The sequence below is a fragment of the Neopelma chrysocephalum genome, unplaced genomic scaffold, assembly GCF_003984885.1.
Source record: "Neopelma chrysocephalum unplaced genomic scaffold, ASM398488v2 Primary Assembly neopelma1_116, whole genome shotgun sequence".
NCBI classification, from domain to species: Eukaryota; Metazoa; Chordata; class Aves; order Passeriformes; family Pipridae; genus Neopelma; species Neopelma chrysocephalum.
The window spans coordinates 2815159-2885967 of record NW_020897778.1 but is presented as its reverse complement, the minus strand read 5'-3'; the positions used below and the strand labels follow the sequence as shown (position 1 = coordinate 2885967).

At 47.3% G+C, this 70809-nt stretch overlaps 2 long non-coding RNA genes across 7 annotated transcripts; one reads left to right on the top strand and one right to left on the bottom strand.

Moving 5' to 3' along the window:
- The first annotated feature begins 13655 nt into the window (after positions 1–13655).
- Positions 13656–43205, top strand: LOC113974081. Its single transcript, XR_003536440.1, has 10 exons — positions 13656–13756; positions 14859–14970; positions 22965–23111; positions 23492–23567; positions 27975–28107; positions 33307–34146; positions 35451–35614; positions 36929–37146; positions 38359–38467; positions 43115–43205. It is a non-coding gene; the product is annotated as an uncharacterized LOC113974081 (long non-coding RNA).
- A 13737-nt stretch (positions 43206–56942) lies between these two features.
- On the bottom strand, positions 56943–63167 carry LOC113974079. Of its 6 annotated transcripts, XR_003536439.1 has the most exons (6): positions 62982–63163; positions 62023–62225; positions 60819–60910; positions 59798–59892; positions 58638–58784; positions 56943–57232 (listed from the first exon to the last, which is right to left on the bottom strand). It is a non-coding gene; the product is annotated as an uncharacterized LOC113974079 (long non-coding RNA). The 6 variants fall into 6 exon arrangements; XR_003536437.1 differs by having other exon boundaries at positions 59798–59914; positions 60819–62225; positions 62982–63167; XR_003536435.1 differs by having other exon boundaries at positions 60819–62225; positions 62982–63167.
- Positions 63168–70809: the final 7642 nt, after the last annotated feature.

The window sequence follows — 70809 nt, the reverse complement described above, 5'->3', positions numbered from 1 at the left end:
CAGTTACTAGTGCCAGTGAAAAACATGGGTGACTCCAAGGACTTGGAGGCTCTCCAGTGCTGTACTCTGTGTTTATGTGCTGTGTAGTTTGGCATTTTACACATATGAGCCACCCCTGGAGCTGTGGCAGTCATGCATAAGTAGGGCAGTCTCTTTGGCTAGAGATCTTATCTCCTCCCTGTCCTCACAGAAACCTCTCCAAAAAAAGGATATGTTTCCCAATATTGGATATTGGTCTGTGCAACAGGAAAAAAGGGAACACCAGGTCACCAGAGAGATGGTGTAATGTCAGTAGCAGTTGATTTTCCTGCTATGCAGTGAACACTGGGCTCATACACCCCTGTCATTCTAGGAATTAACAGCAGAGTTACTTTAAGAGACATAGAAGATCTGTGTCATCAAAGGTTGTTTTTTAAGATGAGCAATGTGGGCTTAGAGGCAAAGCTCCCTCCTGTGAGCACTGGGAGGAGACTGACTCAGGTGCTCCCTGCTCGGCCTGTTTTGATGAGGAAGCCCAGGCCAGAGGAGCAATAGAGGTTTCCTTGCTCAGACACTACAGGTGTGCTGTGGGCTGGTTGGTTTTGTGAAAGTGCTGTTGGATGGACTTGATCAGGAGCATCCCAAGAGCGAGAGGCAGCAGAGAGAACAAGGATGTCCAGTAGGAAGTTCTTGGCTAAGGCTTGCAGGTGGCTTTGACCTGCCCCAGGGACCCACTGTTTTGATGTTGACGTCTCATCACCCCATGTGCCTCTTTGCTTCTCACTTGGTTGCTTTGAAAGACCAAACTGAGAGTCCTGATTCACTTTTGGATATCCTTGCAGGCCAGCTGGAAGCAGGAAGCAGTGACCTGCTCCCCGAGGAGTGCCCACGTGGTTTGGCAGCTCTCGGGGCGGCAGACAGCTGCCTTTAAAGGGTTCGCACCTAAAAGCTCCTGTGCTTCATTCAGCCACATTTCTGGAACATTTTCCAGCCTCTCCATCCAAAATATTGTCTTTCTTCTTCCTCACAAGTTTCATATCAAGCAGCACACCCCGTGCTGCTCAGACCTGTTGGTGAAGTCTTTCCCAGGATCCGGGTTTGAGGCCGGCCGGCTGCGATCGAGACTCCCGGGCAGGGGCTGCAATGCTTCTCTGACAGTCCTGGGCTCTCACCCTCAGCTAATTACTTTGATCCTTTACACTTTGTAAAAATTCTTACAACACAAAATAAGTCCCCCCTGGCTTTAACCTTGTGACCTGACCGGCCCTTGTAAAAGGGAGGGAGAAAACACCCAGTGGTGCACACCCAGACACACGCACTCTCCCGCATGTGCCTGGATCCACATCCCCACAAACTGCCTAAAGCCTGGGGCTTTATTAGTTTCCTCCCAGGACTCCCACAAAAAGGCAAATAAAACTCCTTTTACAAGATAGCAGAGCAGCATGAAGGATCAACTTCACCAACAACAAGTTCTTTCTTCAGTTCATTTGTTTTAAACCTACTTTTCGTCCAGGTTTTGATCCTCTGAGTGCCTCTCCCTCCTCTCCCCTTCTCTCTTGCCTGCCCTGCTGCCAACAGCTTAATGGCTGAAAGAAGCAGTGTATTTTTTCAGGATCTGCTTGTTCACGGGGAGTAGCCTGTGTGTGAACACATGGTTTTAAATTCCCTTTCCACGAACAGGGAATGTTTCTCCTTTCTTCTTCACAGGACCCAGCTAAGAAAAGAAGTGCAGGGGCGAGAGAGGGAAAACCATCCTATTTATGAAGGGCAGTTAAATAGACCAGGGATCTACAGTCTGCAAGGTAGCTGAGGAGAGATGCAATACAGGTCTATAAAATCATATGTGGTCTGGAAAAATAAATAGGTTGTTACTCTTTTACCTCACTTAGTACAAAAAACAGAGCCAGTTCTTCACACAGTGTGTATGTCCCTTTCCCTGAGCTGGGGGAAGCATCACAGAGAATGGTAACTTGGGGAAAAGCATAAAGAAATTTAAGTTGCTCTATGGTTTAGATTAAGGACGGGGAAACAAATTTGTATCTTGCTCCCTTACTGGCTGACCTGTATTTATAAAACTTACAGACACTTAATAATCTTGAGACTTTTTTCTCCCTGACATATTTAGGGAAGAATGCTCAACGTTTGCTGAAGTTACCATAAACCAGAACATAGTGCAAGCTGCGTACACATCAGGATTCAGGAGCCTTGCCTCTTCAGGAAAACAGAGAAAAAAATAAAACCCTTCATCTGCCAATAAAACCCACATTTGGATGCCTTTATCATTTCCTCAGTTAAGCCAAAACCAAACTGTTTGAAAGCTTTTAGGCTTTCATTTATTTCTCCCTTCTTTCTAGTATTTTCTGTTTCCCATGCTTGGATTAGAACTGGTAAAGGAAGGAGTTCAGGAATAAAATCCTAGATAGTCTGTTCTTCTTAATAGATCACTTGGATATGATAGGTAAAAAAAAATCTCCAGGCTCAGATGGGACCAAGGGTGTCATCTCATGTTCTGTGGGAGCCAGGAAATGGCTTCTGGAAATGTTGGAAGGGAAAAAAAAACAAACCTATTCCCTCCTGGTGAAAGGTCTGCAGTGGCTCTGCTGTTCCATTTTGCTGGACATCAAGGTCTTGGTTTTCAGGCTCAAGTCAGAGAGTGAAACTTCCCCAGCACTGCTGCAGGATGACTGTGTGGGCAATACCTGCGCAGGAACACGTTGTATATATTCTGTAGTGAGAAAAAAACCCCCTATATTATGAATGTGGGCAGTTTCTGCAAGTCCATTTAGCAATTCTAATCCTGAAATAAAAGCAGAGGGTGTTTTTAGCTCCCCTCCTGAAGTCCCTGTGCATCTGTTGCACCCCTGAGGGCGAGGCACAGCCACAGTCTCTGGTTGAGGTCTGGGGATGCCGTTCAACAGGTAGAGGCACAATTAGGAAGTGTGTGTGTCTGCAGCAAAGGTGGATTTTGCTGTTTGCTTGGGCATGAAGGCTTTGGGATCAAAACTGTGACTGAGAGATTATGAGGGATCAAGGGGGAATCTTGGTAGGATTTTCGTACTCACCTTCCCCTATCCCTTCTTTGAAGAGGAAAGTTGTTTAGATGGGGAATTCCGTGGGCTGGGATCTAACCTGTTTGTCCTTCTTTGTACAGCACCTAGCACAGGAGTGCCCTTTGCTACTTGCTTGGGAATCTTTGGGATTCCCGTACCGTGCTTTGGGAAGAAACTATTCTTGCAGCAGAAAAAGAATTTTTCCCACTGCCCCTTCCCCTATGAAAGACTCTCCGTGGGTTTCCTCATTCCCTCCAGCCTCGTGAGCACGATTTTATCCCATGTCAAGGGAGACTTGAACTTCCCAGCACTGTGGTTTTCTTCTGTTTTTGTCTGGTTCAGCTTCCCACACGTGTGAGTCTGAGTGGAGCCATTTCTAGGCTCAGGCTCTGTAGGGTGCTCCCTGTGCCAGAGCTCTGACCACAGCCAAACCCTAGTCCAGGGCTCCAGGATGGGCTCTCTCTCCCCAAGTTGCCTGCTTGTACTAAATACTGGGGCAGCTCTCTAAAATACTGAAGGAACAAAGCATGCAAGGCAGTAAAATGAGGCAATTAAACCTATAAACCCAGGGTTTACAAGGGAATTTATAGTGTCAGAGGCTTTTTATAGCTTTTTTAGATTAGTTTAAATAAAAAAGGGGGAGAGAGAAAGAGAGAAAGAGAGAGGGAGAAAAAGAGGACCTGAAACTTGAGGAGACTTAAAAGTTCAGAGAGAGGCTTTTAGGAAGCACAGAGGGGTAATAATTAGAGGCACATTTTCCATTTCACTGTCTTGGCAAATAGAAATTAAAGGAGAAAAAAAAAAGCATGCACAGAACAACAGGCAGTTTGCATTGCTCCTACTTCCTCCAATGGTAGCATTTGATTGTTCTATTTCTGTCCTTTTGTTTTTCTGGCCAGGTGAGAGCATCTCAGCACCTGGGCAAAGGGACTAAAGGGAAAGAGTGGGGAGAAATTTAGGTTTGGTTGTTTTCCCCTCCCGTTGCACTCGCTGGTAAAGTTCAGTGTGTGCCTTGCAAATCTGGGAGCTCGTGTTCGAGAGGTGAAATGGAGCCAGCACCTGATTAGGGTAAATTTGGTCAGGTGAGACAATAGACCCTGTGTTTTAAAGAGCTGGTTGTGTTTCACTGGTCCCTCCAGCTTCCTCTGGCATTCCACAAACACAGTACACACACCCACCACGTGAGTGAGCTTGAGATTGCCTTTGGTGTGTCTGATCAGACCCGTTCCTGGCTTTAGCTGCTTCTGTGTGAACTAAGGCAAAGGTGGCTCACATGCCCCAAATCCTGCATCCTTCTCTGTGGAAGCATCTGCTTTATTTAGGCCTGGTTTCCTCCCCATCGGTGCTGTCCAAGTGGTGTTTCTCCTTTGCTCCATTCATACAGCCACGGAATAGTTGAGGTTGGAGAGGACTGATGGAAGTCTTCTAGTCCAGTGTGCTGCTCAAAGCAGGCTCAGCCAGTTTGGGTTGCTCAGGAGTGAAGTGAAGAAGACATGGGTTAACTTGGCCTTATGCATGTCTTTATTTTACCTTTTACCAGTGAGCCCATCTTTTTCTGGATCTTTTCTTGCTGCTGCTGTGCCTGTAGAAGCCTTTCTTGGTGCCTCTCACACCCCTCACCGAATTATACCCCAGACAGTCTTTGGCTTTACTAAATCAATCCCAGCATGTTCAGGCAGTGTCTCTATGTTCCTTCTGGGTCACCTGGCCCTGCCCCTACCTTGTGTATTCTTCCTTTGAGGTGTGTCAGGAGCTCCATGTCCATCCACACAAAATTCCTGCTGCCCTTGCTTGACTTTCTGCTTGTCAGGATGGACCATTCCTCAGTTGGAAGAGGTGATCCTTTGAAATCAGCAGCATTTCTGGACCCCACTTTTCTCCAGCTCTGTATCCCACGCAATTCCTCTGAGTAGATCCTTGAAAAGTCTGCTGTCCTGAACTCCAAGATTGTGATTCTGCTTTTTGCTTTGTTGCCTTCCCACAATTTTGGTCCCCTTAGAAGTGGCCCCAAAGCCTGTTCTCTGTGATGGCATGAGAACAGTCTCAACTCATACACGTGGTCACTTTTTTCTTAAATAAAGGGGAATGTCTGCTGGCCAATCTTGTCATCATCACGCTCTCATCTGAATTTATACCATTAGTAAGATTACCCTTTCCATGGTGTTTGTAGGATTTTGCCTGCTGCAGTGCTGCCAGGGAGCTTTGAGTGTCAAATACTTCGCTTTCTTCCTTCTCTTTACACTCTTTTCTAGCTAGTGTATGGAATAGTTATGGATTGTGGAGGATAGGTCCTGGATTGTTGCTAGAATATGCAATTAGTAAATTACTCATTAACCGTAGCAATTCATCATCCTTCTGCTGTGCAGCTTTTCATGTAAACCTGCCTGTTCTCTCAGGCAATGTAAGAAAAGGGCCCATCCTTTGAAAAATAAACTTACAGGAAAACAGGAATCAGCAGCCTGCCCTCCAGATCAGCTTGAACACCTGAGTGGGACACCTTTGCTGTTGGAGGGGGTGACACAGAGGAGAGTTCCACCATCCTTGGGTTCTTCAGCAAAAGGGGGAGTTGCTCATGGTAATCTTTGGTTTGTCTGAATTAAATCATTCCTTTTGTCACATCCAGGGTGAAAGGCAAGCAGGGGAGACAAAACCTAAAATGAGTATGTGTGAGAGAGAGAGAAGGTGGAGGAAGAGGAGCAAATTCAGATCTGATATGGGCACAAGCAACTCCAAAGTGTTACTCTGGCCAACTTGAAATAAAGGCATGAACTGTTCTGAAATGTATTTCCACACGAGTTCGCATCTGAAAGAAGGTTAAAAATGAAGCACAAAATTACCCATTTCTGATCCCATTTACATGGGGGTAATTATCTTCATTGGAGATGTTATCATTTTACAGTGAGATTAGAGTCAAGCCCAGCATTTTTGAAGCTGCGCTTTAGTTTTTAAAGTCTGCAAATCTGTGTTATTGCAGTCACATGATAAATAGTTCTGCAATCAATAGAGAAAGCTATTAAAAATGTGGGTTTGTCTCTGTCTAGTATGGTACATTAAGACACATGTATCATTCTACACTCTCTTTCCCTCTTTATCCTTATACACATGTAGGGGCGGAAATTTTAAAGTGCTCAACGTTGGTCAAACTGTCCCCAATGGAAAATATAACATTGACCTCAAATAGCATCCCATTTTAGGTCAGTGATGAGTGATTTTAAAAATGCTACCGTTAAGTATATATTTAAAGAGAATCACTAGTGGAAAAATGAGCCTGTCTTCCCTGATCCTAAAGTTCTGTTTGAGAAATGGTGATGAGAGGGAGAAGGTGGCTGGGCAGAGCTCACTGTGTTGGTCGTCCCAGTCCAGTACTGGTTTGGTGTTTCTGTCGTGATCTCCCACCTGGGACTTATTTTTTGCAATCTGAAGAGCTGCTCAAGAAAGAAAGTGAGCCTGCAATGACTCGTTTTGTCAAATGCATCAAGAAACAAAGGGCTGGCTGCCTGAAGCTTTCATAAGAATAGGGGAGGGGAAAAAAAAAAAGCTTTACATTTGCTAGTTGCTAAACACAAGTTTTAGGAAGCACTGAAGTCAAACAAACAAGTTTTACGAGCGAGAAGATCCATCTGCTATCAGTGATCTTATAGATCGTCCTGTTCTCTGATACCTCAGGATTTCAAATAACATCTAATGGGCCAGAACGTACAAAGCAATCAATGTTACTCAACCTCCACAGCCCTCAGCTGCAGGTGTTTGCTGTCCCAGCACCGTGGGCTTGGAGCCAGGGCCTGGGCTCATTTCAGCCCATGTCAGCAGTTTACAGCCTGCTCAGGGCCTGGCCTCAGATCCTTCGAAGAGAAAAGTCTTGGCCAGCAAATACTCTTGGTCTGCTCTAAAAAAAGCTCCTTCATTGGTAGCACTGCGATGCAGAGCCATCATGCTGCTTCAGTGCTCTGACCCCAAAACCTGAGCCTGCTCCCCGTGGGGTGCAGCAACCATGGGAGAGAGGTGGATCCACTCCAACAGCACAAAAAGGAGCTAGCAAGGGAAATGAAGCCTGTACTTCACACATGTTTAGTCTGGTTTGCAATGCCAGCGCTCCCTTTGCTGGGAATGCAGCCCCTCCTGGCAGGCTCTGAGGTGCCATCCCACGGGCAGCATTGATCTGGAGCAGCCCTCCCGAACCCAGACATCTACCTGGCTGTGCTGAATGCCTGGCAGTCTGTCTCCCCTCCTGCACCAGGGCAGCTCTTACCACTCTTGGCTGCAGACTCGTGGTGGCCAGGAGAGTACGTGGTCGGCCTGAGAGCCTGACGGTCTGTCTCTGCCTCTCCCCCTTTCATTTGGTCGGCTCCACGTGTTATATCAAATATCTTTAAAGAGCACAGTTTGAATGATGGAGCTTATAATTCCATCTCGGGAGTTCTGATGACTCGAGCTCGGTTCTTGTGGTTTATGATGTCACCGGGACCCATCGATGGAGCCGTAGCCCCATAATTCACTGTCGCCCTGTTATTTATTCTGTGCCATAAATGGCTGCAGTTTAATCACCAGAGTAAATTGCTGAAGCATCTTTGTGGAAACTGTGATGTTACTGTAGCAGTAACTATGGCAACAGCCATTCCATCGTGGTGGCTGATGCAGAGGGAACCAGTAACTCTGAGCCCTGTGCACCCAGCGAGACAGGAGCGAGTGCCACCCTCGGAGAGGGGAACCTGAGGGACAAGCCCAGACACGCTCTCAGTGGAGAAAAATCCATTAATTGCTGCTCAGGTGCATGCACTGCCTGTCATTCGTAGCCTCTGTGAAACTGGGGTGTGGATCCAGACTTCACCAGCCTCGACAGACTTCTGGCATTGATTTCATGCAAAGAGATTTTTAGGGAAAACTCCTGACTCCTCTGTGGAGGTGGAAAGCAAAACCATCTTTTCTGTGCAGTTTTTTGTTTGTTTTATTCTTCCTTTTCCAGTTCAGGTAGAAAAAAAAGAACTGAGGACACTTGAACCAAATGGTTCAGTACTTTATACAAATCAGGTTTATGTTTGGGGTTTGTATGGACAAGAGAAGCAGGAGATTCATCTGCACTGTCCTAATTCTTCTTGCCTTGTGGACTTGTATCTCTCTCCTTACAAGGCCTTGTAGGATCTTGGATTTTAGTGGTGGTGGGACATAATGTACCTTGATGGTACATAAAGTTCCTTAGTTCTTTTTGGCAAAATGCATTTGCCAACCTATTTACTGTCATCTGAAGATGCCTGGTGGTTGTGGATGTGCAGTTGGCATTGGAATAAGCACAGAGCTGTGATGTAGTATCATAATAGAACATTATTATAACATAAATATTATTTATTGTTTCTTACTGAAGAGAAGGTTTTGCTTTCCAAATCTTAAGTTTCCATTCAAGCCCCGGATTTTGTAGACTCCTCCCTCTAAAAAAAATAAAGCTCTAACTAAAACCTCTGGTTTTTCTGATTTTAAGAAAAAAGTAAGACACTTTTCAAATACATCTGTGTCTCTCTTCCTTTCTTCTTTACTTCTCTCCACTTTCTGCATTCATTAATTTTTCTCCTTGGGAAAGAAATGAGGGGAAAACCCATTCTCTGTCCATCCTCTTTCAATACCCTGTGAATGTTTGCAGTGCTCAGCTCTTTTTTTTCCCCTCATTTCCCCTGCTGACCAGCCCCAGAGAAGTCCCACAGCACATGATATCAGTGCCCTGACAGTCTGCTGCTTATGGGAAATGTCATTTTACAATGTAACTTATTATTTTTAACTAAAGGTTTATGATTTTCTACAAGGATCCATTGTTTTAAGCCACGTAGCCAACATGTGTTTCTTGAGGTATCACTTACCTTTTAAGCAAGTAGCAGTTGAGTTTTGGTCAAGCCAGGCTTGGCTGTCTCTGGATTCCTACAATTATTCTGTCCTGGTAACCTGATACAGCCCAACAAGGGAAGAACAGAAAGAAAAGCCTTTTAATTTATGGTGGGTCTCAGTTCTAATCTTGTAGTTACATAGACTTCGACTTTACCGTGAATCATTTTTAATGACAGCTGAAGAGAAAAGAATTGAAAAGCAAATCTTACCTTTCTCATCACTGGCAGCTTCTCATAACAAATCAGACTTTTTTATGGCACAGCCCTGCAGTGTGGGTATGATGCACACGAAGGGCTGTCCAGCAGGAGAGCAGAGCCTTTTCCTGCCTAGCACAAGATAGATCTTTGCAGAAGCAACTTCAGAGCTGTCTGTGAGCTGCAGTTTTTCAGCTTGTGGAGTCCTAAACATTGTTCGTGGAGTCTCTCATAAGGAAACTTGTGTTTCCTCATAAGAAACTTGACTTTCTTGGTCACCTTTTAGAAGGCCTTTAGAAGTTCTCCAGGAACATGCCTGGAAAAAAGGGAGGAAAAAGTTGATGTCGGAAGCCCTCATGGACTTGAATGTAGCCAGAATGTCCCTCCTTCCCTCCAGCGAGCCTGGTGACATCTGCATGTAAAGAGAGATCACTGAGGGGGCTTGGGGGTCACCAGTTACAGCCCTAAGGCCACCAGAGCTCAAGGAGTGTTTGGACAACGCTCTTGGGGACAGGGTGGGATTGTTGGGGTGTCTGTGCAGGGCCAGGAGTTGGACTCAATGGTCCTTGTGGTTCCTTCCAATTGAGGATGTTCTATGATTCTATTTGCTTTGGAGCCCATGCTGTTGGTCAGAAAAGAAAACGATCTGCAGCAATTGCTGGTTTGGTGGTTTGATCCCCGTATGGGCCATTCACTCTAGAGTTGGACTCGATGATCCTCGTGGGTCCCTTCCAACTCCGAATATTCTGTGATTCTCTGTGATCTTGCCAAGAGAACTGATTTAAAGAGTCACCCTTCTTCAGCAGAGCCCATGGCTGTGCAGTCAGTAGTCAAAAGGCAGCAGTTTAATGCTGATCCCCCGAGCGGGGCAGGAGAAGGCACCGTCAGAGCTGCTGCTGTGGTGCCCAGTGGAGTTAACAGAGAGATGCTCTCACTGTAATTGGATACTGGCAGTATCCTGCAGTGCATCTACGTGGCAACTTCCCATCAGCACTACCGTGGCTTTCTGAAAGCTCCTCTCTTTTCCTGGCATGGTCACTCCTCATTGGTGCTGTTGGGAACTCCCCACACCGAGCTCTGGGCGTGTCACTGGCCACGGCAAGACCCTGGGCCAGGCTGGAGCTTTTCAGTGCTGCTGAAACAAAACTACGACATTTCTTGGAGCCCAGAGGAGCAATGAGATGCCCTGCATAGCATGAATCCCACATCACCACAGACTTTGCTTGGCTTCTGTCCTTCTTGCGTTTCCTCCATGACCTCCAACTTTTTCCTGTATGGAGACATGATTCCAACTTAGGTTGGCTACACGCTGTGTTCTTTCTGACACATTTTGACAAATTGGGTTTGATTTTACCCTGGAGGTCTTTCCAGACTTAATTTTATGATTGTGGAAGGTCATCAAAAGGGTAGTGCTATTTAAAGACCAAATTGTGTCACATTTACTCACGGGACTAATGCTCTTTTTCTTGAAGATGTCCATTCATTTCAGTGGAACTACACATGGAGTTAATGGCACCAGTTGTAAGCAGAGGCACTGGAGCCTGTCTTACTCATCTGAGTGGACTACTCAGAGAGTGAAAGTCAAGTCCTTGTCCTTGCCATTGATTTACCAGCCCCTGTTATTAGGAGGTGGTTTTCTGGCCCCCTCTAGTGACTGCCCACATGGGGATTTACGAGTGAGATCCAACCTTTTTGCAATCAGAAACAGCCATTTCCACCCCAAGAGTAAATGGCCTAAATTTTAGAAGTGGCATTTAAAATTCTGAGTTTGTTCCCCTTTGCTCACAACACTCTCAGGAGCATCACATTTCCAACCTGGTGGATCACATTTCCAATCTGGTGGGGCTTCTTATGGCACTGGGAATTGCTCACAGTGGTTAAAGGTGAGGTAATTCATACTGATGTTAATGTGGTGGCACAGCCCTGGTTATACTCCCATAGTCCAAAGGTTCACGGTCCTTAATGGAAGTTGGATGTTTTTGGGGTTACAGCTGCAGTACCAAAGGGAGAGCCACGAGTTCAATCAGAGAATCATTTAGGTTGGAAAAGCCCTCTGAGATCATCGAGTCCAACCATTCCCCCATCACTGCCAGGCCCATCACTAACCCATGTTCCCAAGAGCCACATCCACAGGGCTTTTGAGCACTTCCAGGGATGGGGACTCCACCACTTCCCTGGCTATCCTGTGCCACTGCCTGAGCACCCTTTTCATGAAGAAATTTTCCCTGATATCCAATCTACACTTCCCCTGGCACAGCTTGAGGCCTTTTCCCTTTATCCAGTCCCTTGTTCCTTGGGAGCAGAGTCTGATATCCCCCCAGCTCCTCCCTCCTGTCAGGGAATTGCAGAGCCAGAAGGTCCCCCCTGAGCCTCCTTTTCTCCAGGCTGAGCCCCCCCAGCTCCCTCATCTGCTCCTCTGTGAATCAGAATGTGTGACCTACTGAATTACAGTGAAACCTGGGGTAAGACTTGGAGTTAATATTGAAAAGGTATTTTTCAAAGACTTTCTTTTTCTTATTCTTTTCATACTACTGGAACTGCAAAAGGAATCTCATTTAAAATATGAATTAGAAATTTTATACTTCTTATGGCTCTGTGTTCTTGAGAAGCAGATACTTATCACAGGCTGGTTTTCTTGGGGGAGTGTGCAATGAGCTTTTGGAACAGGTTTCCTACTTTTTGGCTAATGAGGAGTGGGACAATTATTTATTCCAAGAAGTTGGAGCAAGGTTGGCAGCCTGGGGGTAGACCTGAAAGAACGGTAACACTTTAGGCTTTAGTTGCTCTGAGATCCTTTAGAAACAACTGCCTTGATCTTTTAGTGCCCTGGTAAATCATTTATTCTGATCACTCACTTCAAATTCCCTCTCACCCATCCTATGGGATGGAAGGAGCTGGGTACAGAGCTCCTGACCATAACCCAGCAGGTGAACTGCAACAGTGCAGAGCTTCAGCCGGGCTCCCAGAGCACCTGGCAAAGCTCCTGGGTCAGGAGCAGCCCCAGAAATTCCAATTCCTCTGACAAACAGGGTGTCTGGAGCTGGAGGTTTTGGATGGGATTTCTCCCCTCTCAGGTTGCAGGCTGCAGCCAGGACACATGCTGTTGAACACACTGCATCCCCTCTGCCTCTCCCTCCTCCCACACTGTCTTGGTGCTCCCTGACAATCTGTTTCAATTCCCCTTCACTTCAGCATGACCAGGGTCCCCCGGGTTACCCAGTGATTCATCTCTCTGGAATTTGGGAGTGCTTCTTCTCTGCTCCTACCCAGACTGGCAAGGGGGTTATTAAAGCGTCAGAGATTAACCAGAACCTCTTTTGGTGAATATTTAGGTGAAGAGCACTTGATGCCAGACGTTATTTTACATGTGTGTTCTGACACCAGACTTCACTACTGCAGCTCATGTTTCTCTGTGTGCGTGGGTTTGAACACCTTTTCCAACTACAACCATATTAGAGGACCCCTGCTGCTTTGGGAATGTACATTGGGAATGACTTCAAGTGGAAGCGTGTTTGGATTGTCCTACTTCTATTTCTGAAGCCCTCTCAAGGGAGCTCGCTCTCTCTTCTCACCCCATCGCTTCCGATGGGGCCGAGTCATTGCATTCCGTGCGCGCACAGTGACACCTCAGAGAGACTTGGACTGTTCTCTTGTCTCACTTCCACTCTCTTCCAGGCTGGATGCACACCCTGGAGGTATGTGGTTTGTCTCAAGATATAAGACTTCCCCCTTCAGAAACTACATTACTTCAACAAGCCACAAAGGGCTGGCAAGAGGGAGAAGGATGCCCTTGTTAGCGCAGCTTTCCTGGGAGATCTCCTCTGTGGACTCCACGCAGCTGGAAACAGCCTCTCCCTCTCCTGAGCTCACGTGTGTGGGCAGACACACGTTCCCTCATGCAGCAGTTTCCCTGATGTGTGAGCACAGACACAAACACTTGCTTACAGATGCACAAATACCTTCCCTTTGTTGTCCTTGTGTGTGCGTGGAGAGGCGGAAATTCTCTGAGCGCACGTGATCGTCAGCCCCTGCAAACCCCAACCTGCTCTTCGTGCGGGTGCATCAGTGCCCCAGAGCACGTGCACCCCCCTCCTGCATGCCTAGATATAGGTGCATCTACACAGCCTGCAAAGGTGTTGCAGAATTTGGAGGGAGAGGTGAGCAAACTGAGCCTGAAGGGACCTCTTGAGGTTTAATCCAACCACTGTTCCAAGCAGGCTCACACTGAGTTCAGAAAAGGTTGCTCAGGGCTGTGTCCAGTCAGATGTTTAAAACCTCCTGAGTCAGAGATGTGATAGCCCTTTTTTTTTTCCTTATACCCAGGCAGAATCTTCACTCCTTCAATGTTTGTCCTTTTTTTGACCTTTATCCCCCTGCCACACACCTGAGCAAAGAGCCTGGGTCTGTCTCCCTATACATGCCATGTGATCAAGAAGGCTGCCATTAACTGCCCCTAAAACTTGAACAGGGTAGACAAACTCCCTTCTTTTAGCTTATCTCCACAGATCCAGCCCCTTGACTGTCTTCTTGGTGGCTCCCTGTTGCATTTGTTCAGGTTTATCAGCATCTTCCTTGTACTTGGAAGCTCACAACTGGGAATACACCAGATGGGATCTAACAACTCACAGAGGGATAACAGTTTCCCTCGAACTGTTGGCACAGGTCAGTGTGCTGTGAGCTCTCCTTGCTGCCAGGTGAGCCGGGTGTCCACATGCTCTTGGCTGGAATTGGAGTGATAACAAAATACTCAATACAAACCCCAAACACCAAGATTTGCCTTTTACCAGTCTGGACTCAGATTTAATGGATCTGAGACCTCAAACAGTTCCAGGACCCTCTCCAGGAGATCACAGCAGCTGATCCGGCTTTGGCAGAACAAGATGGATCAGATGACCTACCAGATCTCCTGCACATCTCATATTTTTTTGATGCAACCATTTTTGCTCCTTTTTTTTTTGTTTTGACCTTGGAGATTCACTGAACATTTTCCCTTTCCTGTATTTGGAGGGATTCAACCATTTGAAATCCTCCTTTCCCAGTGGCCAGTGTCCACACTGGTCACAACCATAACTGCCCAAATCACAGGTTTAAAATCTTGAAGTAGTTAATTTGAGGAAGAACCTAAGACTCCCTGGAGGCTCCTACATACCTTGTGAGGCACGTGCTGAAGGGAAAGGGTATTTTTTTTCAGCTTGTCTTCAAACCCCAGTTGGGAGACCCCCTGTTCATACACTTTCCAACTTAAAGCAGAAGAGAATCCTGAGTAGAGCCCTTCAGGTGAATGGGAAAAATGGAAATACAACTTCAAGATTTCATTTTGACAAAAAAAATCTAAAGGCATCTTTCACTTTTTCCAGACTTTTCCCATTTTTTGCAGTCAAAAGTATTTGCTAAATTTTGCAAATGCTATTGGATAATCCAAATCTGGCTAATCCAGTATTGTGGTGACTAAAATATGAGGCTAAAAAATTCACCCGGCGTCAGGTTGTGTTCTGTTTGTGAGGCTGATTTCATGTAACAGTAACTGTGGTGCAATCCAAGCACCTGCCAGGTGGGCATTAAGTGATGTGACCTCGTGACTGTCACAGTCAGCTCGGTTTCAAACCAGGAGAAAATCTGGAGCAGGGTGTAGTTTTTGGGGAGGTGTTCCTTTCTCATTGTGGTTCTTATCTTTTGGATGGGGGTCGTGGTAAAAGCTGAAGACCTGGCTACTCCCCTTCGCCACATTTTTGTGATTTATTTCTTTTTCTTTGCCATAAATCAGCCTGATGATGAGAAGATGACTTTATCCAGGAACTCTCCACCACTGCTGAAGGAGATAAAGGCTAAAGACTCTCATCTGTCCCCAAAAAGCAGGAAGCACAGCCATGGATGAGGTGAGCACAGCAGCCTGAAATGGCTTTGAGTGTTTTACTCGGTGCAGTGCAGGGACCACCAGTGTGCAGAAGTACGTGTTGTACTGGTGGTTAATCAGCAGATCATGGAATGGTGACCTAGGAATGCTTTCAGTCGTGGGCAGGTGTGGATTTGTATTTATGCACATCCGTTTTACCTACCTAAGGCTCAGAGTTGGGGAGACTCATTTTGGGTTTGCTCAAGACCAGTATTTGCTGGAATGACTTAAGATTGATAATATATTAATAGAAAATAGCAGTTCAGATCTATTATATATTTCCAAAGATGCTTACTTGTAAGACTTCAGTAACAATTATTTGTGAACTGTCTTTAAATTCACACAAATCTGAACACCCCTCTCTGTTCATGTTCCCGTGTGCACCCTCAGTGGGAAGTGCCTGAGGGCATCATGCACATGTGAGGAGGGATTTCTTATTTGGTGTGGACATCCTTCCACTCAGACAGTGCCAGGGAGATGTTCATAGAATCACAGACTGGTTTGGGTTGGAAAGGGACCTTAAAGTTCATTGAGTTCCACCCCCTGCCATGGGCAGGGACACCTCCCACTAGCCCAGGTTGCTCCAAGCCCCGTCCAACCTGGCCTTGGACACTTCCAGGGATCCAGGGGCAGCCACAGCTTCTCTGGGCAACCTGTGCCAGGGCCTCCCCACCCTCATAGGGAAGAATTCCTTCCCAGTATCCCATCTAACCCTGCCCTCTGGCAGTGGGAAGCCATTCCCCCTTTGTCCTGTCATTCCAACCCCTTGTAAAAAGTCTCTCTCCAACTTTCTTGTAGGCCCCCTTTAGGTACTGGAAGGCTGCTATAAGGTCTTCCCAGAGCCTTCTCTTCTCTGGGCTGAAAATGCTGTCCATGTTCATGGGCAGGGTTGCAGGCTGTGTTCACCTATGTCAGGATGTGCCTCTGTCATTGCACAGTTCCTCCAAACCGTCACACGGGTGCATTTTAGGACAGAACAAGCACTGGCCAATTCAGGAAGTGACACATGCTTTTACATTCAGGGGCCAAATCCAGATTTTCCCGCTGAAGCCAAAAGTATAAGCAACACAATTCCATGAGCATGTTGCCTCTGAGTGACAGTTTGAGTGCAGGGGGGTTACTGGGTTTGGCTGAGCTCTCTACTGCTCTGAAAAGAGCAGTTGATGCCCTTGACTAGCGAGTGATGCCAAGTGCCACATGTGTGATAATGGCCAGGGGCCTGGTCACTCTGCCCAGCCAGTCCCTGTGGATTTGGGTCTGGCCAGTAGCAGCCAGAATGCTTGGGAGACAAGTTTCTGTATGAAATTCTTCTCCAGTGGAAGGTATCCCTGCCTCTGGCAGGGGAATTGAATCGAGATGAGCTTTAACCCAAACCACTCTGTGATTCTATGTAATTTGTGCTGCTTCTCTGTAGGGACTAAAGGGTTAAATCTCTCCTTTGTCAAAAACTGTGACCCTGCAGGTTCCCAGGTTGCTGTTTGTGTGTGTGGATCTGGGTGTAGGGTGGGTTATCCTGCTGTTGGCAGGGCTGAATATGTGGGAGAGCAGAGCCTGGTCACACGTCTGTGTCGGTGCAGCTGTTGATGAACACGGGGGTGTTTGTGTCGGAGCTGTCTGGGGCAGGAGGTGCATGTGCTGTGTGTTATTCTCACATCCTTGCTAGCAGCAAACAATGTCACGTCCCTACCTGGACTGCAACGTGACATACACCTCAAAAACATCAGCAACAACAAGCTCCAGAGCCACAGGAGAAAGCAGAGCTGCTCTTTTTTGCTCATCAGCCAGGAAATCCTGCCAGCCCCGGCAAAGCATGCCGGGATCCAAACCGGCTTTTGGGCTGGGGCTGGAGGGGGGGAGCGAAAGAGAAGCAGTAATTTGTTTGCCATCGCCCTGGAGCCAGGAAATCCAAACCTCAAGCATTTCCCAGGCCACAGCACATGGGAGTTGAGGGAGAGTGTCAGCGAGTGGCTCCCAGGAGCACACCCACCCGCACACCCACGCACGCGTGTGCACACGCACGGGGAAGGGTCTCTGCTCTGGCACCACCGCCGCCGAGATGCTGAGACAATCTCGAGTTTTCAGGCCATAGCTGTCAGGATGCTTCGGTATATTCGTCACCCCCCACTCCATGGTGATAAAAATTTACACAGCCAACGAAACGAAGATTAATTTCATGTGAAAAGCTGACAGAATGGCCCATGTCATTGCTTTATTTGTGCCAGCACTCAGTAACTCGGTGCAAGTTCCATTGAGGTGGCAGACACCCCGTCCCCTTGAGCCATCTCGTCTCCTCTCTAATGATGCCACCGTTTTGACAAAACCAAGCAACGCAGCCGGTATGTGCGAATTTGGAATTAATTTTCCTCGGAAAGGTCAAGTATGTTAATGAGCTTTTGGCTGCCTGCGTTTTCTCTCTTGTGTTTTTCCCCCGTTAATGGGGGGAAGAGGGGAAGAAAAAAGAAGGGGGAGAAATAATTACAGAAATAAAAATGAAGGAATGAGGAAAAGAAAGAAGCTGGGAGGATTTGGAAGAGGCAGGATTCAGCGTGGTTTTTCAGGGGCTCTCCTTTTCCAGGACTGAGGCGGGCTAATTGTATCAGCGCAAGTCTGTGCAGTTTGCTTGGAGCTGTTGAGCGGGGCCAGGGATGTCATGGATAGCAGAGTTGGTGTAACCTGGCACGGAGGGGGTGAATTGCACCTCCTTTGCACTCAGGGACTGAAGGCAGCCCTGTGTGTTGGCAGCTGCCTTCGTTTTCCATCACAGAATGGCTGAGCTCGGCTCAACGCGGGGCTCTGTGTGCTGGGCGAGCAGAGAGCAAGGGAAGGTGAAGGAAAGAAGGATTTCCATTATGAGAGGAAGCTGGAAGAAAGCTCAGGTGCTCTGGGAGAAAGGCCAGGGCCCACTAATTCATCCAGCTTAGAAACAGGACAAATAGGCAGTTTAAAGAGAAATTGTCCATACAAATGGCATGAGATGATTGAACTAACTGTGATGCCAACCACCTCCCACCCCTGTGTTTCCCAAATTCCTGCCTTTATTCCTGCAAGTTAGAATTTGCCACTTTCTGGCATCCTCATGGCAGGAATTGCCTTGATATCTCAAGGGTTTGGGTGATGATCAACGGGAGGAAAGGTGATGAAAACAGCAGATGATGTGTCAGGGCATAAGGGAGCAAAGCTGAACTCCTGGCTATGTCACACATGAGTCACACTCACCTGGATAGGACATTTAAGGTAGGATTCATCTCACCTAATTTTAGTCTTCTTAAGCAAAGTATCCAGACTAAACTAATTGTCCAGGTTTCTCTTCTTGTTAACAGAGAGCAGTAAGGAGGAACACATATCCCACCTAATTTAAGATGAGAGAAATTCCATTCTGGCAAGGAGTTTCTTTCTCATTGAATATAAAGTGAACTTAAACAATTAGTTTGGACTGAACCTCTACCTTTTAGAGGCTTAAAATTATGGGGTGTGATTTCCTCCTCATTCTCTTCTCCCTGCTGCCATTCTGGCTCTTATTTCCGTGTAATCCTACAGGCAGAGGAAATCCAGTGGGTCTCATAGTGGCTGTATTGGCAGGGTAGGATCAATGCCTTTCCCTCAGCTTGCTCAGGCTGGCTCCATGCTTATCCACTCTTGTGGCAGCACAACCTTTGGCTGTGATCTGGTCCTTCCTGCCTCGCACTGCTGGAGCCAGCCCAGCACACGGAATCTTGGGCATTGTCCAGGAAGCCTTTGTTGACTTTGGAGGGCGCATGTTTTGCCATCCTGGCCACAGTGCAAGGAGAAATGATGTGCAATGTAACAGTGCCGGTGTCACATTTAAGGGTGTCCTTAATTAGGGTTTTGCTTTGTTTTACACCTTCCTCAGCTGGTTCTGGTGTGTGGGTCCATCCGTGCGTGGCCCTGGCGTGTTCCCCACATGACTCATCCTGCAGCGGGGCTGCCTCGGACTCGTGGCTGGGACACGGATTTCCAAAGCACTCAAGTGGCCAAACTTAATGATTTTCAGCTGACTCCCAGCATTGTCCTAAACAAGGAATTCCTACCCATAAAGCACTGTGCTGCCCATGCTCTCCCCCTCTTCCCCAGGCTCTGTCGTGTGCGTGGAGGCACATCCTGCTCTGCTGGCCCTGCTGCAAGGTGGGGTGGTAGTTGGGGACAGTGAGATTCACCAGAGGAGCTTTGGGCTGTCCCTCTCACTTGTGCTTGCCCAAATGGTCTCAGAACATTCATGGGCATCACCAGATGTATACCTTTCCTCTCTAGAAGTTGTTGTGTTGTTAAGTGGTTGCTTTATTTCTCCTCAGAGGAAGTTTCTGTGACGAAAGGAAATTATTTGCTAAGCTCTGCTAAGGTATAAATTTAGCAATAAATATTAATTTGTGCACAGGACAAAGGGGGCACAAGAGATATTTAAAGTATTTTGGTGGCAAATGGTATTTTGAGTCCTCAGTTCTGGCAAGAAAAAGAACACAGGAGGTGTCTGCACAGAGATTGCCTTGTTCATGGCCATGGTGAAGTAGGGCATTCCTGTCCTGTGGGTGCCTGGGATTTCAGAAGAGGATGAGATCTATAAGAACTTGAGTTCTTAGGGAACTTCTCACCCAGCAGCTCCCTGGGGCTTTAGCTAAACTGTGGGATATTCAGTGTTTCCCAACTCTCGTGTCAGGACCATCTCCTCTCTTCCCAGCTGTGAGATGTGGCTCTGCACCATTTCTGTGTCCTTCCCTCCCACGCTCTGGTTTCCGTAGGGAGGAATCCTGGGGATGTGAGTCAGGGAGCTGTAGGGTTCTGTCACCAGCGGGAATGATTCAGGCCTGAGACAGCACAGCACACCTACCCCCTGATTTACAGATCACCCTCGGGACACTCAAAGCCACATTTTCCCAACATGCCAACTTCTTGAGAAAACCCAGCCACTTGTTTTGGTGCTTAAACAGAAACATAACCCCTCAGAACAGGCACTGAGTCTATGAGATGCATCAGGGCAGTGAGTCTGCTCTCCCCTCCTGGTACTCCTCCCATGTTCATGGATATCATGGAGCACGGTGTCCCTTCATCCCTGTGTTGTGGGGGTTGTTTGTGCCATCTTCTCTCAGCTTCTGTTTCTTTCTGTCCCTCTGTTCTTCCCCTGTGTGAGAGCACTGGTGCCTGCAACGGGAGGTCACCAGTGAGGTTACTCAACTGGCTCCAAGTCTCAAGGCTTCCTGCTCTGCTATGAAGAGCTGCCAAGTCCCCCCTCCCCGCTGCTCACCACAAACCCAGTGCCTGTTTGTCTCCCTCTCTCCCCTTCTCATCCCTCCTCCTATCAAGACATTCAAATCTCTCCCCAGCAGACAGAGTGGGAGGACAAGGCACCCCGAGCAACCTTCAGATGTGTTTGCCTGAGTTCCCAAAGCAGTGTGGCCACAGGGTGATGTTGTCTTTGCCCCTTATCAATGTTGCCAGAGGGTGAACTGTCCCCATCTGTCCCTCCAAAGTCTGTGGCAGGTTCCCATCAGGACCTGACCCAGTAGTTGGGCTGACAAAAGGCTTTTATTTCCACTGGAAAATGTCATCAGGTTCTTCTACCATCAGGCTGCAGGGATCCATGGGTAACTGTGAAGGGGTTCATGAGCAGTGTTTAAGGAGAATGTGAATTTTGTCAGCAGGTGGGAATGGGCTGCACAGGGACCTGTAGCTTCCTCACAAAACTGGTAGGGGGGTACAGATGGATAAGAGTTAAAAACCTCTGCCCTAGGCATGAACCTGGGGAAAGACAAGGAATCTCCTGTCCCAAAGGAAGTGAAATTTTGCCAAGGGCAATGTGGCAGTGGGTGACCAGCCTAAAGGGAGAGAGCTGCCTTTGGTGGGCATCTGGACATGTGGGGAGAGAGCAGAACACAGAGAGAGCTTTATTTACAGGAACAGAGCATGAACCAGAGACGAGAAGCAGTTAGAACAGGATCCTGTGAGGAGCAGAGGAGATAAATAAGGTGGGAATGGGGGGAAGACGGGAGGAGTGGTCACAATTTTTGAAACAACCAGAGGGAGTGGGGACGCTGCTCCAGAAAGCACCGCAGAGATCAACCACATTCAAGTAAAAACATAATTTTCTTTAAGAATAATACAGAAGCCCCACACACTAATGGTTCAACAGGATGAGGAAAAAGCTGCCTGCTCCACCCCAGTATGTGCTGAGGTAAGGGTAAAACCAGAGCCCCTCGGGCAGGAGCCTGCCAACGGTGCACACTCGGCCTTGGACACATCTGGGGTGCTCCAGCTGGCAACGATCCTGCTCTCAAAGTAGAAGAGAAGTAGCTGCTTTGGAAGAGGATTTTAGCCTCTCCAGCTGTGGCTGAGTCCCTTTAGCTCCTTGTCTTTGCTCCTAACTGCCTTTCTTAAAGATCTCCCAGGAGATTTCCCACTGGTGTCAGTGCTGCTGGGGTCACCAGCCAGGAGCTCTCATCTTTTTCCCAGGAACTGTGAGGCTGCAGGAAACGTACCCCGAGGAGTTCTTTGTGAGCATCACACCTGAATTTGCCCCGCTCTCTCCCAGTTTATGCTAAATGGAGACCACAGAGACCTCACTTAATGACTGGGTTTGTGTAGGTGTAAAGCTCTTTGAGGTCTTCATAAACATGGGTGTTTATTCATTTGGAGTTCATTTTGATTTTCTTTTAAGATAAATTCATTAGCAGGGAGAAAGCCAAAGCCTCACTGCTAAAAATCCAAGTCTTGGTTTTGTTTTGTTTTAAGCCATGAAACAAGTATAAATTAACTAATTTCTAATTATGGTCTCATGGGGCTGGTCCTTCAGGCTGCCCCCATCCGTGTGGTCTGTGTTCTGGGAGCTCACAGACAAGGAAAAGCTGAGAAAAGCATTGAAATAGGAGGACTGGAGGCAGCTCTTGCCTTGTTTGATGGCACCCTGTGTTAGTTGCTCCTTTGGTTGTTAGGGGTATCACATTCCAGGGATGCATTGCTGTGGTTAAGGGGTGAAGTGAGACAAATGAGAGGACAGAGGTTACACACATGAGCTACAAGGATGTCCCCATTTTGATGCCAGGTAGAAAATCAGATGGAGTGTGTTTGCTCCTGCCCTGGGGCTAAGAGCAACAAAGGGAAAGAGCAGAGGATTTATCTAACTACAGTCTAATATTCCTTTGGCTGCAGCAAAGGCTGCAGCACTTCCCGACTATCGGCTGGCGCTTTCACTCACACACATCTGTGATTGATGGGCAGAGAGTATAAACACCTCATTAGTGCTATAATTCACTGGTTAGGGCTCAGACTGGGCTGTGGGAGGGAGGGGGGAAAAAAGAGTTGAGAAAGTTTAATAAAGGGAAAAAAAAATGGAAGAAGGAGAAGAGCGGATGTAAAGGCCACACAAATCATTCCGGGGAGTTATCTGACCTGCTTTGAAAACTTTAATTGCTGATAATGGACAACCTGTTGGGTGGTATTTTATTAACACTAATAGATTTTTACGGGATATTTCTCACATTGCTCTCCCAGAGCCCGAGGAATACATTAAATATTAAAAGTTAATGCTCTTGGTTGCTGTTTCAAGGATGCCCCACCGATAACGAGCTTTCCCGCAAGTTAGAAACCAGGAGAAAACATGAGCTGCCTTTGCCACTTACGGCCTCTGCAATAATAATGAGGAAAACACTTGAAGCCTGTGTGCACCTTGCAGCTGAGCTGCTCAAGTCTGGCCTAAATGCTCTGTAAAGGCAGTGCCCAGCCCAGAGCTGGTAGCTGCATCTGATCTCCAGTCCTGGATTTACAAGAGCTGGATTCCAGAGTCCCACGCTGAAAGCAAATGTTTGTAACCCCCATATGCTACTTTACATTTCAGTTATTCAAAGCAGAGGCTGAGCCGACAACCCATTCCTGTTTCTCAAGAGAACTTAGGTCTGAAATGGATGATATTTTTCTTTAATGTGCTGAATGGTTTTATAAAAGTGTTGCTTCCGCACTAATCTGTTGCAGAAATGACCCAGCTATCTGGAGCAGAAATGGAAGCACCCCAGGAAACATCTGTAGAGGCCTCCAGGACTGTAGGCAGCAAGGGGGGGTTCTGGAGGAGGCTCCAAAGTCCTGCACACAGCAGACAACCCTCAAAGTATGGAAAAAAAGGTCAGTTCTGTACTGTAAAGAGATGGATTCAAGCAGCCCAAGAAAGAAAAGAGGTTAATGCAACACTGGGGAGGTTGGCTGGAGGGAAAGTAAATTTGAAACAGGCTGAGCAGTAACCAGCTTGTGTGGTGAGTCAGAGGGCTTGTGCTAGAACTGGAAACTCATAATACACTTTTGTGCTTGTGGGTAAAACCTGGACTTCCCCTTTAGTGCCTTCTTTGGGTGCACCAGCACTGCCAGCAGTGATGGCCTGGGCCTAGAAAGCCAAGTTGAATCTGTTAGCCCTGCCTGTGGTGGCCTTCCTCTTTGGAGTCGTGTCATCTTCCTTGGCGGCAGCAACGGCTCGGTTTTGGATCTCATTCTGACCTCTGTTTGTGCAGCCACCTTCTTGTGCCAAACCAAGCTGGGCTGGATGGCCCCATCCACGCTCCCTGGAACAGCCCTGGTCCAATCCTGGTGAGTAAGTCAGCTTTCCAGGCCTGCTTGGCTGGAGAGCAGCTTCCCAGGCTTTACTGTCAGGCCAGCTAGACCTCACCAAGAGCCTGGTTCCAGCTGCCAGGCCTTTCCATAGGCAGCCTACAAGAAGATGGATTTCCATACCTCCTTCCCCAGTAAGTCTTTTCTTGTAGTCATGCCATGAACTCTTTGAGCTGGATTATCTTGGTCTCCCCACTCTCCTCACTGTTGGTATTTCCAGACAAGGAGGAGAAGCTGTCCAAACTACCTACTCACCCCTGGCAGCCAATCCCACCCTCCTTGCAAAAACAAGACATCTCTTCTTCTGTATCCCTCTGTATTCCATGTCCCATTTCTGTGGAAGTTTTTCAAGTTAAGTAAAGGGTTCAGCTGCTCTGGGGTGGTGCAGGCAGAAGAGGAGAGGCTCCAGTTCGGTCTCCTCTAAGTCTGGCTTTAATAACTGAGATCTCATTTTGGCATCTTGAAGTCGAGCTGCTAGAGCCAGTTTTCTGAGGAGTTAGGGACTGATCACAGAGACCAGTTGTCTCCTCTTACATATGGACCTGCTCAGGTCAGAAACGTGCACTGCAGGTTTTAGACTTTGCTGGGGAATATTTCATTAATCCTGTCTGCACTGGGGGGTGTTAAGGGCCTTCAGGGACTGGACACCAGCTTGTCTATGTCAGTTGAGTTAAATGCCATTTATTTTCCCCCTAGAACATTCCCTAAGGAGTCTTAATATGAATATATAGATGGTTAGTAGGTATGGTTTTTGTCCTACAGTAAATGACACCACAGCAGCCACAAGGTAGGTGCAAATCAAACTGGGAACTTCAGTTTCTGGAAGGTCTTACCTTTTGAGATAGACCAGGTGCTGAAGCCATGATTCTGGCAGGGCCAGTCTCTTGCTTTCCTTGAACACAGAGTCTTTAGATTGCTTGGACTGAACTCTCTTCAGGTGGTTTAAGAGTCTTTTCAAATTGTGTATCTTCTGTCTCTGAAAGAAGGATTTCAATCACAGAATCATGGAATGGGTTGGGTTGGAAGGGACTTTAAAAAGTTAATCCAGTTCCACCCCCTGCTATGGGCAGGGACACCTTCCACTAGCCCAGGTTGCTCCAAGCCCCGTCCAACCTGGCCTTGGACACTTCCAGGGATCCAGGGGCAGCCACAGCTTCTCTGGGCAACCTGTGCCGGGGCCTCCCCACCATCACAGCCAACAATTCCTTCCCAGAATCCCATCTAACCCTGCCCTCCCCCTTTGGCCATTCCCCCTTGTCCTATCAGTTCAGGCCCTTGTCCAAAGCCCCTTCCCAGCTCTCCTGGAGCCCCTTTAGGCTCTGGAAGGGGCTCCAAGGTCTCCCCAGAGCCTTCTCTTCTCCAGGCTGAACAATCCCAATTCTCTCAGTGAATTTGGGAGGAAGTTGCTTGGAGGGTAATGGGGAAGAAGAGCCAGGAGAACTTGGTACAGCGGTTCTCTCCAAAGGATAAATCCTTTGGCTCCCACACTCCAGGCTGTGCTTTGTTTCTAAACTGCTGTTTAGTGATAAAATGGTCTTAGTTACTTAACGGGAATTGACTTTGTCCCTTCTCCTCCCCCTTGCAGCCCATCCGTTCTCCCCGTCTCCCCTCCAATAAGGGCAGCTTTTCCTGATTGACCCCACAGGCTTACGAAAAACCTTTTTACTTAAACGTGTATTGACCTCAGTCTTGCTGCCCAGTGAATTATGTCACAGCTGGCAATCTGAAAGCCATAAATCAGGGCTCCAGCCTGGGGAGCTGTCTCCTGATGACACGGATCCGAGCCTTCATCGATGAAGGTTGTACCAGGTGCCTTCATGTCTCTGACAACTGGGGAGGGAATACCCTTTTTATGTTTCTTTTCTATTGTCATCCCCCAGGCCCTGTGATTTTTTTTTTTCCTCTTCCCTTTGTTTTTTTTTTATTTCCCTTCCCCATTCATCTTTGCACCATGTATAAAATGTCCTTCCTTGCCTTAACCCACCCTCCAAAGGGAAGGAAAAGGAACCTGTCAGACTTGACATCTTGGATAGTCTTAATTCTTAGGTAGTGTTGATTTTACCAGTCTTTCCTTCCTCCCTTCCTGTTTGATTTTTGTGTTGATTTGTTGTTGTTTTCCCTGATGTGATTTTATGATCTGGACAAATGCACTGGACAAATGAGAAATTTAATGATACTGGAAATATTTCTCCCATATTTTGTGAAGCAAAGTGATTCCAATAGATCTTTTGCCCCGTGACTTGGGATGTGCTGGCTTGTTGTCACTTTGTGAAGGAAGGAAGGGGAATACTCCATGAAATGTGAAGCATCATCACAAATTCAATCAACCCTTCTGTCTCTGGACAAGTATTGATCAAGTGGGAAGGAGGGAACTCGCTCCATGACAGAGTTTGTAAAAAGAAGATCTGCATTGTGCTTGACTGAAATAGTAAAAATGCCATGAGTTTTCATAATTCCCTGTTCCTTGGGGGAATCAGGGAGGCATAGCTTCATCTTCCTCTTCTCACAGACAAGAGCAAAGCTTAAGCATCTCACATATTGCTCGGGTGGCAGAGCCAGAAAAGGAGGGATATTTGCTTGCTTTCCCACATCTCAAAATAGAGCTACATAAACAATTTTTGACTTTATTCTGTCTATGCTGGAATACGATGCTAGCTGGGAAAGAAAAAGCATATTTTTTAGTTCTTCTAGGGTTAGTAGAAATACAGCCTTGGTGACAGACCCATTGCTCGCTAGAGATCTTGCAACCCTGATTTTATATCTGTGGCACATTCCTTCGGTGTGCCACGTGAGTTCTTCAGCTCAGGAATGTCTTGAGTTTAGGAGATGTTACCTTTTCGTCTGTGTCTTGGCTGACTTTAAGAAAGGCAGACAGATAAGTTTGGAGACAGCTCTGACAATGTGCCTGGTGCTGAGGCCAGACCTGGCAAGGCTGGGATCAGTCCAGGGCTGATGTTGGCTCTGAATGTCACCGGGGAAGCTGGGAGGGCCCTCGGTGGGTTCAGTGCTCTGGATGGAGATCAGACCCTGAGATAACAAGGCGATGACAAGCACCTTCAGAAATACTGACACAGAGACAGATAAAAGAAGATGCAGTAATAGTGTGTAGAAATAAATCCTTCTCATTCTGCTTTTGATCTTCTGCGTTTCTTAAATATAAGAATTTTCTTAATATCAGTTTCTTACATCATCCATAAGCTCATGCCCTGCATTTTAACAGCCTTACAAAATGTTACTCAGAGAAATGGATCCAGGCATTTATTTTAAAGACACTGGATTAGGCCCTATCTGTATTTAGATTAAATTCCTCCCCCACAGTGTTTGCAATACAATGTTTGTTGTACTGGCATGTGCAGCACTGCCCAGAGAGTGGAGCTGGCTGGAAATTCCCTTATCTGCATAAATGCAAATGACTAAAAACTTGGACGGGTGGGAGAAAAATTAGTAGATTATGGGTTTTATTCCTCCTTTATTGATGTAAATCGCAGGCATGTGTAATGATAGTTGTGATTTTAAAGTGGGCTGTGTCCCTTCAAAGAAAATGTGAGCTCATAAATCCTGTGAGATTAGAGATCCTGGGGCCCGATGTGGCAATGGCTCCGGGTTTATGGCATTCCTCAGGACAGCCGGGATAGGATGTTCTGTGACCCGCCTTTTATGAAGATCAAAAGGCTTAAAACTGTTGAGAATAAGATTTTCACGTCGTCCAGGGGGAGACACCAAGCTGTCAAGTGGGAGGAGGCTCTTTGAAGTGTGGAGATAAGGACCTTTCTAACCCTCAGTCAGGTATGAAAGCCATTTCCAGGCGGCAGAGGAGCGTGTCATTCCACTGGATGCTGTGCCAAGGGAATTCATGGAGCAGGCCAGCTGAGCTGAGCCAGGTGAACACCTGGCAGTGCCTCAGCCAACCCATACACAGGACCAAAACCTGAATGTTTGAAGAGGGTTGAAAGGACTGGGAAAATGTAAAAATTAACGTATTGGAGGAAGTGGGAATTATAGGTGGGAATATCTCCCTGTGCTCCAACCAGCCTGAGTCCAGCAAAGCACCCACTGCAGGGAGTTGGAATGAGGAGTGTACTCCTACAAGGATTATCTCAGCCTTGTGTCTGAGCGTGGAGGGGCAGGTGGGAATGCTCCCAGGGAGCTTCTGGGTGGGAAAAGGGTGGGGAGAGACAGAAAGTGGCCTCACACCTCTGTATTCTGGCCAAGAGCTGAGCCACTGCAGGGCCAGGAGGGAGGAAGCAATTCACTGCTGCTGGAAGCCAGGAATAGCTTGTCACTGGTCGGGAATAGCTGTGGGAGAAGCACAGCACCGCTTTCCCGACTGTCCCAGGGCTCACCATCCAGCACAAACACTTACATGTTTGTCCCTTCCCTTCTCAGATTCCTCAGAGGGGTTGGCATTGGCAGCTGGATTATCGTGGTGCCTTGAGAAAGAACTTCTGCACAGCATTTTTCATGTAGGCAGAAGCTGTTAGCGCTGAAAACCTTCCCAAAAAAGGATTCCCCTGAGCTGGTAAGAATAATTTCTGGTCACATTTATAGAAGTTTAAATGGCATCTAGACAAGATAAATATCCTTAATGTTTTGTCATCTTTGTGCTGATGAACTAAAGATACATTTGCTTTCCTGTAATGACTTTCTAAGAGAAAACAGCTAAACAAGACAGAATAAAAATGCAATTTCATGACAGATGCTGTTGATACATATGTTTCCTCTGTAATAAGCTCAGTCCTTGGCTGCCAATAAAATAAGAGTTGTCTTTAGCCAACATCTTGAAAGCTGAAGGTGAAAACAGAGTGGTAGGAATCACATGGCTTTACAATCCATGTCCAAGCACTGAATTCCCTCACAGCAACAAATTTGGTTTAAAAACTTTTGTTGTAATTATCACAGCTCACATAGATACTCTCTAGGAACTGCTGTATGTGGAATTGGTCAGAAATACTTTGACAGTCTGGTTCCTATTGAAAAATGCCATTTCCTGTTGGAAATGGTTGAGGAAATCGCAACGATTTAATTATTTTCTTTTTTTGTTTTCAGAGGAGTACTAGAGAGAAAGGCCTGACTGGGTTAAAGCCGTAGGTTTTATTTAGGTGTTCTTTTTCTTTTCCAATGGTTTGTTGCTTCTTTTTCTAGTCTTGTTGTGTATAACACATTTCCAGTGTATTTCAGTGGGTCCAGAATGAAATTGTGGAGGGAATATTGAGATTTTGGGGGTTCTTTTCCCAAGCAAAACATGAGTAATTGATGAAAGTAAGAAATTATGTTTCAAATGGAACATCCATTCTTTCCCTCATCCCACCAGTGCTGTTACACTCAGAGGCCGACCCGTGCAAATATTTTAGTAGTAGGATTGCAGAAGGAGCTCCTGTTTGCTTCTTCTTTCCTCCTGACTGTTCAGGTTTTTCTCTGTCATCCTTCTTAAAGCAACAACTTCCCAAATAGCAGAGCAGAGAGGAGTGTGTTGTCAACCTTCCCCTCAGCAGTGTGATGTGACGGGCCCACTGCTCTGATTCACAGGGAAATTACTGTGTCCCTGTATCCTTTTAATTGTAGGGTTCAAAACCAAAGCATGGAGACACACATCAATTATTACATTGTCATTTAATCTGGAGTCAGTCCAGTGTGAACCCTGAACGCCTGGAGCTGGTCCAGCCGAGTGGCAGGAACAGGGCTGAGAGTCCTGGTAAACACCACATGATTTCTGGTATTTGCAGGGCATCTGCTCTGCCTGCCCTTGCAGTACCTTTGGCTGCTCTGGAGAAGCTCCTGGGTGACTGGTGATTTTATTAGGGCCTGGCCCATGGGAGGGTGAGCCATTCAGCTTGTCAGCCTGCTCCCAGAAGAAAAGCTGCAGCGGGAAAAAAAAAACCTTGCTCTGGGCTTTGAAACCTGAACTGCAGCCAATTCCAGCTGAGGGATGTGACGGTCGCCTCTGCTGTGAAGTTGCCATCTGAACAATGACAGTGTTGTGTGGCTTGAAAAGACCAGTGGAAGGGATAAGTGTCTGTGGTGGCTGTGAGTGGGCAGCTCTGTGTCAGAGAGCAGCCCAGACCCCTGGCCTTGCCTTAGACTGTGCACCTCAACATCCACAGTTAGACCTGTTTCATAGGGACACATGCATCCCAAATTTTCTTCTCTTCCAAGCTCTGTTTGGCTGGAGCATCTGGCCTTGCTTCTGCTCCTTTGAAAGCTCTGCCTTATTAAACAGCCCTGGGAGCTCAAGAAGGAAAGTCACGGGAGGAGAACAGGAAGGGGGATTGCTAAGAGATGTGCTATTCCTTAATAAAATAATAGTCTGAGAGGAGATCACAGCTTGTAACAACCAGTGAGATCCTGCTGCTAAGATTCCCTGCAAAGCTGCTCCTCTCAGGGCCAGGCTTCCCATCCCCAAAGCCAGCTGTGCTGTGCATGTGCTGCACAGTTCCCTGAAGTCATGGCATGGAGGGTGAGAGTTATAATGTATTCATCCAAATCACATCCAAATCTCGTCTTTTGTTTTCAATTTGTTGGGACAAACAGCTCCTCTCTTACTATTTATAATTTGGCCCTCCTGTAAGGCCCCAGCTGAAGTCATTGCACTGGGTCTGAGCTAGTTCAGCCTGTGAGATGCTTGAATTAACAACACAGTGGATGGGGAGAGGGGGAGAAGGAGGTTGGTGCCTGCTGTGTCCCTTTTGCAGGTGGGGAGCTGAGGCCTGGAAATGGAATAATTTGCCCTGAGTCTAAAAAAGAGGTGGTGGCAGAATAAGAGAGCAACTCAGGTCTTCTCCATTCAAGACAGAAACACCTTTTTTGATCAGTGTTTTCCACGACAGGTGAAATGCCCAACCTGAAGGTTGGCTGAGAAATGGTTGCTTTAAAGATCAATAATATTTATGAACAAAGTCCTGCTGACCTTGGGTTTGCTCCTGCACGGTCATGTTGGAGGTGAGGATTGCTGTCTTCCCACCCAGGAATTCCAGTGCACCTCAGACATCTCAAATTTACTGTTTGTGAGGTTTTTGCTGGGACTGTTCATGCAGGTCCAACCACAGATACTGCTCCAACAACCTGGAATCCTGGGAGAGTCTGAAGCATTGAAATCCCATGAGGACAAAGCTGTGGGTCCCTTCAGAGCTGGGTTAAACCAAAACTACCAACAAGGCCTTGCTGACATTTCCCTATGGAGAGGATTTTGGATGAAGTGAACCAACACCATTGGCTTGGGGTGATGGCTCAGTGTAACCCATGGGTGACATAGTGCAAAAATAGTTCCTATTTTTTAAAAGAATAAGAAAATATTCAGATGTTCATTCAGCAAATGTGTAACCCCAAACACCAAGACATCAGATTCTCTTCTTCACTCTGCTCTCAGTTTATTGTAATGGATGTGGCACAAACTTCTCTGTTATAGGCTACAGGTATTTTCATCTGTCCAACACTGTGATGTAGTAAGAAGCAATACAAATGCTATTTGCTATTTACCAGTAAAGAGTGGGGTGAAAAAGCCTGTGTTACAAGAAGAAACATCCCTGTAGAGGCTGCACCTCGTTCCAAGAGGCTGTCCATACCCATTTCCCAAGGGTCAGGACTGTGCTGTTGCAATTCTTCGTGAGATCTTTCTTACACAAGCTACAAACCTTGCAGCATCTTTCGTTCCCTTTGTGCAGACTAGGAGCAGATGTTGGGAGAGGATCCAGGCCTGTGTGTTGCACTTGGGAGAGGCCACATGTATAAATCCCACTTCTTTCTACAGCTGTAATATAGAGTGTATGCACCTTATTATCAGAAAGACATCCAGAGTGCGGGGCAGAGCATAACCAGGAGAATGAAGGGTCCGGGGAGATTTCTCACCGTTCAGAAAAGCTGGAAGAATTTTGTTTGGAAAGCCAGACTTGGGAGGAAAAGAACAGGAGTGAAGAAGGAGGAACCACTTTAAGTACAAAAACGTCTGAAGGGAATAGGGAAGTGCGAGGTTTCAAGGCTATATGAGCTGGTGTCACATGCAGGGATAAGAGAGCCTTGATTTAGGCTAGAGACGAGCCAGCAGGCAAGGAATTTGCTCCAGACAGAGTCCTTCCTAGCTCCTGCCTGCTACCATAGCTAACAATCATGTCAATAGGGTTTAAAAGGTGCTTCAGAGGAATTGGGAAGCAAAGACAAATAAGGTGGGTGGCTGAGGGAGGAATGGAAAGTCCAGTGGTTACTGAGTGAGGCTTGAGTGTGATGAAAATCCTGGCTGTGCTCCAGTACAAGATTTCCTATCACATTAATTATATTGCAACAGGCTCCAGGGCTTTCTGTGATACAGACTCTGCATATCAAAAATGCTGCACAGACACCAGTGGTGGAGTAACAAGATAAACTTGCTGTGTTGTCTCCCAGCCTTCCATGAAGATGCCCTCAGAGATGAAGCCTGAAACTCCTTGGTGCTGTTCCCTCTGTGCACCTGGGCAGAGAGTGAATGATCTACAGGGAACAAGGAATAATTAGCTCTTGGAAATATCAAGTTTCTCTCAAAAATTAACTCCATCCCCTTTCCTTTTGGTAACATACCTATGCTCTTGGATGGCATTTTTGTGACACTTAGAGGTGTTACTTGAAAAGTGTTTCTTTGAAAATACAGACATGTGGTCACCTAAACCGAGGTGAAGATACTGGGAATATTGTGGTACTGCCACTGTTTGTTGTGGGCAGGACTCTTGGCAGGTATTTCATGAAACTGTATCTGTTCAAACCAGCAGAACTGAGGGGAGAATCCTCTCTCTTTCCCCTCCAGCTCTCTCTTTTACCTCTCTTCTCTTTTTCCCTCTGTCAGGGTGCACTGGATGGCAAATGGAAAGATAGAAAATCAGTGTGGAATGAGTGTGGTCTGGAAAGGAGAAGTCACAGCAGGTGTAATGCCACCCTGAACAGCAGTGAAACAAAAGCAGAAGCCAGACAATACTGACAAAAAGAAAAGGAAGCAATGAGGAGCTGCCCCAACATGGTCCTTCTTTTCTAGTGGAAAAGGAGAGTCTGATGCTTGTGTTTTCCACTCTTGACAGCACCACAGTTGCTTTCTGTCACCTGGGTATGAGGCAGATGAGGTGGAGTGTCTTCAGGTAATGCCTGAGTCACCTCGGTGGCTTCTGTAGTGGGGGAAGATCTGAGTGTAACAGCCCCCCTTCTCTGGGAAAGGGTGTCCTGCAGTATATAGAGACAGGATCGCCTTAGATCTGGGATGTGAAGACTGTAAGGCCTGGTTTTCACTAAGACAGTTGGACTAGGAATGAGGTTGGGCTTGAAGTCTCCTTTATCACTGAAGTGTGGAGATGTAACTTGAGGAGGACAAAAAAACACCAAAGCCCTGTTTGTTACCATCATTCTCCTGTGTGCTAGGGGTGAAGACTAAAGCTTTGTGCTGGCCAAGGAACTCCTTAAATCAGGAAATAGTCTTAGGAGGCTGATTCCAGATGCTTTTTTTCTAAGCAAAAGTGTATAGAAGAGATGAGGACTGGGTCCATTCTGGAGTACCCACCTGCCCTCCCAGCCTGGTGACACATTAGCTGTGAAGATAAGGACTGTCCTCTACTGCTGCCTCCTCTGGAATGGCCAAAGCAGAGTTAAGCCTCCTTGTCCCTCTCTCCCCCCCCCAAAAAAAAGTGCATTATGGGATTCTCTTCCCTGCCTCTCCCTCCTCTGTGCAGAGCTGTGTGTTTGAAATGATATCTATTTCTCTTTGTGACAGCACACCGTGACTGCCGCCTTGACGTTCTGCCGAGCTGACATCCCAACCGGTGTGACACTGATGCCTTTGGGCAGAAATCAGAGCCGGTTTGCTGCATGGCTCTGTGCAGCCACGGTGCCTGTAGCGCCTCAGAGAGCCCCCAGTGCCCTGCTGGGGAAATGGAGCGAGCACGTGGGCCCCAGATGAACCCGGAGCGGAGCGCGGGCGTTATCCACAGCTGTCCCACTGCCCGTTCCCAGTTTTAAGTGTCCACATTGACATGGGTTTATGTCTTTTTTTTTTCCCCTCCCTTTTCTCTCCCTTTTTGCCTTGCCTGTGAGAGGGTTGGTTTCCTGTTTCTCCCCCCGGCTGCAGGGTCCTTGGGGACCTGGGTTTCCGTGAGCTGGAAAAGGAGCGCACAAGCGTCTGATCAGCCCTTATTAGTGTTGAGAAAGACCTAATGGTTCCTGGCTTCTGGGACCATTACCTGTCATTTACTTTTATTAAGTCGGTGATGAGAAAGTTTAAAATTAAAGGCTTTGTAAATTGGATTCCAGTTCTAAAGGGAGGCACCGACCAGGAATTCAGTGCCAAAGCCTGCAGATGGGCTGCTGGGAACAACACCGGGCTGGGGCGTTTGTGTTCAGCTGCTTTGGCAAAGGTCCTGTGCCAGGGCATGGAGGGGGAGGTAGTTTGGGCAAAGCCTTGGGGTATCTATCAGCTATATGAACCATGTAATCCTTCCTTTGCCAGGCTACTTGTGTCCAGACCTCCAGCTCCTGGTCAGGAGGAAGGGTGGTCTTCTGGTCGAGCCATTACCCAGCCTGTGAGTTCTGTTCCAGCTGAAATGATCCCAGGCAGGTCATGTCACCTCCTCATGGTTCATCTCCTGGTTTATAAGGAGGAGGAGGAGGAGGTGGTGTTAATATTGATTTTGTTTCTTACCTGTTGCCTGGTTTGGGCAGTCAGCTCTTTGAGCCAGGTGCTGTCCTTGGCTCTTGTGCTTAGAACAAAGGCTCCAGCTCCTTTTGAGTTTTGAGACTGAAAAATAAAGACTTTGGTTAAGCCTGGAGCAGAAAGCAAGTAAAAGAGATGAGCCACCTAGTTAAGAGAAGCATTTTATTCTTAGAGCTTATAACACTGTTGTATTCTCTGCTTTTGGGGCTTTATCTTTGAATTAACCATCCAAACATGTTTGCAAATGAAACACCCAAATTACACTAAAACAATCAGCTAATTATGGTGTGACAAGGGAAGCTCAGGGGCCAATCCCAACAAAGAGCTGCTGTCACTTCTGCTCTCTCAGCTGAATAAAAGTCTCATGGTGACATTGCTCTGATGAGAAGCAGCATGAATGAGTGGTTATAAGTACAGTCTGGGAATCAGAATTCTTGGTTATTGTGTCTCAGTTTGTCTTTGACTGGAGTGACATGGGAGAAGTCACCTGAGGTGAGGATTTTAAGGTTGCCTCCTGCCCATCCTTGCATTGTTAAATACACAAATTTTGCCTGTACAGCTTTACGTGAAGATTTGAGGTTCCCACCGTGTCTCTGAGAGGCAGAATACAGTGCAATACAGTGCTCCACCAAAGCACAGGGCTTAGCCAGTTAGTAATAGATTGCAAAATTAAGTGTTTGTCTCCTGAAGGCAGAAGGTACAAGGATGAAACAGATTCCTTTTAAACTAATGATTTCTTGGGAAAGTTTACCTCAGGTTCTCCCTGAGTAGCTTGGCAGTTTTTGCTGTGTTTTGCCATTTTTATCTATATTATTATTATTGTTGTTGTTGTTGTTGTATTATATCATATTATATTTATTTATATCAGAGGTAATATTTGTGGAGATTTGGAAGGGATGCCCCCTGCCCATCTTCTCTGACACCCCTACAGCCAAGCTCCAGGTGTGAGTCCCCACTTCAAGGAGGTTCCCCTCCATTTAAAGAACCAGGACAGAGAACAATGTCTCACACCATCCAAACCCACAGGCCTTTCACCTTCTTTCCCCAGAGAGATTCCAAACCACACAGGCAGGAGGTGGGATAATATGCCCAGAGGGAACTGTGACACCGAGGGATGGATAAAGAGGGGCAAACCTCGGGCCCAGAATTCCCGCAAAGTGAGCCTGAGCACGTGTTAACTCCAGGCCATTCTTCCTATCCCTCCATAGGCATAGCAGCTCCTGGACTTCAGCTAATTGCACCATTCCCTTGCAGGAGGAGTGATGCCTCTCCCAAGTTTCCCTGTGAGGAGCTGATCTATGAGCTATTCTGTGGTTACTTACATCATTCCTGCGTTCCCAGCCCTGCGACCCGACCGCAAGGCTCTCAGAAGGTAATCTGGGGAGATTTTATCAAATGTGAAACGTTCCTAGACATTACTGGAGCCATGATGTAATGAACCAAGGTTTTGTTCTCTGAATTCCACCGAAAAACCACGGGCCCCAAAAAAACTGTTGCCGGGGAGCTGATGAGTTTTAAGCGGGAGGCTGAGATCTCGTGCTGGGCTGAGCCCTCCTGGCTGCAGCGGGGGGAGAAAGGGTTTCCAGCTCGGTCCTGTGTCGCTGGCTTGGTGAAGTCTGGGCTGAATTTCTGAGGTGGGCAGCAACCTTTTCAAAACACCCACTCCCTGGTTCCTGCTGCTGTGGTGGGAGGTGTTGCCAAAGGAAAAGGCTGTGTTGTACCTCTCTGCTCCAGGTTTGTTGCACGTTCAGAGTTCTGGCGTTTGTTGTAATTGCGGCTGTTCCCACTTCTGTGAAGACAATTCCAGCCCAAAATCTTGCTCAAAAAGACCAAAACCCCTTACATGAGGTGACATGAGGTCCCCTCGTGTAACACTGTTTTCTTAGGGTCATCCCTGCTGGAGCTGAGTGCTCTGAAAGACCTTTAAACCCCTTTTTTTGAAAGGGACAATGATTCCTGAGTCACGTGAAGCCTTCCTGGCATATTTATATCTGCCAGACCAGGATGAGGCTGTCCATGCTTTGATGCTTTGGATTTCAGTACCTGTTGAAATCCCCTGAACAAATGGTGCTATTAATTACGGGACCTGGCTTTGATGAATGATGCCTAGGGGACAACATTTCATTTTGTCTGGGGGGAGTAAGCAGGATGGGGCATTTTGGAGTGTTCAGTGATGCAGGAGAGGTCCTGGGTGTTGCCTGATCAAGGGGAAGTTGCTTCCTCTCTCCAGAGTGCTGTAAAGTCAGTGTCAAGTCACTGTGGCATCTGGGTTGTGTCACCTGCTGATGGGGCTCCCCCTTTATACATCAGATTTGCTCAGACAAAAACCCATTCAGCCCTTTGCCTAAGAAGCTTTTAGAATTGCTCTAAAGGTCACAAATAATTTTGTCATAAATGGCTCCTGCCTGCCTGAGGCACTGCCCCATCCCCAAGGCATTTTAACACCAGAGCAATGAGTTTGGGGTTCAGGTTAGACACATGAGATGGGGGGAGGTCATGAGGTGTTCTCAGGAATCCTACCACCTTTCCTTTCCCCACATCCTTTTGAAACTCTCAAAACCAAAATTTTTGACAAAGTTATAAGAAAGCCTTGTTCCTAAAGCGGTGAAAAAAAGCTTTTTCCACAGCTTTGATTTAGTTTCTTATTTGTGTGGGTCATTATTTTTCGGTGCCTTGTTTTTCACAGGGTGTGCAACGGCCCATCCTTCCTTCTGTCAGTGCTTCCCGGATTCCAAAAACACGGAGAAGGAGATAAACTCCAGCAATGTGTTTTCCAAATAGACTATGAAAAAAAAAAGGAGAATTAAAGACAAGTGTGAAGCCTCCTCCAGCTCCTCCTGTCGTTTGGGCAATGCTCGTGCCACGTGTCAGGACAAACAGAGGAGACATCTGGAACGGGTTCATGTGAGTCCATGGGGTTTGGATCCCCTTGCGTGGGAAATCCCTCATACTCTGCTCATTCCACTGACAGGCAGCTCATTCCTCCATGTGACAGCACAGAGACAGGCCCTTTGCACAGCTTAATGGAGGAGGATGCTGTGATTGTGATCCAAAACTGTTCTCATAATAACATCATCTGATGTTTAGCCCTCCAGATGGGGAAGGCTCTTACATCCAGCACAGGCATACTGGGTATAAACCACTAGAAAACACTCTTTCTGTTAATTCAAGGCAAAACCTGCTCCCATCCCCTGTGGTGGTTTTACATGTGTTGAATTCCAGTGATCCAGTGTCTGCCTCACCACCACTGGAGTCTCCCCAGCTGAGGGAAGACTCTATTTCACACCTTTCAGCTGGCTAAGGTGGGCACACACCTGCAATCCAGCCTGAACAAGGGATTTCAACACATTCTTGCCTGAAACTGGGCCTAAGAATGGGTAAAACCTGGTGCTGAGGGGGCACATGAAGTGAATGCCCTGTGAAAAACACATAAAAATTAGGTAGGGTATGAACTTGGAGCCAGTGTTTGCTACACTTTTATGTGGTTATAGGGCAGCTGTCTGACCTCCTCACCTAATTTGCAAATAATCTTGTCAGGACAAATTAGTCCATGCTGAGCCTGTGCTGTTGAGACTAGATGGTTATCAGGACCTGCACTAGTGAATTTTAAGGTAGTTCTGGTGTCTCTGCATGCAATGGAGTCACAGTGGCAGTGACTGCAAGTGCAGAGATAGGCTTTTGTATTAAACAAAATATACACAAACCCCTCTTCTACAGAAACCTGGAATTAATGGGTTTCCTAGCTGGTTTCTATCAGGCCATTTTCGGTACAAAAGCGTGAGTGTTGAAAACAAAGATTTAAACTGCATTTGAAAGTGCAGCTCTGAACACTGTGAATTGCTTAATTCATCTTAATAGAGGTGTTCACTCTGAACCCGAAAAGCTTTTAGTTGAGATTTAGCCTGTGGTTTGATATTACAAATTGCTTGGTGGTAACATTGGTTTAAGACACTGTTGTCTCCTGGCCTCTTGTTCCTGCTGCTCTGCTGGCACAGCTACTCCTGTGGTTAGGAACCAAATGGGAGGAGCCATCCGGCTTGGAAAAAGGGGAAAAAAAGAGGTTTCACATGTTTGGTTTTTTCTTTGTTTGTTTGTTTGTTTGTTTGTTTAAAGCAGGAAAGTTCCTCTGTCTGGTTCAGCTCCTGGTCACACGGAGTTTTCCTGGCACAAACGAGTGGAAAGAGCACTTTGGCATGGAGGGGAAATGAGCAGCAGAGGGTGAAAGGTGAGCAGCAATTACTGGTTCTGGGAATGCCCCAGTGTACTTTAATATCAGCCCATGATCTGGAACTGATCTCACCATGTGAAAAATGCTCAAATACCTTTAAAACCGTTGGGTTTAATCTTTGCTTTTAGGTGTCTTGGCAGACACTTCCCATTTGTGTCCTTATCTCCCAGTCTCCAGCCGCCTTCAAAGGTTTTCCAGCTACTGTGTTCTGCAAGTTCCAAACCCTGCAGCCCACTGGGACTGCAAATGTGTGAATGAGCACAATGATTGGAGTTGAATGACAGTGTAAGTATCAGTTGTCACTGCAAGGAATGTTTCCTTCATTTCCAGAATTTAGTTCCTTGAGAAAGAGCCCCTTTTAATACAAATGAAAGCAGGGTTTCCACGGTGACTTTCTCAAATTTAGAAGATCTTGTCATTTAAATCCAGTTTGCCATGGGACATAAAGTTCATTTGTTATAGACCACATCAAACCAGCTGAGTCCAGAGGTACCACGAAGAGTGTGGTGATGTGCCTGGAAAACCAAAAAAAAATCTATGAATACCAGACTTTCAAGATACTAAAAGTGGGAAATTTATCTCATTGCAAGTTTGCCACCCTGCTCCCAGAAATGGAATTGTCTGATAATTAAACTCCCTGCAAACATGGGAAAAAAAACAAGCCAACCCAGAACAGTGGAATACCCAAATGATTTGGTAAAGAACTTTTTGCTTTATTTAATAAATTACGAGGGTTTTGATGAAATTTCCCTTTATAAATTCGAGTTGTACTTGACAGGAGAAAATCTGTACCTCCAAAGCTTGTGAAAAAAATGTGGGCCTGCCTTCTGCCCATCTGTCCCTTCACACACAGAGCAAAATTCAAATAGTTTCCATGGCACACTTGTGGAAAGGGAAACTTAGCAAAGTCTCTTTGGCTATAAATAGCAATATACATGTAATATTATGGTGCACTGACTCAGCTTGAAATCTCAGATCTCTCCAGTGATTAACATCTCTCATTAATGGGACTGCTGGGCCCTGAATGTGGAGTTTGCTCCGGAGTTCAGTGTGTGACGAGCTGGGAACCCCTTTTTTCCTCTCGAGCCTTTCACTGAATCACCCAGTACTGTGAAATAAAAAAAAAGAAAGATAAGGAGAGAGGAATCTCTGCTTTGATTTCTTCACAGAGACACGCAGACAGAGGCAGCTCAGGGGAATCCTGCCCAGCAGAGGTTAATGTGACCCACATATAATTGTGTGAAAAGATGCCACTCTGCGCCTTTGTCAAAGAGGCTTCTCGTTACAGCCCGAGCTCCCCAGTCCCCAGCCCCTTCAGCAAAGCACAGTTTTCTTGCATTAAATCACCACTGCCCTCTTGCCAGCTGCTTAGAGTTTGCACATTACACAGGAGGAGATATCTAATATATATTTGTATATTTTTAAAGCGTGACAGATTGTCTCGTAACATATGTGGGATCGCCTTGAAATGAGCTACGTGCTTGTGATGGCCGAGCCAGCTCTGTGTGTCTGTGTGTGTGTGGGTTGTGTTTTATCCCTTCTGTTGGGAATCTGAGAGGCTGGGACACTCAAGCTTTTCACGTTGCTTTTTCCCCTGAAATATTCATGGCGAGTTGACGACCTTGATTCTTTGATACCTGCCATTTATTTCTGTGCCACTGACAATAACTGCTGCTAAGTACATATGTCAGTGACATGCCTGAGCGAGCTCCACGATAAGGGGAGGGAGGGCAGCCGAGGAATAAGATTACTTTATAAACTCCGAGGGCATTTTAGGAGCCTGCCATGCCATCTTATTCACCCCACTTCGTTTTTCTGACTAAAGCCTCTTTGCTTTGCTGCTTCTCCAGCTTTTTTTTTGCTTCCGACTCGGAAATCTGCTCGTTCGCTGCTGCTTCTCTTGAAGATGCTTGCTGGCTCCTTGTCAAGTGAATTGCTAATGAATTAGTTACACTTAGATTTTTTAAAAAAAAAAAGAGATGCAGGTCTGGGGAGACTCAAGGAATTCTTCTCCAGCCAGAAACAGATCCTCGTGGAAATGAACTCTGGGATTAGATGATCAGGGGGCATTTTGGTACTCTGTAAAGGGAAGGAAAGATGAGGGTAGAGCAGAGGAAGATAAAAAAAGAGTAGGCAAGCAGGTAAGCACCAGTATCACCCTGTAAATGTGACATTTAAGCAGGCAAATCTCACTGATTTGTGTGATACCATTCTTTGGAAGGATTGTAGCCTGCAAGGCACCAAGCATAAGATTTTGAGGGTGGGGGAGTATATTCATTAACATAAAGGTTACAGAAGTGATGAAATAATGAAATACATGGGGAAAAAGTTCCTGAGTAAAAATTAAACGAAGTCCAACCTGAACCAGTCTTCAGTGACATTGCTGGATCAAGGGGTAAATGTGGCTCCTTTTGACTGCAAGTTATTCCATGGGCCTTCAGAGACATAACTCATGTCAGGACCTGGATTCATCCTGCTTAGTTCAAGTTGTTTATCTGAAGGAAGGGACTGGGAGACCCTGGGCTGGCTGACTCGCTGTAGGTGCCTGTGCTTTCTGCAGTGGTGATGTGGGGAGTGAAGGCTGGTGCTTTCCTGACTGGGATACCCTAATTCAAGCAGGACTTCGGGTGGGAATTGGAAAGGTCAGATGGAGACAGCTGGTCCCTGTCTGTTGGATGCTGAAGAAGGGACTCTGAGGGGTAGATGTACTGACAGAGCTTTCCTTCGCCTAAACTGTGAAGTGAGAGAAGCCAGAGCAAGGGAGGCAATGGAGCAGAACCTCTCCCATGGATTTTTCTTCTCACCATATTTCATATAGGAAATTGCAGCACTGCCTCTCTTTTGGACTATCATTTTTCCCTCTCAAAAGTCACAGCACACAGTTGTATGGCAATGTACATTCTCCTGAAGATAACTTCCCCCCTCTGTAAGAAAATATGGGGAAAAGAAAGAGGACACAAGGGTGGAAGTAAAATTAACAAGGCCTGAGGGGCTTCTGCATGTGCTTCCTGAACTGCAGCCGTCCTGGAGAGGCAGGAGACAAGGTGGCTTTGGGAATGCAGCAGGGTCCAGAGAGGCATTTATTTAAGATTGATATCAAACCTTGGAATTGTGAGTGGGAGGATTTTTGAGGGAGGAACAGGATGTTGCCAGGAAGGAGGGAGGCTGGCTAGGGTGATTTATTGTAAGGGTCAGTCGCAGGAAGTCGCTGGAGATACGTGATGGTCTAAAACACAGGCCAAGGAACCCGCACGAGGACACTGTTTTATGCTCTGAGATCCTGGCTCCTCTAAATAGGGCCAACAAAGTGGCTGGGTGGTCTAATTAGGGTCGTCTTTGGTGGTCCTACATGCATGTGTTTTGGTCAGCTTCCCTGCCTGTGTGTGTCTCCGTGCACAGTGACCCATCCTGCTCTTGGGTCTGTTACAGAGGCTTCTGCCTTTGAAAAAAAAAATTCACTGCACTTGGAAGAGAGGTTTCAGGCCTTTTTAAAGTCATTTGGTGCTTACACAGATAACTGTGCACATGGGGACATGAAGCAGTCGTATTTAGGCTTCCCTCCTCCCTATCGGAAAATTCCCTGTGACCCAAGAAATGAGAAGACTGGCAAGAGCAGGGGAGTCACGATTGGGAATGACCTCTCAGGCCATGAGCAGGATTGGAGAGTTCATCTGGATGTAGAGCTTTAACTAGTTGTCAGTCTGAAATCTGCAGCTCCACATCATTGTAACAGGCCATTTATGTCGAGCAGGACTCCTGCAGGAACCTGTGCTTTTTTACACTGATGGCTGTAAATAAATTATTGATCATTAAGCACAGCCACCTTCTGTCCAACTTACTTCTGAGTGTTATTTATGTGTATTTTGGCATCTTGTCTTCTGACCTGGAGTCCTCTGGTGTCAGGAGCAGTTGTTCTTCCTGAGAAGACAGGTGTTGTCCCAGAGAACCCTCAAGTCAAACAGGCAGGAGTGTGGAAGAAGGATTTAGGCTCTCTGGGAAACACAGCATGGTTGGGAAGGCAGCAGTGCTTTGGAGTGAATGGGAGGGTGCACTCTGAATTCAGATGACCTTAAATGACTTGTCAAAGCTCACACAGCAAAGTTAGTGCCTGGGGACAGGGCTAAGTTCATCTCTTCTTTGCGGGGGTGAATATCTAGACAGTTCTCCCATATCCCTGTTCAGCCTCTCATTATTGCAGACTTGGCTGTGTTGTGGTTTCCTTCAGTGCATTCCACCCCTGCTGCTCTGCTTTTGTTCCTTTCTGCAGCTCTTCTGGCCATCCCCACCGATAACAGATTAGCTCTACACGAGGGGGTAACATCTGAGCTTTTCATGCTGTCCTTTTATCTAATGTCCTCCAGCTCATGGTCCTGTTGTCCCTGCACAGCTTGGCCTGTGGTGATGTTCACTCTCCTGCTTACACTCAGTGAATGATTTATCATGTGTTATCAGTAGGACTCTGTACAGTGTCCAGGGACAATGTTTTCTTCCATCTGGTTCCAAGCTGGTGGAACACCCTTCCATGTGGTTTTCACATGTGGTTCTCCTAGTACCTCCTTTCTATTTTTTCCCCTCTGGATTCATCATTATGCAGTTTGTCTAACAAGTACATTTTGTTTCACTTTATAAATTAACCACATGCAGGAATTAAAGCTTCAGCTAATGTGGCTGTTTCTGAAGTGACAGAGGAAACCTTCACAGCTGGGCGAATCTCTCTTCTGGAAGAAATATCCAGTCCCACAACATACTGGAAGTTAACTGCTGCAGCATTTCATGCCATCTTCAGTCAGACATCAGCTTATGGCTTGTTCTGGAAGAGCCTTACAACGTGTGGGGAAGTCTTTGGCTCTGTTATGTATTTTGGAGGTGCTGGTTGCACTTAGAGGTTCATGATGTGGGCAGGACAAAGACCACAAAAACATCTTTTAATGCAAATTGCCTTGAGACACAGAGAGAGATCTCCAATGACTTGATATTGGGCATTCCAAGAGACCAACAGCTGTGTCTCACCAGTGTTCTGGGTGATCCAGCCTGCAGAAGGGCTCCTCTGTCAGGATCCCTCACTGCTGCATTTGTTGGTCTTTGTAGGTAACTTTTTTTCCTGCGGTCTTTGTTGATTTTATGTTGTTAGACCCGGTAACACACTTTTATCTTATCTGCCTTTTTCTCTTCTTTGCTTTCCATGTTGTTTGCCATTCCAGAATAAATACTGGAGGCCAGTGCACCGCGTTCCTCCCCCCCAGAGCCTGCAAATATTTGCAGCACAGCAGCCTCTGAGCCCCGAGACGTGAGCGGCGACACGAGGAGGTGCAGCCGAGGGCAGGGGCAAGGCCAGAGGGTGTGAAACCAGCACACGGCCCCCAGGGCAGTTGGCCTGGACAGTTTAGGAAGCACTTGCCTTGTCTTCAAAGCAGCAGGGAAATGGGGACTGGACTTTGGGGGCGTACGTGTGATGTGCACACGTGTGTGAGTTTGTGGTGAGGGGGGTGTGTGACACTGAGGGACTTCAGCCAGTGAACGTATAATGCATATAATGGATGTGCACAATGGTGTAAGTCATATGAAGAGCAGCTGAGGGAGCTGGGGGGGGGCTCAGCCTGGAGAAAAGGAGGCTCAGGGGGGACCTTCTTGCCCTCTGCAACTCCCTGACAGGAGGGGGGAGCTGGGGGGATATCGGGCTCCTCTCCCAAGCAACCAGCAACAGGACAAGAGGAAACAGCCTCAGGTTGTGCCAGGGGAGGTTTAGACTGGACATCAGGAAGACCTTGTTCATGGAAAAGGTGATCAGGCATTGGAAGGGGCTGCCCAGGGAGGTGGTGGAGTCCCCACCCCTGGAGGTGTCCAAGGAAGGACTGGACGTGGCACTCAGTGCTCTGGGCTGGGGGACAAGGTGGGCACAGGTGGCACTCACTGATCTTGGAGTTCTTTTCCAACATGAATGATTCTGTGAAAATCAGAGGGTCTTACAGCTCCATGATGAAGTCCCCAAAAATCTCAGAAAGGAATTATGTCTGGTGTTACCATAAATCTGCTCCCTAATTCACTTCCTTGTGGAAAGCATGTTTGTGCCAGTGATGTTCATTTGTGGTGGAGTCACTCTTCCCCCGTGGGGATGCACAGAAGTGTAGGTACCACTAGTTCTGTAGTTACTATTAGTTGTGTAGGTGTTGCTGGTAGAGACATGTGTGATTTCACCCTTTAAGGGCACCTCCCACTGTCCCCCTTGTTGACTCCCACCTCTCTCACCTCCCTCACCTTTGACTTGGAGCCGCCACTGGGTTCGCCAAGAGGGGGGTTTTTTGTGTTGGTTTTGGGGTTTTGCTGTTTGCTCACGGGTGCCTTTCCCCAGTTTGAAGTTTGAAGTTGCCTCCCGCCGGCCCCGGGGCCGGTGACCCCTCCGGGAGCTGTCGGGGCACCCAGCACACAGTGGGTCACCTCCATCCAGGGAGGCTGCTCCCTTTCCATCTGGGGCCGTTGGTCTGGACTGGATCCATCCTGCTGGCAGGGCTGATGGATGGCCTATTGACAAGCAGGGTGACCCTTGCTCAGCAGACTGACGTGCTCCCTCCTCACGGCCGGCGTTTGATGCGAATCAAAGAGGTGGTCAGGTCATCAGAACAGCCAATTAAAACGATAAAGAGGGAGGAGTGGAAGAGCAGGTTTTAACTCTTTCCACCCCATCGTAAACACCTTCATGAAGCGGAGCCGAAATGAGGCCTGGGAGGGGGGGCTAAAACCAAAGATCCATCTCTGTAAAATTTATCTGTGGGAACTCTTTAAAAATTGAGCAAGCAGAGATCAGGAAACAATTAACTGTCTATATAGTTGTCAGTTATTTAGGGCCTGGACTGAGACTGGATCAATTGCTTTCCTTTCCATTTTGTATTTTATTTCTGAACAGCAGATCATAAATTGGACAGTGAAATTCAGCATGGGGTAATGAATATATAATAGTACATCTCAAACTCAAAGGCTGCTTGGAAGACATGAATTTTCTATCATTGCAGTTGCTACCTGAAAAGGAGAAAGACACTCCCATTACAGTTGCTGGTAGCTGACAGCTGGCAGGAGGCAATAAATTTAGGAGTTATTTAGCATCAGCTTCTGAATAATGGCATCACAACATGCTCTTCACTTGAGGAACCTAATGAGGGAGAAGTGCTAGAGCTGGGAATTAGGAGTGCAGCTGGGATCAGGGATAATAAAAGGTCTCTGATCTGCCAGGAGCTGATGTTCATACCAGTGCAGGGTCAATGCCACTTACTTCAGTGTTAATTTGAGGGGCTGTGTTTTAAGACAATGCAGTCTTTCCTAAGATGCCAACAAAAATGCACTAGAACCAAGAGGTTTTTTTCCCCTGTTGAGCTTTAATCCACACTTGCTCTGAATTTTCCAGGGACCAGTTTTAATGGAAATGCCCGTAAAATAAAGATTGGATGAGAGTTAAGAGTAAGAATGTCACTTTTTGAACAATTCATCCCATCCCCACTCAGTTCCTGGTTCAGACACAGAATTTCAGGGCAGCATCATCACTGCTGTACTTCAGTTTCCAGCCTGTAAAAGGGGGAACAACTACCTTGTTTTCCCAAGAATGTCAAAATCTGTGAAACATAATAAGGCCAAAAGCTATCTTGGTGTCTTGAAGACAAAAAAAATCCCCCTGCCCTCCTCAGAAGATACCCTGCTATCCTTGAGTGCAGCACAAACTCCTCACAGACCGTCCTTCACCTGCTTGTACTTGTTCAGTTTTTGCTTTTATATCGTCATCTAACTAATGCAAAGGCATTGAATCCATTTTCTGACTGTTGGGTAAATGATGGTTAAGTGTCAGGAGATTTATTTAATTGTCTAGCTATTAAAAAAAAAAAAGATAGGTCTGCTGAGTGAAAGCTTTTATGCTTTTAAACGAGGTCTTGTTGTGATTAGAGTTTAAACAGCACTGATTTCCTCAAAAATGCATTGGCAATAATCTCTGGCTTGTTTGATTGTCCACATAACTGCACCACCCTCACTGCCAAGAAACTCATCTGACCCACCAATGATAAGAATAGCTATTTTTTTCCATTAAGTGTGCAGCAGATCTCATATTCAGGGCCAGGAACATCTTCATTAGGCCGTACGGAAAGTGAACACATTGTTCACAAAGCAGCCCCCAGAATAATGGACTGGAGAGACTTCAGAGGTGAGGGATGGAGGTTGTGGGGGTGGGAAAGGGGCTTAAAGCTTCACAAACCACAGACAGAGAGGATTTTAGTGGGATACGGGCAATTGATTCCCTTAAGTGTCTTTGAAGAGGCCGGTGTAGAGGTGGAGAAACTCGGGATGACTCACTGTAATCCTGCTTAGTCTCCTCACGGCGTTTCAACGCTCATTTTACTCTTTTCTAGTTCTTTAATGCTCCTTTTACTCTTTTCTATTTCTCTAATTCAAAAAGCCAAGAAAACAAAGCCCATTCAGCTGGCATGACCCAAACCCCCAGCACCACGGTGGCAGGTTCCCAAGGCGAGGTGATGACCTGGAGGTGGAACAGCTGCTCCTCAGTTTACCTGGATGTCTCAGAGACCACGGAACATCTGGGACGTTTGTGAAAGGCAAACAGGCCAAACCTTTTCTTTACAATTTTTTTCCACGGGAAATCCACTTCCCTGCTAGCTCTTGTCCCAAAATCTGTCGTGTGCCAAGCGTGCAGCTCAGGATGAGCTGCTTTGTGGGGTGTAAAGGGCCTGGCCTATGGAAAACACCTGTACCCACAAGCAAAGAGAGAGGTTTGCTCTGTCCTTTTTCATATCTTCCTAAATTTCCTATTCACTAATACATTTAGGCACTGGGAGCTACTGGTTCCAGGTGTCAGGCTCGGGTAGGATTAAGGCTGACACTTGCCCTGAGTCTCAAGCAGGAATATTAGCTTCCCATTTCTCATTGCCACCCCCCTGCCTGGGAAATCCCAGCCAGGAGATCCCCGTTGTGTCCTTGTCAGCACCCCATGCAGCAGAGGAGGGCTGTGTGTGAGCAGGGCTAAGCTCCTTTCCCTCCTCCTTGCCCTCATCACTCCTAAGTGCCATTTAGCCATGTTGGCTGCCTGCTCCTCCCGGCTGGACACCGATTACTCCCTGTTGGAGAGCTGTCAGTAAGGGGAAAGCCATCCATCCCGGTGGGAAGTAATCTCACCCAGCAGGGGGGCACCTCTTTCCAGCCAAAACAACGTGGCTTTGACAGGCCTGATGTATTTATTATCTTCTTGGGGCAGAAATGCTGCCACAGCAGGCAGGAGGGCGGGGGGGAGGATGCTGCTGGTGGCTTGGAAGGGAAAACAAGGAGTACAAAGTGCCAAGGAGCTGCCTGCAGGGAGCAGGGGGCTGGAGCTGGATGGTCTTTTAAGGTCCCTTCCAACCCAAACCATTCTGTGTTTCTGTGATGAGGAAAAAGGATACATAGGGTACATAGGAAAGGGAAAGCTTATTGTAAAAAGGTGATTCCTTTTCCTCATGTGTTTAACTCATCTCCTGAACTTGAGAGGAAGCAAACAGCAAGTGAAAAAAGAGAGGTTGCAGCCCAAGTGGGCTGTGGTGTCCCAGCCAGGTTGAGCCTTTGGGGGTGGGTTTGAATGGCTGTCACCCTGATGAGGAGCATGAATCCCTGCCTCTTGTGCTCCTTGTCCTCGGGGCTTGGCTCCCCTTTGGTCTTACACTGTGCTCTAGGAGGGTTTCACACAAGTGCTGTTTGTCAGGTGGTTTGGCCAGACCCCGTTTGAGTCCATTTTGCCTCTGCAAAGGGCATTTTGACTATAAGGACAAGCAGACAGGGTATTTCAGGGGCAAAATTGTGTCACATCCTCTGCAGCTGTGCCAGTTCATAGGATTCACCAAATTTAAACTCATCCTGGTTACCAGGCTTGACCTCCTGAGGGCTAATCAGGAGCCTGGGCTTTGGGAAGACAGCACCTAACATGGCTTCTGAGTGACAGGTGATCCATGTCTTTTACTCCAGTCTTCCAAGAGTTAAATCACCTCACAAAAATCTAGACCTTTCTCTACCTAAAATTTCCCTGGGCACATCCATCCAGGTGTTTTCTCTCAGCAGTAATTGATTACAAATTGGCAGGGCCTGAGTTCATCCATGGGGTGTTATTGCCCTGAGCAGCCTCACCTGGGCCCATCTCACAGCCTCTGCTCATTGGTCCAGGAGCTGTATTTAAGCTCAGTCCCCTCAATGTGCCTCTCTTTTGCCAGCCTGAGTCCACCTTGGGCTCTTCCCTTTGTGGCTCACATGGAGGATTCAAGTTCAGTAGTGATATATGGGATTTAAACCCCGTAATTCTGTGACTGGGGTGTGTTACCTGGTGACTGTGCTGTTTGGAGAAGATGAAAAGAAGCCAAAAGTGATGATAACTGAAAAGCAAACTCTTTGTTGTATGTGTACCATGGCAAGTGACTGTGGAGTCTCCTTAAAGGATGAGAAAAGTCTTTACTGTGCCATGAGGAAAACCCACTGTGGGGTGAGGTGACTTGTGCTGCAATCTGCTGACACAGTGGCTGAAATGAACTGCTGCTTCAGAGCTGCCTCTGCTGCAAAGGACCCAACAGGAGCAACTGGAGGAGGTTGGAGGAAAGGCACTACCTGCTCCTAACTGTGAGTAAGCAAACTTTTCATGTGTTTGGGAATATGGTGTGCAGACATTGGTAGAAGAAACATGTGTAGTGGGCAGCAGGACTGCAGAATGGGGCCTGCCTTGGGAAGGTGTTGGTGTTCCCTGGTTGGAATGGGCAGGAGATGCCTTTAGAGCCAACTGGCTCTTTGGAGAAACTTGTCTTCAGAGGAATGTTGAAGGTTGGGAGCTTGTAAGCACTGAAAGATGCTCACCTGCCTCTGGTTGGAGCATGGCTGAAGAGAAGGTGCCTGAGGAGCTGCTTTGTCTATGTTGAGCTTTTATTTTTGTTGTACTGAACTTGGCTGCTTGGTTGGTTTTCTGGACCAATGTGGAAAGTGGGGAAGTGTTTTCTTGGCTGAAGGGAGGCCAGATATAAAAATTCTTGTATGTTAGACTTGAATTCTCAAAGATTGCTTTTAAGTGGTGAGATTGTTTTGGTAGTTCACAAAACCATGCTCAGGTGGAGGGCTGGGTGTGGTTCTGCTCAGACTGGCTGAATAACAGAAACTGGACTAAAGGTTGTGGTACAGTGAACAACCAGACTACCTCGCTCTCTTTTTCTACTTCTTTCTCTTTACATATCGGTTTTAGTGCTAAGAACTTTGTGACAATAGAAATGTTACTGTTATTGGTGCAGCCAGAAGCTTTAGAGATGGGTTATTGAATGAAATCTTTGTGTTTTGTGGGGATTGCTGTAGTGCTACAGAGCATCTTTGGTGCAGGTGAACCTTGTTTTGTAAGAGAAAACTGTGCCTGTGTTACCAGTGCCTTTCTAGGTGATTTGCAGCAGTTGTTTTACAGTCTATCATGAACACTCACACTGGTTTCTCCCTTCTGCATGACCCAGGTTTCTTCATAAGCACTAAGGGGCTCCCCCAGCTATTGATTGTTCCAGTTGCAGCCTTGGGTAGCTGAAATCTAGGAGGCCACAGCAGTGGTCTTTGTGGTATAAACTCTGCAACCCCTGCAAAGTGTCTCCTCCTCTTCTTGGTTTCCACCTGTGTAGGGGAAACACTGTTCTCTACTGTCCATCTTTGGATGTTAGATGATCTGCAGAAGTCATGGAATCATAGAAATCACAGATTCTGTGAATGACCTGGGTTGGAAGGGACCTCAAAGTTTATCCAGTTCCAACCCCCCTGCCATGGTCAGGGTTGCCACCCAATAAACCAGGTTGCTCAAGACCCCAGTGTACTGTCTGACAGCAGTGTTGGTTCCTTCTGGGATTTTTTTAATCTATTCAACTCTTATTTTGGGGAGTAAAAACTGTGGTGAGGGGAAGTATGATACTGGTTCAGCTCATTAAAAGTGTTTAAAGTTCTTTGGGTTTTTTTTATTTTAATTGATGTTAAATATATGAAAGGAGGGGGTTAATGCAGTCCTTTGGGGTAGAAGCATCTGTATAAACTTCCTGCTGATAATGAAAGTCTTCAGGAGGAGCAAAGCCTTGCAGTGTGACCTCAGGACACAGGTGAGGTGCTGGGTTGCTGTGCTCTAGTCTCCTCTGGAAGGCTGTTCCACAGCCAGGTTGTTTTCATTGGAAGCATTTCATTGCTTTTGTGATCCATGCTGGGCTTTGTGACCCGTGAGGTGCTGGAAAAACATCTGCATTGGCAGAGTTCTGGGTGAGGGAGGCAGGAGTGCTCCAGCCTCACTCACTCCTGGGCCATCACCAGTTCTCCCACCGCCTTGGTTACTACAGAGAGGCACAATTTCAAGTGGGAATTATACAGTGGTTTACTCCTGAAGCTGTTAAATGCATGAATTAAGGGTTTGTTTTCCTTCCCCAACCCTTCTGTCAGCCCAGTACCCCCTTAACCCCCCAAGTCAGACGGATGTAAAGGGTAACTCCTTGCTAAGCACAGGATTTTTTGTGCATGACCAACCTTGGCGCGGGCGCTGGCTCTGTCCTGCTGTGATTTCATCCTTCCCTGGTTTGATCAAGTGTCAGTGTGCCCTTCCTTGCACACCCCTGTGGACCCTGCACCACGTGCTGCTCTAATGGCTTGGCCAGTCCTGCAGCTCCTGTGGCTGTGCACGGAGCACTCACCGGCCCATGCCGGGGGTTTCCTGTCGTATTTCATGGCTCCTGGTGGCAGCTCAGCTGAGGAGTTATGAAATTCATATCCTCTCTGCCTAGGAGAAAATGGCAAGTGGAAGATTTAATGTCCCACAGGGTTGGTGTAGGAAGTTGTACCAGAGGGGAGGAGGCTGGGGCCAAAGCTTCGGGTCCTTCACAAATCTACACGAGTCAGGCTTTCCAAAGGTTGGAGAGCTGGGAGTGACACCGGCTGAATTACGTGCGTGGCACAGTGTTACAGCACTTGGACTGAATTCCCTTCCCCACCAGTAATTCTGGGATTTATGTTTGGAGGAAATGGCCTTGTTTCATTTGGTGATGGATTTCACTTACCAGCACACAAGGCTGGCGGGTCAGGAAAGACAATCCCATGGTAAAGTCTGTCACCTATTCCTCTGTGTTGCTTTGGGGTCATGGATTAGGATCAGGTCCTGGTATCCACAGCAAACATTGCATTTTGGGGTTTCCAGGGGGGGCTGGAGCAGATCCTTCTGTACAGTACGTGGGATGAAAGTGTGTTCTGTGTGTTGGGCTGAGGACACAGTGATCTCCAGGTCCTTCAACCATGAATGCTGTGCTCAAGCTACTCCTTGCAGTGGAAGGGGCAAGGTCATGGATGAGGATGTGATGTGATGTGATCTTCTGGCCAGCCTGGGCCTGAAAGGCAACAGAGGCAACACAAGTCACATGAACAGTGTTGTATCAGCAGCACAGTTCAGTGTCAGAGAATCACAGGATGGTTTGGGTTGGAAGGGACCTCAAAGACCATTTAATTCCACCCTCTGCCACAGGCAGAGACACCTTCCACTAGCCCAGGTTGCTTCAGAGCCCTGTCCAGCCTGGCCTTGCACAGTGTCAGGATTAGGAAGGCATCCTGGCACGGCTCCCATCCCAGTGCAAATCACTGCTCTGTGCTGAAGCAAAGCATGAGGTGGGAGTTGCACTGGGTGAGGGAAACAAACACTTAAGGGTGTCTTAGAAAGTCCTAAACCCCTTTGAGTCTGGAGCAATGCAGTGACTTCTGCAGCCAGTTCTTGAGGTGTGCTGGCAAGAGCCTCCTTCAGGCCATGCAGGAGAGGGATGACTTGGTCCTGCTTGGTGAACACACCAAGCAGCTTCTGGGGGAACGTGGGGACTCTGGGCTGGAAACCATCAGGGACCAGATAAACTCAGCCCTGGTGGTTCACATCCCCTGCATGGAGCACGTGGTGTGTGTTAATGTGCTGACACTGGATCCTGAACAGTGTCCCTGCTCTATCCCTTCTCTAGGGGAAGTCCTTTAATGAGGAAAACGGTTGGTTGTGGGATTTTTTTCCTTTCAACCCTCTAAAAACAAAACTTTACCATTTACATGGCCTGAATCCCAGAGCTGCAGCCTGGCTTTTTGTGGCAGCGCTTGTGGTGAAGCCAAATGTCAAGGATCAGCAAAGTGGTGCTTTTGGTTAGTCAGGTTTTACTGATGTTTTTCCTTTAAAAAAAAATAAAACAGTTTTATAACAGTAGCTTAAAAAATATTCCTGTATTTTCTTCCTTTAAAAAAAGTAAAGGCTTCATCTCCTTTCCAAACTCACCAAAAATGTTTCAGCACCAAATTACTTTTAAGTTCACAAAAAATGGAAAAAGAATTTAGAGGAGATGGAAAAAAAATAACTGAAAAGCTTCACAGATGGCAGATTTCATGAAATGAATGAAAGCAATTTAGGGGAAGTCAACCAAAACTAAAATATTAAAAATGTTGATGTTCAGATGGCAACTATTTTTGGACAAAGAAACAAATTCAATCCTAGAAGAGTGACAGTTGCTCTCTCTGGCTCTTGGAGCCTTTTATTTTCCTTGTGGATGTGTTGGATACGGAGCTGTCTGGTTGCTTGTTACCAGAGTCATTTTAGTGAAGCTGTTTCTGCCACGTGGTCTGTTCTCATCTGCCCCTTCTGACAGGAGACATCAGAGGCAGGAGCAGAAACTATTCAATCATAGTGACAGAACCCCTTTTTTTGGATGTAAAATGTTCTGTTGGTTTCATATATATATATATATATAACCTCATGTTTGTCTCTCTGCTTACATCCCGCGTGTCTGATGAAATAGAGCTCGAAGGGTGGTCCTGGGAGATTCCTGCCCCACTCTGCAGGGCTTAAAGGGGAGGATCCCAAACCCTGAGTGCTTATTCTGGCTGATGAGCAAGCAAGGAACAGAATATTCTGAGCTGGAAGGACCCACAAGGATCATTGTTCCAGCTCCTGGATGCACAGACACCCCAACAATCCCACCCTGTCCCTTGGAGTGTTGTCCAAACCCTCCTGGAGCTCTGGCAGCCTTGGGGCTGTGCCCACTGCCCTGGGGAGCCTGGGCAGTGCCCAACCACCCTCTGGGGGAAGAACCTTTCCCTGAGATCCAACTTGACCCTGCCCTGACACAGCTCCAGCTGTTCCCTGGGTGCTGTCCCTGCTCACACAGAGCAGAGGTTGGTGCTGCAGCCCCCGATGAGCTCTGCCCTCAGTCTCCTAGAGGGTGAGCAAACCAAGTGACTTCAGCCATTCTTTGTATGGCTTTCCCTCTAGACCCTTCACCACCCTTGTAGCTCTCCTTTGGAATAGGTGGCTCGTTGGGAGACTGGGGATTGTCCAAAGTTTTGGTCTGTCCCTAGTGGGAATGCTGTACGTGCCACCTGGAACTCTGCTAAACTCCTCAGGTAGATGAGTGAGCAAATGTAGCTGGTGGTGATACCCACAGGTTTTGTCAACCCTCCACAAGTTTATCTTCCCCGTTTCACAATTTAGCCTTATGAACATGGTGTCACCTGGTTGGTGGTGTGGAGGACCTGGAGCTTTATTCCCAAACCAGGCACTGGCCTGCAAAGTGGCCTCAGCCGAGTCACTTCACTGCTTTGTGCTTCATTCCCCTGACTGCAAAATGGGGCTGATAACCAGCCTGGCCGATGACAAGTGTGAAAGGAGAGATAAGCCTTCTCCTTTGATGTTTGTCAGGGTGCTGACCTAGATCTGCACAGTCAAACTGCATGTAAGCTGCAGAAGTGTAGCTCCACAGGACAGCATCTGTGCAGATTCAGGCTGGCTGGCAAGTCGCTGCCATCCACGAGGGTTACAAGCATCAGTGTAAGGCAAACAGACTGGCCAATGTTCCCCATTTAAAAGGGAAGATGTGTGGTTTGTCAGGCTCGAATTGCCTGGAAGGATAAAAGGAAATTTGTAAGGTTCAAAGCTATCGGTGGCAGCGTGTGACTTGAGTGACGTTCATCACAGGGTTGTAGTGGATGTTTAATATTTGGATAGGGATATGTAATATTTGGATAGGGATAGATAATATACGTCTCGAGTCCAATACACTTTCAAGTCCTGTGTCCTTAAATCCTGTAAGGTCCTGAGTTCCTGTGGAGCAGCTGGATTCCTGCCCTGGCTCAGCTCAGAACAAGTTGTGTCTGCGTTGAGGTTTTACAGACTTTTCACTCACTCATCTCTGGGCTTTTCCCCTTCTTCCTTCTCTGTCCCAGGTGAAGAGGACTCCTCCTTTGCCCCCTACATAGGGACAGGGGACTTTATAAGGGTCTCTCATGTGGATCCTGTGGCTCCAAGGGTACTGGCAGCAGCGCTGCTGTGTCTGTGCTGTGCTGGCCAGTCCTCTCACTGCTGACATCCAACTTCTCCGTGAGCGGGATGAAATCCAAGTGGCAGGGCAGGCACCTCTGAGGAGATAGCTCCTAACTGTTCCCACAGAGCTTGAAGAAAAAGATTTGACGGATTTACAGAGGAAAATGGCTGAGAAGGGATTGATAAACACACAGAGAGATCTAACTAGTGTGTCCCATCACTCTGAATAGCCGATCATAGCGAAAGTGCTTCGGGGCAGTGTCGGGAAGGATTTGTTGATGTGAACTCGTGTCTCCCTGAGAGAATCGTGCTGTTTCGGGGAAGGGACCATCCAGGGAAGGTTGTCATGAAGAAAAATGCAACAACAGCGGGGTGGGCATGTGTGTCAGGAGGAGCTGGCAAGATGCTCACCAGTGCTTTCTGAAGGCAGGGCTGTGAGGATGCCAGCCAGGACTTGATAGCTGAGCTTCCTCACAGCAACACGGAGGCAAACCTCGTTCCTCCAGTGCAGGCATTTGCCACAGTAAGCTCTCAGTGCCAGCTGGGAGCCCAGGCATGAGGAATTCTGCGCTGCAGTTGGGAATCTCCTATAGCTCCCGTGCTTAGGGCTACCCTAAGGCGACTCTCTGCACAGCAGGCAGCAGTGTGAGCAGGCTTAACTTCACATTCCTGGTGCAATCTACCTCCTACAGTCCCTCCAGTGACAGGAAAGGAGAGAAAACATGATTTCTTCAGTGACCTCTTCAAAGGTCAGCCTGCTGTTGGAAGTAGGAAGAAAAGTTTGGCCAGCTCTTGCTCGAAGATCTTGGGGTAACGTCCATTGCTAGGTATTAATAATTTAAGGAGGACCCTGTGTCACAAACACCCAATGTTTGGACACTCAGTGGGCTCAATGAGGGCTCAGTTTGTAGTCAGTGTGAGCATCTGAGTGGGAGGTGTATGGGGTGTACCCTGCCAAAGTGCCCAAATGTGCAGTAAATATTCTCTAAAATCCTGCTTTGGCTTGTTACAGCTCACATAAACCATTGGATGCAGCACTGGGGAAGCTTTTTTTTTTTTGCTAGCATTGGGACAGGAGGAGAATTTTGGCCAAAATGATTTTGTGAAGTCTTGCCTTATGTGGAAAACACCACTGCCACAGGAATTGCATCATTTTTTAATACTGAGTTTCGTTTCACCTGGATTGAGATATTTTCTTGGACGGAAAATATGTTTTCCCAGCAGGGTGCAATCTTTAAAGGGATGTTTCAAAGATTTTATTAGGAGATATATGTCTATTGATCCTTTAAAATGTTTTACCTTTTGCATTCAACTATTCTGCATGAAAGACATCATCAGGGTTAATAATTTCTGGTTGTTAGTGAGGGAAAGGATCCAAAGTTGCCGTGTTGGTGGAAGCACCCAGACAAATATTTATACCCTACTTTGAATCTCAAAACCAGGAAATTCAAAGTGCAAGAGAAAATAAGAGATAGCAAGACTCTGAAGCTTTCAGAAGTGTGAATATTTTATTGTTTGCTTTGTTGGGAGAGAGGTGTCCAGCTCTTGGAAAGCTGAATTTAGCTGAACACAGGATTGTCAGGGGTATTTGTGTGCCTCAAAGAAATGTTCTAATTGTCTAACAGACTCCAAAACAGGATGGCACATGGGGTGGCCACTGCATCCCTTCCCCAGGGAAGGCTGAGGTGAGCCAGCCCTTTGTAAGGGTGTTTTCCAGAGCTTTTGTAAACAAGATGTGTGTGTGTGTGTGTGTCTCTTACACTTCAAGCAAGGCTACACAAGCTGAGCTGAGCCACAGCAGCTCTGTGAAGGCTGGGTATGCACACACAAGGGCCTGAGTTGATTTATCTTGATGTTTGGTTGAATTCTTCGCATTTTGGGTCCCTTCTGTAACCTTTTCACCTCGTTCTTTTTTAAGGTGGCTGCCTGGCTGTTACAATTTATCATGAACGCATCTCACTTCACTTCTGGCTCCTCTGACGGAAGGAACAGCCGGTCTCCGGGAGGTCAAAGACATTATTTTCCCCTCATCTTTCTCAGTTTCCAGCACATATTTGTCACTTTGAAAAAGCATGAACTCTGGATTTGATGCACTTTAATTGATTTCACCCTCAACAAGTCCAACTGTCCATCAACCTTTCCTTTTTCTTTCCTCTGTCCCTTTACTTTGGGAGGGATGTTTTCACCCGCCTGCATGTTGAAGCTGTTGCAAAGCCCATGACCCTATCAAGGCTTAGTGTCACTAGCCATTTCTCTCATTTTCCTTGTCCTCCAAGCTGAACTTTGGATGCTGAGCGAGAATGAATCCGCCTTGTAGGAGGACTGGTCTTGTGGTATCTTGGTCCCTTGTCAAAGTAAAAGGGGTGGCTGATAGCAAAATGTGGCCGATGGTCCACTTATTTTGAGACAGCTGTGTAGAATTAGACCTGCAAGAGAATTAATAATTAGTTCTTGATATACAGGCATTGGTATTTAAAATAATTTGCAGTAGGGTGGCAGAGATGCTGTTTATTCTTTCCTCCTGGAAGGATGTGCATTCTCAGTGATGTAGGTACCTCCAGTGTTGTGTGGTTGTGAATTCAGTGTGTAAAATGGCGTTGGCACCTCATAAAATAAGGTCATAGAATCACAGAATATCCTGAGTTGGAAGGAACACACAAGGTTATGAGGTTCAGTTCCTGGCTCTGCACAGGACCATCCCAAAAATCATATGAGATGCCATCACACTCTGGCTTATTTGGTGAATTCTTCTGGCATAAGTGGAGTTAGGGAGTAAATTGGGTATGTGGGTGGATAACAATTTGCCCTTTTCACAGGAATCCTTTAAGTGTGTCTTGGAAGCCAGGGGCTGGTTACAGTGGAGGCTGAGAGGTTAATAATGCTCCTGAATGCTTTCATTACATCTTGGTTATCATCAGGACCTGGGCCGGGAAAGAGGCTTCTATTTACAGCGGAGCAGGGAGATCTCAAGCTCTGTGTGCTGTTCTGTGGTGTTCAGCAGGACTCAGCAGAGAGAAGGGTGTTCTTTGGGCTGATGTGCTCTTCCAAGAGCTCCAGCACTCAGACTGAGCAGAACCGGCTCACGATGCGTTATGTGAGTGTTTTCAAGGTGTAGCCCAGGGTGACTAAGAACTGCAAAGCTCCTGCCGGCGTGTGCTCGGTGTGTTCGTGAGCGCAGCGAGCCGGGAGAGTGGGAACTGCTGTCCATGGTCCTGCGTGTCGGGGCCGCAGCGCTGGGGCTCGAGCAGGGGGTGGTTCGGGCCGGGGGCTTGGAGTAGGTGCAGATCTCTCCTTCCCTCCCTCTCTTCCTGTGCCAAACGGTGTCAGCCAGGTCGGTGTTTGCCGGTGTGTGTGATGAGGGAACTGAGCATTCTTTGAGGGGTAAAGGGCTTCCACCAGTACTCGTGGAGCTCCTACTGATCCTTTGCTTTCTTTAAACTTGCAGAGGGTGAGTTTAGGTTAAATATTAGGACGAAGTTCTTCCCTGTGAGGGTGGGGAGGCCCTGGCACAGGTTGCCCAGAGAAGCTGTGGCTGCCCCTGGATCCCTGGAAGTGTCCAAGGCCAGGTTGGACGGGGCTTGGAGCAACCTGAGACAGTGGGAGGTGTCCCTGCCCATGGCAGGGGAACACAGGGCTCAGAATAAAATGTTATTAATATGACATTAGGATGTTTCAAAGGACATGCAAAGATTTAATTTCTTTTTCTGAGTGGGTACTATCCATTCCAGGTAAGTCCAGTGCTATGTTGGGGAGGGGGTGGGAATTTGGTAAGCTTTGAAAGGAGTCCATTAAGCTGCTCCAGGCACTGCACTGAATAGTAAGAAAGATTACCTGGTGAAGAGGTGAACTGGTGGCTTACTGCCTTCTGAAGAGTCTTTTCCATGGCCTTTGTCTCCAGCTTAGAGTTCCAAGAGATGCTGACGTGACAGGTTTCACACATGTTGGGAAATCAGAGTTGGAAGATTTGTCTGACAGCCTCTATTTAAAAAGGAAAAAAGTACTTTATATCTCTGCAAGAGCTCCTCTAGGAGTGGTTCTACTGAAGAAGAAATTCGAGACCTTACTCCTCACCTATAAAGTAATCAATTTAACTATGATTAGAAGGGTTCCGGGAGGAAATTGAGATGTTTTCAGGTCACTGGACTCCAGCATTCTCATCCCTCCTCTAGCAGATACTGGCTGAGTACAGAGCTGGGCTCAGAAAGTGGGGAGAGCTGACCCCATGGCACGCTTTTCACACTTCATTTGGGGCAACATCACCAAGGTTTTAATGTGGGGTTTTTATGTGCTGGGTAGATGGGTTCTCTTGGGGAGGGCCATGGAAGGACTATCATTTACTGGAAACAAGAATTCAGAATTGTGTAGAATCACACCAGTGATCAAGGTTTCCACTTGTTTCTTCAATACAGGCTGCCCAGGGAGGTGGTGGAGTCACCATCTTTGGAGAGATTTAAAAGATGTGTGGATGTGGCACTTGGGGACATGGGTTAGTGGTGGCCTTGGCAGTGCTGGGGGATGGTTGAACTCAATCTTAGATCCAACCCAAAAAACTCTGTATTCTGTCAGGAATTATACAAACTGAGGAAACTACTGTGTTAAGGTGACTTGGCATGGCAGTACTGGAGCTGGCAATACCACAGACCCAGTCTTCCCATCCCTGGGATGTAAGTTAGGAAAGCAGGAAACACCAGCACTCCATCAGGGCTGCTTACAGAAGCTTTCAAACAGTCCCAGGATTATGGGAATATTCAGCTAATGCTGGAATCATTTTAAGATGTGGGCTCAGGTTTGATGCTTTAGATGAAGATCATCCTTAAAACTCAGTCCAGTCAGTGTTCAGAGCATCCAGCCCTAAGAATCCCTTTGATCCCTAAGAACCCTTTGCTGGAGGCCTGAGATTTTAAGCAGCTTCTGTGTTCCCTTCCACTGTATCCCACAGATCTGAAGCAGCACTTGCTCCTGAGCAGCTCCACATCCATGAGCAGACACACCTTCCTCTCCCCAGCCCAAATCCAGAAGATAACGGGATGTGAATTCACCCAGGAGTGGCTCCAGGGGAGGCTGCACAAGCCATGGTTTGGCAAAGCTGTGGAAGTATTTCAGAACACCTATTTTAATAGATAGTCAAATGAGGAGAGGGAGACAGAGCTCCTGCAAAGGCAGTGCAGAGCAATTGCATTAGGCTGTTGATAATTTCAGTCTGAATTCCCCTCTGAAATCTTCTCTTGGGAGTCTTAGTTCTTAAGTTAAATGACTAATTAGAGCTTGTTCACACCACAGATCAGCCCAGCAAGGCAAACTCCTAAGAGCTAATGCAGCTTACTTTCTCCCAGAGGAAGCTGAAGGTCTCAGGAGCTTGCAGAGGAATTTTCCTCCTGGAAATCTGTGTCTGCTACCAGGACACAGGAGAATTTAGGTGGGAGGGAAGCAAAGAAAAATCCTCCCTCACCAGACAGGCCCTCTCTCAAGCCAGTTTCTTTGCCTTGCTCTTTCTCTGCTTCAACATCTTGTTTAGTGGGAGAAAAAATGTGAAACTAAGTGCCCCAAGCTGAGAGATGTTGGGCACCCAGCAGGACCCTGACCTTCCTTGTAGGTGACAAATTGGATGGCATGTAGGCTGAGGAGGGAGGGAGGGGGGTGGCTTGCAGGGGGGTTAAAGTTACAAAGCCAACATCTGTTGCTGAGGGTATGTACGGGCTGCAGTGCTCTGCCATTCCCTTTGGGAAGGCACGAGGGAATGGCCCTGGGGTCACCAGAGGACAAAGGCAGAAATGGGCACAGTGGGTGGCTCTGAGTGGATACAGAATGGGTATAAATACACAAAATAGATCCCGAGGGGTTGGTTGCAGAGGGGTAGAAGGTGGAGAATGAGTCTTAAAACGAAGGAAGGATGTGTTCATCTGTGAGGTACAAAAATCTGGGTCTGGTTTTCTTATCTCAGGGCCCCCACAGGAATTACTCATCTCTGAGTAATGGAGGGCAGCAAAGCTGTTTTTCATCTCTTCCAGTTACCAGAAGTCCCTCCTCTGATCATCTCCTACATTCATATCCTCTTCTATCTGTCTCTGACTTGGATCTTCCTTGCTGTTTAGCACCATGAGCCGCTCCAAAAAAGTATTAGGTAGGACTGGCAGTCTGGATTCATCTGGAGAGATGTTGTTGTGCCCCAGCTTCTGTGGAGGAACAAGAGAGCCTGGGCAAGGCATCTCTCCTACATTCAGCTGTGAGATTTTGCCCCAAATGCCTTCTGTCATCTCAGCAGAGCCCGTCCTTTTTGCTTTAATTGATTCTGCCTGGCTTTAATCTGATGTGAGAACGGACCTCCCACCACGAGCACTCGGGAGCCCGGGTCGTGCACGGGGAGCTGGAGGTTGGGTGTGGCTGAGAGAGGAGCAGGGTTGTTTTGTTGTACCAGGGAGACAAGGATGTGTTGGGAAAGACACTGTAAACCCACTAACAACCAAAGTGAGGCCTTTCACTCCCATACTGGGTTTGTGGGAAGTGCCCGTGTAACAACTGGAAAGCAAAATGCTGGAATAATAATTTTTCATTATAGCTGTGTGTAGGGTTTCCTGAAGCCATCCACAGCCCTGTTGGGTTGGCTCCATGCAGGAGTGCGGTGGGAGACAGCCCAGGAGACCTGACCATTCCCTGGGGATCCAGGGGGGAAAGGAGAAGGGAATGGCTTTGGCTTTGCTCACCTAACTGCGTGATGGCAGAGATGAGAATAAATAGGGAAGTTGAAAAGGAAACCTCCATTGTGAGTCTGGTCAGACAAAGTCTAAACAGTTGTTGAGTTTGTTTTATCAAATCAAAATATTTTGGTTCAGTGGTGTGTTGGATTGAGTCAGTGTGTCTGGGCTGACACAGTGTTGGAGAAACACTGTGGTTTCAGGGGGTTGTATCCCTGTCCCTGGGGGATCAGGAACTCTGCTGTCTCCCCCAAGCTACAGGAGAGGAGAGCAAGGGGAGGCTGGATGAGAGCAGTCCCCTTCCCATGGCTTGGGTTTAGAGTTTTCAGATATTTTAAGGCCTCTTCAAAGCTGCTCTGCGGCCCTGCTCGGTCTGATTAAGTGTGCTGCTGCTTGGACCACAAAGAAGGGTTTTAAGTGGAATGGTAACATTTTTGAGGGAAAATAGATGAATAAGTATTCAGAGTTAATTATCTGCAAAACCCTGAAATGGCATGAGTAATAAAATATAGATAGGTACACACTTATTCTTATGATGCCATTAGTGGTCTGTGCTTCTGTGGCAGATGGTGGTGTGCTGTTAAATGTTGCCATGCATAAGAGTAAGAAGATACTCCAAAATGCAGAATTATTGCCTGCCATCAGTAAAGGCTCAGGTCTTTGAGAGTATGATCTGGTTGAGGTGTTCTTCTAAAAGTATCTTGCCCAAAAACATGGTAGTGAGGACCTAAGAACAAAACAAGTAAAGCAGTTGAGGTTAGGCTGGAATAGGTCCTGTGTAGCTCCTGACCTCTCCCACATCTCTCCCAGGCACAATTCCCAGTGAGACCTCATTGTTCTTCTAAAAACAACTTTGTTCCTATCTGGTAGTTTTGTTTAGGATTTCATAGAAGCCGTAAAAAAATAATACCATGTAGTTGCTTTTGTTGAAATGTTTCTTCCTTTCCTTCCTTGCCCCAGAAATTTTCTTTTTTTTTTGACTTATTTTTCAGCCATTCCACCTGACCCTTCAATATTTCCATATTTCAAGGAGATTTAGCCAAATGGTGTGTTTCCATGGCTGATACGCAGCAATAATGCAGGGTTAATACCTAATTAGTTCCCAGGGACGTTGAGCTTTTCACGGATATTCAGTAACAAAAGCGACAACAAACAAGCTGAATTCCTAGGTCTTAATTCATCGAGGAAATAGGAACCTAAAAATGCAGGAATTATTCAGTGCAGTATGAAAGCTCCGTTCTTTCCCTCATGAAGCCCAGAGGATGCTATAGTAGCTGACAGGGGAAATATAACCTCCTCCTCCTCCTTCCCTCCCTCCCTCCAGGGGGGCTGTATATGTGTCTGAGTTTGCAGCCCTGACATCTCCCAACAGGAAAATTCCCAGTTCTGCAGCTCACTTTAAACAGCTCCTCGCAGATTCCCCTCCCTTGCCTCAACCCCCAGTCAGGCTGACCCTGTTTTTTTTCCTGACATCCAGCCATACCTGATCAGTTGTATCCTGAGCAGCTGGATGTGATCAGAGCTGGCCTTCCACCTCCCAGGATGGCGAGCATATGGGCCCGCGGGCTCCAGCCATTATGTTCCTGAGCACTGAGCTTGTCTGCCTGTGGCTACACAGGGGTTTTTCCCCCCCCCCCTCTCAAACAATCGCAAATAAACCTTTCTGATAAGTAACAGCAAAAACAAACAGGCCCTTTGGCTCTGCAGGCAGTGAGAAGGAGGGAGGAATGAAAACCCAGCCCAATAACAAAATCTTTGCTGTGTTTAGGCAGCACACGCAGAGTTGCCTCCAGGAGGGAGGAACTGTCTGCCCTCAGCCAGACAGAGCTTTTCTGGGAGCAGGAATGGCTCCTTTCAGGGTGATTAGCCCTCAGTGCTTTACAGTCAGGCCCTGGTGTGGGAGCTCCAGGGGATGGAGGAGGTTTGACTCTGAGACCAGCCCTGGAGATCACCCAGACCAACAAAGTGAGGCTTTGAGCTGACCAATGTGGGCAGTCTGGTATCAGCCTGGAAGTCACAGAGGGTTGAAGGCTGAGAATGGCTGTAGTGAGGGTACTCAGCCTTAGCCCCTGGCAGAAAGGGAAGAGCAGGAGGCTGGTACAGTGCAAGAGTTCAGGGTAGTTGTGGGAAGAGGCTGTGGTTGGTCCCAAACAGCCTCTTTTTGTCCTTTCCCATTGCCAGAAAGTGCCTTGGCTTCTGGAAGGGGTCACAGGAGGCCTCTGACACTTTGCACTGTGTTTGCCAAGGGGAGCATAACCAAAGCAAATCCCCCTGTCTTGGGGGTTCACTGTGATGCTTGGAGAGCTGAAGAGGGGTCCCTGAGTGCCTTCCCCCACCTTAGTGTGTCCTGAGCTCTGATCACTGTGTAAAACTTGAGGCAACCAAGAGATTTTTGCAAAGAATGTGTGACAGAAATGGTAGGTCTTACCTTCCTTGTATTTTCCTTTGCTCTGTGCCACGGAAATAAGGCTTCAGCCTTTCCAGACAGTCCTGACTTCCCAAAACGACGTAGCTCAGTGGTCAGAAGTGTGCACTAGGGCATCCAGATGGGACCTGGCATGGTCTTAAAATTATGGTCTAAGCCTAAGGATGGGAAAAAAACCCTCACTTTGCTCTCTGAACCCCATCAATGTAACACACAGGCTATTGCTGCCCTGTGTGTTGAACACACTGGGGCCACAAGAAACCTGTAACTGTGCAAAGTGTGGGGGAAAAGCTCATTCTGAGATGTTCAAGAAACGTGATGAACTCAAAAGCTGCCTGGTAACACAACACCTTTTAGACCAGGAACCTGCATTCTGGGTAGATGTATTGAGGGGTGGTAACCTCATTCCCTCAGTCAATAAATGATGGACTTTTTCAACTTGGAAGCCAGACCCATGAGGAGCCTTAGAAACCTTTACCTGGGCAGATATGGCCAAGGTTACCATCCTGGCACATCCCCACTGAACTCAGACACTGTCTTGAGAGGCTGTCAGAGTCTGCACCATGGTGAAGGGCTGGAACCACATGAAGGGACCCTGTGGCCCTGTCACCTCCTCCTGCTCCTGATGACAGGAGCCAGAGCACCGATGTCACCACACAGTCACAACACATGGCACCAGGTACAGGTTGTGTTGCTGCCGGTGTGTCTTCTCTGAGGTCTTCAGTGGGAGTTACTCCTACACACCGATGGAGTTCTGTGTCCCTAAATGCTTGAACTGTGGAAAGGAGCAGCAAATCCCTCTGGGAATTTCATTCAGAGAGGGGAAAATGAGAGCCTAAGCCGTGGGATCAGCACCAAGTGGGCCAAACATCGCTGTCGGTTACAGCCCAAGCAAACAGCATTAATTGTAGATTTGTGCCAGCCTTTCTGAGAATCACTCCTGGGGCAGAGCCACTTCTGGTAGAGGATTAATCTCTCTGGAAAACTCCCTCTTGTTCTTTGCCTGGTCCCTGACGCTCACACATGCACACAAACCAACCCCGGTGACCCCCCGACAACCCAGTCAGCTCACAGGGAAGGAAAGGATGTGAAATCCAAGCTGCCACTCCAGCACAGCCCTGCATCTGCCACAGCCCTTTCGGAAGGCAGGACTAGCCACCTGCTAGTTGTTTTGCTCGGGGAGAAAATGTCTATTGGACACATAGGAAACAACTAATCCGGTCCCCCGGGAGGGACTGGCCATTTGTCATTCCCACAGTCTCCAGCACAGGTACTCAGCACCTGCCAGAGCTGGGGCACTGTGGCTTTTCTCTGGTTGTTTTTCCACTTGGCAGTAGTTTTGGTTTTGGGTTTAACTAATTGTAGCATTTCTCAGCATTTACACTTGGTCATCCACGTCAGGACAGTGAAAAATACAGTGTACCATGTTGCCACACATGCACCCTTCTTCTAAGCTTCAAAATTAATGGAGAAAGCCGTGAATTCCATGTGCTGGATGCATTTCTCCTTTTTCTGTGCACACAAACTTTCTGATAAGGCAATTGTGCAATTTAAGATTTCCAGAAACATGGATCTTCTCTAGTTCTCACTTCTGTCTCTCTGTGCCTAAAGAATGGTCAGTGGCATCCTCTCTCCACACTTCCACGATGTCATTGCACTCCATGTTGCACTGGAGTGTGATTTGATTTTTTTTTACCCAGATTTTCCAGTGGAAGTGCTACAGATGCTCCCCTGGAGTCTCAACAGCAGAAGGGATACTTTAGTGGTCTGGAGCAGCAGGCTAGGAATGCCTCCATTCCTCAGGAACAGCAGGCTCAACTCCACAGGCTGCTCAGCCATTCCCCTTTCCGAGGGCAATAAATTGAATACCATTCCATTTACTGCCTGCCCACAAGTTTCAAGTGAAAGAGGTAGGAGGGGGAAAAAGCCAACCCCGAGGCCAGTTAGTCCGTGGGTGCAAATCAGTGTGGCTGTGCTGGCTTACACCAGCTGTGGGGCTGGCCCCGAGGTTTTGTGTTCCCATTATCCTGGGGCTCATATTGCAGGAATGCAGGGTTGGCCAGATGTGCTGGCCACAGGATCCCCTCCCCTCCCTAAGTGACAGGGTACCAGCTGCCACTCCCTGCCCTCAGAGCAGCCTGCCTGCAGCATGGAAGGTGCCGTGGGATCCTTGGGAATGGCCACCAGCACATCAACGCTACCCCAGTTCCACGACACAACTCCGAGTAAGAGCAGTCAAGGAACTTTTCCCCCTTTGGAAGTGATGTTCATCTCCTCCCCCAGCCCAGCATATGGAATTCTGGATCACATTTCTCTCTCTTGCCAATAAATATTGCAGATTTATTGCTCTCTACCTGGTGGGCAGTAAATTGCATTCCACCTCTGTTATAAGGCTCTTTGCTATGACACAGCCTTGCAGCTCCATTAAACCTTAATTACAGCAACACTTCATTGGGTCCCTGCGATGGCCCGAGCGCCATTGCAGTAGGGAGGATGTATGGCCAAAACAGGCCGATGCAGAGAGGCTTTGTTTTGTTTTCTTTCCTCCCTTTTTAAGGATTACGGAGAGCTGAGCCCAGCAAGGGGAATAGATGGAGCCTGAGCCTCCTGCTCTCTGCTCATTTTCCACGACAGCTGGCTTCACCTGCCGCAGCCCCCCGGCCCTGATGAAGTGCTCAGCAAACAGTGCTCCAAGTTGCCTCTATTAAATGCCTTATTTGCGTTTGTGCTGATGAGATGCATCCTAGGTGGAGTTATCCCCGGGGTTTGATTGCAAGGGGAGAGCAGGGTTTGGCCAAACAGAACACCAGGAGCAAAACGGCACTTGGGTTTCTATGGACTGTGGCGAGACAAATCTGAGAGCTGTCTCAGGGCTGTGCAGGCTCCTCCTGCAGCGGGCAGATTGCTCTGTGTCAGCTCAAGGCACTGTTTCTGGTGCCATCTGTCCTTCCCTGCAGCCTGTGACAAGGAATGAGGCTTTGCAAGTGCTGGCTGCTGCCGTGGCTCCTCAGAGGCCAGTGTCTCCTGATGTTCTCCCCAGGCTCCTCTGGCCCTGCTCCCTGAGGCCACAGGGAAGGCTGGGAGAGGGTGGAGGGCTCGGTGCCTGTGGACATTGGATGTGTGGATAGATGGTTGTCATTTCCCCTCTCCAGCCAGGCGTGGAGGAAGCACAGCTCGGAGCTCCAGGAGAGGCTGTCCAGTGCCTGTGCTCCCTCCGGACTGTTCTGCTTGGCCTTATGGCTTTCGTTCTGGAGATCATTCCAGGTCTAGGATGAGTCCCCCAGCCCCTCAGGCAGGTTCAGTATGAGTGTGCATTGTGCAGACACCTCTCCTCAGATGGATGCTCAGACCTTTCTGTGGGATGATGAGCGAACCAGAAGGCTCTAATGGCTGCACCAGCCACTTGGATTCGGTGCAGGGTTCCAGAGGTGAGCACTGAGTCGGCAGATCTGCCCAGGAGAAAGGACTGTTTCATTCCCAGTTCGGAAATTATTTGCCTGCCCGGCCGTACTGGTGTGATACCAAGTGTCAGATGTGGTGTAGCTCTGACAGGAACTGGAACTGCTGGGATTATCCTCAGGATTCTCTTCGCCCACACATCAGCGCTGATTGTGACTGTTGTGGTCACTCTGTGTAATGCTCATCATCCCTGTAAGTCCACTTGTGTGAGTAAGGATGTTTATTTGACTGCATTTTACCACATCCATAACTTTATCTGGTCAAACATCCTTGAGATATCCACAGGGAATTGTAGCACAGAAAACGACACCACTGCTAGTGCAGAAAGCAGCTACCAGAAAGCAACTGAAATCTTTCTACCAATTCAGTTGCTGAACTCTTTAACAAATAACCAACACATGGGAAATACTTGCCTTTGGAGAGCCTGTGTCAGAGCCTTGTTTGTCCTTACGCTCCCCTCTTGCAGCAACCTTGAGATGTCAGACGTAGGAAATGTGGCCACAGCTGTTTATGCACTTAGAGGGTTTTTTCCAAGGCCACATCCTTCTATTCTCCCCTAGATTGCTTGAAAAGACACTGCAGGGACTCCAGAAAGCCAAGGTCTATGTGCCATGTGCAGGTGTTGCCAGGAGATTGACATTCTGAGCATTTGAAAACTATCAGAGAACTAATTTGGTGGTGGTTTTGTTGGTTTTTTTCCTCTCCTCCTTCCTTCCCTCTCGAAGTGTGCATTAGAAGACTTTGTGATATTTCTAACAGAGCCACATTATTCAAGCCATAGACAACCATGATAGCATGAATTAGGAGCAAGATGGGTACCTTGTTTTTTGCAAAGTGTTCAGCTTCTCTGGATCCTGGACTGGGATAAATTGTCCCTCACCAAAGCCCTGTCCAGCCCTTGGCTTCTCTTCCTCTATAGGAATTTAAGTCCTACCCACTCTAAGTGGGTCAGAAAATGCCACTGCTTCATTTTCTTCTAGGAAAATGCCATCACCTGGATGAAAACTGATTATTTTTCTACGTGCAAATGGATAGGTTTTGTGGAATTCTTGTTTTAAGTAACATAAGAGGGCAATAATGTCAAGAGATCTGGCTTTGGTAGGTGCAAACCAAAGGAGTTTTTTCTTTCTCCATGAGGGGAAAAATTTTCATTTTTAAAATGCAGTTCATATGTAGACAAATTAAAGATGTGTAAAATTAAATGGGAATGTTTTGAAGGGATTGGAAATAAATATTTTGATTAACTCAAATGAATTTAAAAATAAATCACGGGGAAAATGAAATGTTGGGGGAGGATTTTTTCGGTCCTCATTTGAAATGAAAAATAATTTGCAATCTTGACACTTCTCATGGAATGAAAAGTCCATTTGCTGATTAAGGTCCGGATTCATCCTGGCTAATTTCAGGCACTATTGAACTGCTTAGTGCCAAAGGGCACTTTAATCCACCTGAGATTTAAATTGCCCTCTGGAGGTACCTATTTCTTCCACTGATAAGACAAGGGCAACGTGACTTCTCCTACGTGTGCCTGAGACAACCACCTGCAGTTGGGTGGCATGAGCAGGGTGCAGTGCTCTGCCTTGTCTAGGTGACCTCCCAGGTCCCTTCCAACCCAAACCATTCCATGATTTTATGAATTTGGCTGCTCTACACTGCTGTTGTGTTCATATGCCCTTCCATCTTTCCCAAAAAATTGGGGGACTTGGGTTTGGTTTGGACTCAGGAACTGGACTCGATGATCTTTGTGGGTCCCTTCCAACTCAGAGTATTTTGTGATTCTACAACTGCTTTTTTTTCTGAAGGGGGAGGAGATTTCAGCTAAAATACAGTTTATCTACTTGTTTCCTGTTGGTGGAAAAAGAAAATCTGGAGGACTGGCAGGACCATACCTGATGAGAAGCAAAGGAACAAGATTTGTAGTTAAGATTGAGGGGATCTTTGGTCAGGTTGTCCGTTCTCCTTCAAACACCACATACCACGACTTCCAGCTCTCACATCTGGTTGGCAGAAGGCAGGTCCTCTTCAGCAGCTCCTCCACAATGTGCTGAACACTCTACTCTGTCTTTAGCACTCCTTGACCCAGAACAAAAGTGAAAATATTTGGCATGCCAGGAAAGGTTAACAAATAAAGTGATGCACAGCCTTCTCCTCCCCATGACATCACTTCCACGTGAGAGAACAATCTTCTTCGTGTCACACCTGGCAGTCTGGTGACAGCAAAGGGACACATCTGCTACAGGCCTTTTTCCATGCTGGGGGTCCCACAGTGCTGTCCTGCCTGGCTGCATTCTCCACTCTCCTCCAGGCTGAGGTGGAGGGTCTGGGCCACTTTATGCCACAGCCCCAACCAGTGTAATCCTGTCACGTTCGTGAGGGCTTTTGGTCATCTGTCCACTCAGCCAGATGGATTTGCTTTAGGTAGCTGGACATTTGGGAAGTATTATTTCTTTTAAATATGTAGCCTGTGCTGTTCTTATTTTGGGCTCATAAAACATAATGAGATATGGGTCAACATTTAAGTCGTGTGGAAAATTACCTCCTGGAAGACTTTGTGGAGCCAAAAGCTTATCTGGTATTAACTCTAATTATACTCCATCGAGCTGTACAGCAGCAACTGTGGCCTTGGACTAAGTCCTTATTCTCCTCCTAGAGAGCTCCCTATTGCTATTGCATCTGTGCAGTGGGATGTGCACTGGGACACGATCCCAGGTGAGCATCATTCCTCCTCTGATGCGTTTTGGTGGGAGTCATGGAATGGTTTTAGGTGTGAAGGGACCTTGGAGATCATCTAGTTCCAACTCCCTGCCATAGGTAGGGACACCTTTGACAAGGCAGAGCATCTCACTGCATCGAGCTCTTCTCTTGCCCACAATGCAGCATTTTATTCACTTTTCAAGTTTCCAGCAACTACTGCAAACTTCTTGCAGCAGCTCCTTGGCAAAGCACGTCGGATGTGTCTGAGCACTCCAGTCTGAGCATCGTGAGCATGTGCTTTTGGAGGCAGCATGGGAGGGTGGGGGAAGGAGATTAAAATACAGTTGTTGGCTGATATGAGGCAAAAAAACCCCAACCCTTAAATAAACCACAAATTACAAAAAAAAAAAAAAAAAAAAAGAAAAATCCTGTGAGAAAGAAAGAAAGTAACAAGTCTGTAGAGGATGGATGTTTGGAACTGTTCAGCCTAATGCATGCCAGATTCCTTCTCTCCTCTCTCCCCCCGCCCCCTCCCGCTGCCTTCCCCTTACCAAATGCTGTCTGCTAAACTTCTGAAACACCCTTTGCCTTTTTGACCCTTCAACTCATCTTGAACTTAGGAAAAATTGGGGAGGCGGGAAGCGATGGTTGCCTACACAGTGCGTGTGGCTGTGCCGGGGCAGGGGGTGTGCGCTGGGGGTCTGGGAGCAGGGGGGGGGCTGACATGGCTTTG